The sequence below is a fragment of the Anomaloglossus baeobatrachus genome, unplaced genomic scaffold (assembly GCF_048569485.1).
Source record: "Anomaloglossus baeobatrachus isolate aAnoBae1 unplaced genomic scaffold, aAnoBae1.hap1 Scaffold_2991, whole genome shotgun sequence".
Lineage (NCBI taxonomy): Eukaryota > Metazoa > Chordata > Amphibia > Anura > Aromobatidae > Anomaloglossus > Anomaloglossus baeobatrachus.
The window spans coordinates 54,267-120,529 of NW_027442424.1; the positions used below are offsets into that span (position 1 = coordinate 54,267).

Sequence of the window (66,263 nt, forward strand, 5' to 3'; positions counted from 1 at the left end):
TGATAAATGATATAGGATTGATGGTCACCATCTGCTTGGAGATCGCCACCTTATTAATGTATGTGCGGCTATACTATCTGCCCATGCCGGGGTCCGATAAATGATATAGGATTGATGGTCACCATCTGCTTGGAGAGCGCCACCTTATTAATGTATGTGCGGCTATACTATCTGCCCATGCCGGGGTCCGATAAATGATATATGATTGATGGTCACCATCTGCTTGGAGATCGCCACCTTATTAATGTATGTGCGGCTATACTATCTGCCCATGCCGGGGTCCGATAAATGATACATGATTGATGGTCACCATCTGCTTGGAGATCGCCACCTTATTAATGTATGTGCGGCTATACTATCTGCCCATGCCGGGGTCTGATAAATGATACATGATTGATGGTCACCATCTGCTTGGAGATCGCCACCTTATTAATGTATGTGCGGCTATACTATCTGCCCATGCCGGGGTCCGATAAATGATATAGGATTGATGGTCACCATCTGCTTGGAGATCGCCACCTTATTAATGTATGTGCGGCTATACTATCTGCCCATGCCGGGGTCCGATAAATGATATAGGATTGATGGTCACCATCTGCTTGGAGAGCGCCACCTTATTAATGTATGTGCGGCTATACTATCTGCCCATGCCGGGGTCCGATAAATGATATAGGATTGATGGTCACCATCTGCTTGGAGAGCGCCACCTTATTAATGTATGTGCGGCTATACTATCTGCCCATGCCGGGGTCCGATAAATGATATAGGATTGATGGTCACCATCTGCTTGGAGATCGCCACCTTATTAATGTATGTGCGGCTATACTATCTGCCCATGCCGGGGTCCGATAAATGATATAGAATTGATGGTCACCATCTGCTTGGAGATCGCCACCTTATTAATGTATGTGTGGCTATACTATCTGCCCATGCCGGGGTCCGATAAATGATATATGATTGATGGTCACCATCTGCTTGGAGATCGCCACCTTATTAATGTATGTGCGGCTATACTATCTGCCCATGCCGGGGTCCGATAAATGATATATGATTGATGGTCACCATCTGCTTGGAGATCGCCACCTTATTAATGTATGTGCGGCTATACTATCTGCCTATGCCGGGGTCCGATAAATGATACAGGATTGATGGTCACCATCTGCTTGGAGATCGCCACCTTATTAATGTATGTGCGGCTATACTATCTGCCCATGCCGGGGTCCGATAAATGATATAGGATTGATGGTCACCATCTGCTTGGAGAGCGCCACCTTATTAATGTATGTGCGGCTATACTATCTGCCCATGCCGGGGTCCGATAAATGATACATGATTGATGGTCACCATCTGCTTGGAGATCGCCACCTTATTAATGTATGTGCGGCTATACTGTCTGCCCATGCCGGGGTCCGATAAATGATATAGGATTGATGGTCACCATCTGCTTGGAGAGCGCCACCTTATTAATGTATGTGCGGCTATACTATCTGCCCATGCCGGGGTCCGATAAATGATACATGATTGTTGGTCACCATCTGCTTGGAGAGCGCCACCTTATTAATGTATGTGCGGCTATACTATCTGCCCATGCCGGGGTCCGATAAATGATACATGATTGTTGGTCACCATCTGCTTGGAGAGCGCCACCTTATTAATGTATGTGCGGCTATACTATCTGCCCATGCCGGGGCCCGATAAATGATACATGATTGATGGTCACCATCTGCTTGGAGATCACCACCTTATTAATGTATGTGCGGCTATACTATCTGCCCATGCCGGGGTCTGATAAATGATACATGATTGATGGTCACCATCTGCTTGGAGAGCGCCACCTTATTAATGTATGTGTGGCTATACTATCTGCCCATGCCGGGGTCCGATAAATGATATATGATTGATGGTCACCATCTGCTTGGAGAGCGCCACCTTATTAATGTATGTGCGGCTATACTATCTGCCCATGCCGGGGTCCGATAAATGATACATGATTGTTGGTCACCATCTGCTTGGAGAGCGCCACCTTATTAATGTATGTGCGGCTATACTATCTGCCCATGCCGGGGTCCGATAAATGATACATGATTGATGGTCACCATCTGCTTGGAGATCACCACCTTATTAATGTATGTGCGGCTATACTATCTGCCCATGCCGGGGTCTGATAAATGATATAGGATTGATGGTCACCATCTGCTTGGAGAGCGCCACCTTATTAATGTATGTGCGGCTATACTATCTGCCCATGCCGGGGTCTGATAAATGATATAGGATTGATGGTCACCATCTGCTTGGAGAGCGCCACCTTATTAATGTATGTGCGGCTATACTATCTGCCCATGCCGGGGTCCGATAAATGATATAGGATTGATGGTCACCATCTGCTTGGAGAGCGCCACCTTATTAATGTATGTGTGGCTATACTATCTGCCCATGCCGGAGTCCGATAAATGATATAGGATTGATGGTCACCATCTGCTTGGAGATCGCCACCTTATTAATGTATGTGCGGCTATACTGTCTGCCCATGCCTGGGTCCGATAAATGATACATGATTGATGGTCACCATCTGCTTGGAGAGCGCCACCTTATTAATGTATGTGCGGCTATACTGTCTGCCCATGCCTGGGTCCGATAAATGATACATGATTGATGGTCACCATCTGCTTGGAGATCGCCACCTTATTAATGTATGTGTGGCTATACTATCTGCCCATGCCGGGGTCCGATAAATGATATAGGATTGATGGTCACCATCTGCTTGGAGATCGCCACCTTATTAATGTATGTGCGGCTATACTGTCTGCCCATGCCGGGGTCTGATAAATGATACATGATTGATGGTCACCATCTGCTTGGAGATCGCCACCTTATTAATGTATGTGCGGCTATACTATCTGCCCATGCCGGGGTCCGATAAATGATATATGATTGATGGTCACCATCTGCTTGGAGATCGCCACCTTATTAATGTATGTGCGGCTATACTGTCTGCCCATGCCTGGGTCCGATAAATGATACATGATTGATGGTCACCATCTGCTTGGAGATCGCCACCTTATTAATGTATGTGCGGCTATACTGTCTGCCCATGCCGGGGTCCGATAAATGATATAGGATTGATGGTCACCATCTGCTTGGAGAGCGCCACCTTATTAATGTATGTGCGGCTATACTATCTGCCCATGCCGGGGTCTGATAAATGATACATGATTGATGGTCACCATCTGCTTGGAGATCGCCACCTTATTAATGTATGTGCGGCTATACTGTCTGCCCATGCCGGGGTCCGATAAATGATACATGATTGATGGTCACCATCTGCTTGGAGATCGCCACCTTATTAATGTATGTGCGGCTATACTATCTGCCCATGCCGGGGTCCGATAAATGATATATGATTGATGGTCACCATCTGCTTGGAGAGCGCCACCTTATTAATGTATGTGTGGCTATACTATCTGCCCATGCCGGGGTCCGATAAATGATATAGGATTGATGGTCACCATCTGCTTGGAGATCGCCACCTTATTAATGTATGTGTGGCTATACTATCTGCCCATGCCGGGGTCCGATAAATGATATAGGATTGATGGTCACCATCTGCTTGGAGATCGCCACCTTATTAATGTATGTGCGGCTATACTATCTGCCCATGCCGGGGTCCGATAAATGATATATGATTGATGGTCACCATCTGCTTGGAGAGCGCCACCTTATTAATGTATGTGCGGCTATACTGTCTGCCCATGCCGGGGTCCGATAAATGATATAGGATTGATGGTCACCATCTGCTTGGAGATCGCCACCTTATTAATGTATGTGCGGCTATACTGTCTGCCCATGCCTGGGTCCGATAAATGATACATGATTGATGGTCACCATCTGCTTGGAGAGCGCCACCTTATTAATGTATGTGCGGCTATACTGTCTGCCCATGCCGGGGTCCGATAAATGATATAGGATTGATGGTCACCATCTGCTTGGAGAGCGCCACCTTATTAATGTATGTGCGGCTATACTATCTGCCCATGCCGGGGTCCGATAAATGATATAGGATTGATGGTCACCATCTGCTTGGAGATCGCCACCTTATTAATGTATGTGCGGCTATACTATCTGCCCATGCCGGGGTCTGATAAATGATATAGGATTGATGGTCACCATCTGCTTGGAGAGCGCCACCTTATTAATGTATGTGCAGCTATACTATCTGCCCATGCCGGGGTCCGATAAATGATACAGGATTGATGGTCACCATCTGCTTGGAGAGCGCCACCTTATTAATGTATGTGCGGCTATACTATCTGCCCATGCCGGGGTCTGATAAATGATATAGGATTGATGGTCACCATCTGCTTGGAGATCGCCACCTTATTAATGTATGTGCGGCTATACTATCTGCCCATGCCTGGGTCCGATAAATGATATAGGATTGATGGTCACCATCTGCTTGGAGAGCGCCACCTTATTAATGTATGTGCGGCTATACTATCTGCCCATGCCGGGGTCTGATAAATGATACATGATTGATGGTCACCATCTGCTTGGAGATCGCCACCTTATTAATGTATGTGTGGCTATACTATCTGCCCATGCTGGGGTCCGATAAATGATATAGGATTGATGGTCACCATCTGCTTGGAGAGCGCCACCTTATTAATGTATGTGCGGCTATACTATCTGCCCATGCCGGGGTCTGATAAATGATACATGATTGATGGTCACCATCTGCTTGGAGATCGCCACCTTATTAATGTATGTGCGGCTATACTGTCTGCCCATGCCTGGGTCCGATAAATGATACATGATTGATGGTCACCATCTGCTTGGAGAGCGCCACCTTATTAATGTATGTGCGGCTATACTATCTGCCCATGCCTGGGTCCGATAAATGATACAGGATTGATGGTCACCATCTGCTTGGAGAGCGCCACCTTATTAATGTATGTGCGGCTATACTATCTGCCCATGCCGGGGTCCGATAAATGATATAGGATTGATGGTCACCATCTGCTTGGAGAGCGCCACCTTATTAATGTATGTGCGGCTATACTATCTGCCCATGCCGGGGTCTGATAAATGATACATGATTGATGGTCACCATCTGCTTGGAGAGCGCCACCTTATTAATGTATGTGCGGCTATACTGTCTGCCCATGCCTGGGTCCGATAAATGATACAGGATTGATGGTCACCATCTGCTTGGAGAGCGCCACCTTATTAATGTATGTGCGGCTATACTATCTGCCCATGCCGGGGTCCGATAAATGATATAGGATTGATGGTCACCATCTGCTTGGAGAGCGCCACCTTATTAATGTATGTGCGGCTATACTATCTGCCCATGCCGGGGTCCGATAAATGATATAGGATTGATGGTCACCATCTGCTTGGAGATCGCCACCTTATTAATGTATGTGCGGCTATACTATCTGCCCATGCCGGGGTCCGATAAATGATACATGATTGATGGTCACCATCTGCTTGGAGAGCGCCACCTTATTAATGTATGTGCGGCTATACTATCTGCCCATGCCGGGGTCCGATAAATGATATAGGATTGATGGTCACCATCTGCTTGGAGATCGCCACCTTATTAATGTATATGTGTGGCTATACTGTCTGCCCATACCGGGGTCCGATAAATGATACATGATTGATGGTCACCATCTGCTTGGAGAGCGCCACCTTATTAATGTATGTGCGGCTATACTATCTGCCCATGCCGGGGTCCGATAAATGATATAGGATTGATGGTCACCATCTGCTTGGAGAGCGCCACCTTATTAATGTATGTGCGGCTATACTATCTGCCCATGCCGGGGTCCGATAAATGATACATGATTGATGGTCACCATCTGCTTGGAGAGCGCCACCTTATTAATGTATGTGCGGCTATACTATCTGCCCATGCCGGGGTCCGATAAATGATATAGGATTGTTGGTCACCATCTGCTTGGAGAGCGCCACCTTATTAATGTATGTGCGGCTATACTATCTGCCCATGCCGGGGTCCGATAAATGATACATGATTGATGGTCACCATCTGCTTGGAGAGCGCCACCTTATTAATGTATGTGCGGCTATACTATCTGCCCATGCCGGGGTCCGATAAATGATACATGATTGATGGTCACCATCTGCTTGGAGATCGCCACCTTATTAATGTATGTGCGGCTATACTATCTGCCCATGCCGGGGTCCGATAAATGATACATGATTGATGGTCACCATCTGCTTGGAGAGCGCCACCTTATTAATGTATGTGCGGCTATACTGTCTGCCCATGCCGGGGTCCGATAAATGATACATGATTGATGGTCACCATCTGCTTGGAGATCGCCACCTTATTAATGTATGTGCGGCTATACTATCTGCCCATGCCGGGGTCCGATAAATGATATATGATTGATGGTCACCATCTGCTTGGAGATCGCCACCTTATTAATGTATGTGCGGCTATACTATCTGCCCATGCCGGGGTCCGATAAATGATACATGATTGATGGTCACCATCTGCTTGGAGATCGCCACCTTATTAATGTATGTGCGGCTATACTATCTCCCCATGCCTGGGTCCGATAAATGATACAGGATTGATGGTCACCATCTGCTTGGAGAGCGCCACCTTATTAATGTATGTGCGGCTATACTATCTGCCCATGCCGGGGTCCGATAAATGATACATGATTGATGGTCACCATCTGCTTGGAGATCGCCACCTTATTAATGTATGTGCGGCTATACTATCTGCCCATGCCGGGGTCTGATAAATGATATAGGATTGATGGTCACCATCTGCTTGGAGAGCGCCACCTTATTAATGTATGTGCGGCTATACTATCTGCCCATGCTGGGGTCCGATAAATGATATAGGATTGATGGTCACCATCTGCTTGGAGATCGCCACCTTATTAATGTATGTGCGGCTATACTATCTGCCCATGCCGGGGTCTGATAAATGATATATGATTGATGGTCACCATCTGCTTGGAGATCGCCACCTTATTAATGTATGTGCGGCTATACTGTCTGCCCATGCCTGGGTCCGATAAATGATACAGGATTGATGGTCACCATCTGCTTGGAGAGCGCCACCTTATTAATGTATGTGCGGCTATACTATCTGCCCATGCCGGGGTCTGATAAATGATATATGATTGATGGTCACCATCTGCTTGGAGAGCGCCACCTTATTAATGTATGTGCGGCTATACTATCTGCCCATGCCGGGGTCTGATAAATGATATAGGATTGATGGTCACCATCTGCTTGGAGATCGCCACCTTATTAATGTATGTGCGGCTATACTGTCTGCCCATGCCTGGGTCCGATAAATGATACAGGATTGATGGTCACCATCTGCTTGGAGATCGCCACCTTATTAATGTATGTGCGGCTATACTGTCTGCCCATGCCTGGGTCCGATAAATGATACAGGATTGATGGTCACCATCTGCTTGGAGAGCGCCACCTTATTAATGTATGTGCGGCTATACTATCTGCCCATGCCGGGGTCTGATAAATGATATAGGATTGATGGTCACCATCTGCTTGGAGAGCGCCACCTTATTAATGTATGTGCGGCTATACTATCTGCCCATGCCGGGGTCTGATAAATGATATAGGATTGATGGTCACCATCTGCTTGGAGAGCGCCACCTTATTAATGTATGTGCGGCTATACTGTCTGCCCATGCCGGGGTCTGATAAATGATATAGGATTGATGGTCACCATCTGCTTGGAGATCGCCACCTTATTAATGTATGTGCGGCTATACTGTCTGCCCATGCCTGGGTCCGATAAATGATACAGGATTGATGGTCACCATCTGCTTGGAGAGCGCCACCTTATTAATATATGTGCGGCTATACTATCTGCCCATGCCGGGGTCCGATAAATGATATAGGATTGATGGTCACCATCTGCTTGGAGATCGCCACCTTATTAATGTATGTGCGGCTATACTATCTGCCCATGCCGGGGTCTGATAAATGATATAGGATTGATGGTCACCATCTGCTTGGAGAGCGCCACCTTATTAATGTATGTGCGGCTATACTATCTGCCCATGCCGGGGTCTGATAAATGATATAGGATTGATGGTCACCATCTGCTTGGAGAGCGCCACCTTATTAATGTATGTGCGGCTATACTATCTGCCCATGCCGGGGTCCGATAAATGATATAGGATTGATGGTCACCATCTGCTTGGAGAGCGCCACCTTATTAATGTATGTGTGGCTATACTGTCTGCCCATGCCGGGGTCTGATAAATGATATAGGATTGATGGTCACCATCTGCTTGGAGATCGCCACCTTATTAATGTATGTGCGGCTATACTATCTGCCCATGCCGGGGTCCGATAAATGATATAGGATTGATGGTCACCATCTGCTTGGAGAGCGCCACCTTATTAATGTATGTGCGGCTATACTATCTGCCCATGCCGGGGTCCGATAAATGATATAGGATTGATGGTCACCATCTGCTTGGAGATCGCCACCTTATTAATGTATGTGTGGCTATACTGTCTGCCCATGCCGGGGTCTGATAAATGATATAGGATTGATGGTCACCATCTGCTTGGAGAGCGCCACCTTATTAATGTATGTGTGGCTATACTATCTGCCCATGCCGGGGTCCGATAAATGATATAGGATTGATGGTCACCATCTGCTTGGAGAGCGCCACCTTATTAATGTATGTGCGGCTATACTATCTGCCCATGCCGGGGTCCGATAAATGATATAGGATTGATGGTCACCATCTGCTTGGAGATCGCCACCTTATTAATGTATGTGTGGCTATACTATCTGCCCATGCCGGGGTCCGATAAATGATATAGGATTGATGGTCACCATCTGCTTGGAGAGCGCCACCTTATTAATGTATGTGCGGCTATACTATCTGCCCATGCCGGGGTCCGATAAATGATACATGATTGATGGTCACCATCTGCTTGGAGATCGCCACCTTATTAATGTATGTGCGGCTATACTATCTGCCCATGCCGGGGTCCGATAAATGATACATGATTGATGGTCACCATCTGCTTGGAGATCGCCACCTTATTAATGTATGTGCGGCTATACTATCTGCCCATGCCGGGGTCTGATAAATGATATAGGATTGATGGTCACCATCTGCTTGGAGATCGCCACCTTATTAATGTATGTGCGGCTATACTATCTGCCCATACCGGGGTCCGATAAATGATACATGATTGATGGTCACCATCTGCTTGGAGATCGCCACCTTATTAATGTATGTGCGGCTATACTATCTGCCCATGCCGGGGTCTGATAAATGATATAGGATTGATGGTCACCATCTGCTTGGAGATCGCCACCTTATTAATGTATGTGCGGCTATACTATCTGCCCATGCCGGGGTCCGATAAATGATATAGGATTGATGGTCACCATCTGCTTGGAGATCGCCACCTTATTAATGTATGTGCGGCTATACTATCTGCCCATGCCGGGGTCCGATAAATGATATATGATTGATGGTCACCATCTGCTTGGAGAGCGCCACCTTATTAATGTATGTGCGGCTATACTATCTGCCCATGCCGGGGTCTGATAAATGATATAGGATTGATGGTCACCATCTGCTTGGAGAGCGCCACCTTATTAATGTATGTGCGGCTATACTATCTGCCCATGCCGGGGTCTGATAAATGATACATGATTGATGGTCACCATCTGCTTGGAGAGCGCCACCTTATTAATGTATGTGCGGCTATACTATCTGCCCATGCCGGGGTCTGATAAATGATATAGGATTGATGGTCACCATCTGCTTGGAGATCGCCACCTTATTAATGTATGTGTGGCTATACTATCTGCCCATGCCGGGGTCTGATAAATGATATAGGATTGATGGTCACCATCTGCTTGGAGATCGCCACCTTATTAATGTATGTGCGGCTATACTATCTGCCCATGCCGGGGTCTGATAAATGATATATGATTGATGGTCACCATCTGCTTGGAGATCGCCACCTTATTAATGTATGTGCGGCTATACTATCTGCCCATGCCGGGGTCTGATAAATGATATAGGATTGATGGTCACCATCTGCTTGGAGAGCGCCACCTTATTAATGTATGTGCGGCTATACTATCTGCCCATGCCGGGTTCTGATAAATGATATATGATTGATGGTCACCATCTGCTTGGAGATCGCCACCTTATTAATGTATGTGCGGCTATACTATCTGCCCATGCCGGGGTCCGATAAATGATATAGGATTGATGGTCACCATCTGCTTGGAGAGCGCCACCTTATTAATGTATGTGTGGCTATACTATCTGCCCATGCCGGGGTCTGATAAATGATATAGGATTGATGGTCACCATCTGCTTGGAGATCGCCACCTTATTAATGTATGTGCGGCTATACTATCTGCCCATGCCGGGGTCTGATAAATGATATAGGATTGATGGTCACCATCTGCTTGGAGAGCGCCACCTTATTAATGTATGTGTGGCTATACTATCTGCCCATGCCGGGGTCTGATAAATGATATATGATTGATGGTCACCATCTGCTTGGAGATCGCCACCTTATTAATGTATGTGCGGCTATACTATCTGCCCATGCCGGGGTCTGATAAATGATATAGGATTGATGGTCACCATCTGCTTGGAGAGCGCCACCTTATTAATGTATGTGCGGCTATACTATCTGCCCATGCCGGGGTCCGATAAATGATATATGATTGATGGTCACCATCTGCTTGGAGATCGCCACCTTATTAATGTATGTGCGGCTATACTATCTGCCCATGCCGGGGTCTGATAAATGATATATGATTGATGGTCACCATCTGCTTGGAGATCGCCACCTTATTAATGTATGTGCGGCTATACTATCTGCCCATGCCGGGGTCTGATAAATGATATAGGATTGATGGTCACCATCTGCTTGGAGATCGCCACCTTATTAATGTATGTGCGGCTATACTGTCTGCCCATGCCGGGGTCTGATAAATGATATAGGATTGATGGTCACCATCTGCTTGGAGATTGCCACCTTATTAATGTATGTGCGGCTATACTATCTGCCCATGCCGGAGTCCGATAAATGATATATGATTGATGGTCACCATCTGCTTGGAGAGCGCCACCTTATTAATGTATGTGCGGCTATACTATCTGCCCATGCCGGGGTCCGATAAATGATACATGATTGATGGTCACCATCTGCTTGGAGATCGCCACCTTATTAATGTATGTGCGGCTATACTGTCTGCCCATGCCGGGGTCTGATAAATGATATATGATTGATGGTCACCATCTGCTTGGAGATCGCCACCTTATTAATGTATGTGCGGCTATACTATCTGCCCATGCCGGGGTCTGATAAATGATATATGATTGATGGTCACCATCTGCTTGGAGAGCGCCACCTTATTAATGTATGTGCGGCTATACTATCTGCCCATGCCGGGGTCTGATAAATGATATAGGATTGATGGTCACCATCTGCTTGGAGAGCGCCACCTTATTAATGTATGTGCGGCTATACTATCTGCCCATGCCGGAGTCCGATAAATGATATAGGATTGATGGTCACCATCTGCTTGGAGAGCGCCACCTTATTAATGTATGTGTGGCTATACTATCTGCCCATGCTGGGGTCCGATAAATGATACATGATTGATGGTCACCATCTGCTTGGAGATCGCCACCTTATTAATGTATGTGTGGCTATACTATCTGCCCATGCCGGGGTCCGATAAATGATATAGGATTGATGGTCACCATCTGCTTGGAGATCGCCACCTTATTAATGTATGTGCGGCTATACTATCTGCCCATGCCGGGGTCCGATAAATGATATAGGATTGATGGTCACCATCTGCTTGGAGATCGCCACCTTATTAATGTATGTGCGGCTATACTATCTGCCCATGCCGGGGTCCGATAAATGATACATGATTGATGGTCACCATCTGCTTGGAGAGCGCCACCTTATTAATGTATGTGCGGCTATACTATCTGCCCATGCCGGGGTCCGATAAATGATATAGGATTGATGGTCACCATCTGCTTGGAGATCGCCACCTTATTAATGTATGTGTGGCTATACTATCTGCCCATGCCGGGGTCCGATAAATGATATAGGATTGATGGTCACCATCTGCTTGGAGAGCGCCACCTTATTAATGTATGTGCGGCTATACTATCTGCCCATGCCGGGGTCCGATAAATGATACATGATTGATGGTCACCATCTGCTTGGAGATCGCCACCTTATTAATGTATGTGCGGCTATACTATCTGCCCATGCCGGGGTCCGATAAATGATACATGATTGATGGTCACCATCTGCTTGGAGAGCGCCACCTTATTAATGTATGTGCGGCTATACTGTCTGCCCATGCCGGGGTCCGATAAATGATACATGATTGATGGTCACCATCTGCTTGGAGAGCGCCACCTTATTAATGTATGTGCGGCTATACTATCTGCCCATGCCGGGGTCCGATAAATGATATAGGATTGATGGTCACCATCTGCTTGGAGATCGCCACCTTATTAATGTATGTGCGGCTATACTATCTGCCCATGCCGGGGTCCGATAAATGATATAGGATTGATGGTCACCATCTGCTTGGAGAGCGCCACCTTATTAATGTATGTGCGGCTATACTATCTGCCCATGCCGGGGTCCGATAAATGATACATGATTGATGGTCACCATCTGCTTGGAGAGCGCCACCTTATTAATGTATGTGCGGCTATACTATCTGCCCATGCCGGGGTCTGATAAATGATATAGGATTGATGGTCACCATCTGCTTGGAGAGCGCCACCTTATTAATGTATGTGCGGCTATACTATCTGCCCATGCCGGGGTCTGATAAATGATATAGGATTGATGGTCACCATCTGCTTGGAGAGCGCCACCTTATTAATGTATGCGCGGCTATACTATCTGCCCATGCCGGGGTCTGATAAATGATATAGGATTGATGGTCACCATCTGCTTGGAGATCGCCACCTTATTAATGTATGTGCGGCTATACTATCTGCCCATGCCGGGGTCCGATAAATGATACATGATTGATGGTCACCATCTGCTTGGAGAGCGCCACCTTATTAATGTATGTGCGGCTATACTATCTGCCCATGCCGGGGTCTGATAAATGATATAGGATTGATGGTCACCATCTGCTTGGAGATCGCCACCTTATTAATGTATGTGCGGCTATACTATCTGCCCATGCCGGGGTCCGATAAATGATACATGATTGATGGTCACCATCTGCTTGGAGATCGCCACCTTATTAATGTATGTGCGGCTATACTGTCTGCCCATGCCGGGGTCTGATAAATGATATATGATTGATGGTCACCATCTGCTTGGAGATCGCCACCTTATTAATGTATGTGCGGCTATACTATCTGCCCATGCCGGGGTCTGATAAATGATATAGGATTGATGGTCACCATCTGCTTGGAGAGCGCCACCTTATTAATGTATGTGCGGCTATACTATCTGCCCATGCCGGGGTCTGATAAATGATACATGATTGATGGTCACCATCTGCTTGGAGAGCGCCACCTTATTAATGTATGTGCGGCTATACTATCTGCCCATGCCGGGGTCCGATAAATGATATATGATTGATGGTCACCATCTGCTTGGAGAGCGCCACCTTATTAATGTATGTGCGGCTATACTATCTGCCCATGCCGGGGTCTGATAAATGATATAGGATTGATGGTCACCATCTGCTTGGAGATCGCCACCTTATTAATGTATGTGCGGCTATACTATCTGCCCATGCCGGGGTCCGATAAATGATACATGATTGATGGTCACCATCTGCTTGGAGAGCGCCACCTTATTAATGTATGTGCGGCTATACTATCTGCCCATGCCGGGGTCTGATAAATGATATAGGATTGATGGTCACCATCTGCTTGGAGATCGCCACCTTATTAATGTATGTGCGGCTATACTATCTGCCCATGCCGGGGTCTGATAAATGATATGATTGATGGTCACCATCTGCTTGGAGATCGCCACCTTATTAATGTATGTGCGGCTATACTATCTGCCCATGCCGGGGTCTGATAAATGATATAGGATTGATGGTCACCATCTGCTTGGAGATCGCCACCTTATTAATGTATGTGCGGCTATACTATCTGCCCATGCCGGGGTCCGATAAATGATACATGATTGATGGTCACCATCTGCTTGGAGATCGCCACCTTATTAATGTATGTGCGGCTATACTATCTGCCCATGCCGGGGTCCGATAAATGATACATGATTGATGGTCACCATCTGCTTGGAGATCGCCACCTTATTAATGTATGTGCGGCTATACTATCTGCCCATGCCGGGGTCCGATAAATGATACATGATTGATGGTCACCATCTGCTTGGAGATCGCCACCTTATTAATGTATGTGCGGCTATACTATCTGCCCATGCCGGGGTCCGATAAATGATACATGATTGATGGTCACCATCTGCTTGGAGATCGCCACCTTATTAATGTATGTGCGGCTATACTATCTGCCCATGCCGGGGTCTGATAAATGATATAGGATTGATGGTCACCATCTGCTTGGAGATCGCCACCTTATTAATGTATGTGTGGCTATACTATCTGCCCATGCCGGGGTCTGATAAATGATATAGGATTGATGGTCACCATCTGCTTGGAGATCGCCACCTTATTAATGTATGTGCGGCTATACTATCTGCCCATGCCGGGGTCTGATAAATGATATATGATTGATGGTCACCATCTGCTTGGAGATCGCCACCTTATTAATGTATGTGCGGCTATACTATCTGCCCATGCCGGGGTCTGATAAATGATATAGGATTGATGGTCACCATCTGCTTGGAGATCGCCACCTTATTAATGTATGTGCGGCTATACTATCTGCCCATGCCGGGGTCCGATAAATGATATAGGATTGATGGTCACCATCTGCTTGGAGAGCGCCACCTTATTAATGTATGTGCGGCTATACTATCTGCCCATGCCGGGGTCCGATAAATGATATAGGATTGATGGTCACCATCTGCTTGGAGAGCGCCACCTTATTAATGTATGTGCGGCTATACTATCTGCCCATGCCGGGGTCTGATAAATGATACAGGATTGATGGTCACCATCTGCTTGGAGAGCGCCACCTTATTAATGTATGTGCGGCTATACTATCTGCCCATGCCGGGGTCCGATAAATGATACATGATTGATGGTCACCATCTGCTTGGAGAGCGCCACCTTATTAATGTATGTGCGGCTATACTGTCTGCCCATGCCGGGGTCTGATAAATGATATAGGATTGATGGTCACCATCTGCTTGGAGATCGCCACCTTATTAATGTATGTGTGGCTATACTATCTGCCCATGCCGGGGTCTGATAAATGATATAGGATTGATGGTCACCATCTGCTTGGAGATCGCCACCTTATTAATGTATGTGCGGCTATACTATCTGCCCATGCCGGGGTCTGATAAATGATATATGATTGATGGTCACCATCTGCTTGGAGATCGCCACCTTATTAATGTATGTGCGGCTATACTATCTGCCCATGCCGGGGTCTGATAAATGATATAGGATTGATGGTCACCATCTGCTTGGAGATCGCCACCTTATTAATGTATGTGCGGCTATACTATCTGCCCATGCCGGGGTCTGATAAATGATATAGGATTGATGGTCACCATCTGCTTGGAGAGCGCCACCTTATTAATGTATGTGCGGCTATACTATCTGCCCATGCCGGGGTCCGATAAATGATATAGGATTGATGGTCACCATCTGCTTGGAGAGCGCCACCTTATTAATGTATGTGCGGCTATACTATCTGCCCATGCCGGGGTCTGATAAATGATATAGGATTGATGGTCACCATCTGCTTGGAGAGCGCCACCTTATTAATGTATGTGCGGCTATACTATCTGCCCATGCCGGGGTCCGATAAATGATATAGGATTGATGGTCACCATCTGCTTGGAGATCGCCACCTTATTAATGTATGTGCGGCTATACTATCTGCCCATGCCGGGGTCTGATAAATGATATAGGATTGATGGTCACCATCTGCTTGGAGATCGCCACCTTATTAATGTATGTGCGGCTATACTATCTGCCCATGCCGGGGTCTGATAAATGATACATGATTGATGGTCACCATCTGCTTGGAGAGCGCCACCTTATTAATGTATGTGCGGCTATACTATCTGCCCATGCCGGGGTCCGATAAATGATATATGATTGATGGTCACCATCTGCTTGGAGAGCGCCACCTTATTAATGTATGTGCGGCTATACTATCTGCCCATGCCGGGGTCTGATAAATGATATAGGATTGATGGTCACCATCTGCTTGGAGATCGCCACCTTATTAATGTATGTGCGGCTATACTATCTGCCCATGCCGGGGTCCGATAAATGATATAGGATTGATGGTCACCATCTGCTTGGAGAGCGCCACCTTATTAATGTATGTGCGGCTATAGTATCTGCCCATGCCGGGGTCCGATAAATGATACATGATTGATGGTCACCATCTGCTTGGAGATCGCCACCTTATTAATGTATGTGCGGCTATACTATCTGCCCATGCCGGGGTCTGATAAATGATATAGGATTGATGGTCACCATCTGCTTGGAGAGCGCCACCTTATTAATGTATGTGCGGCTATACTATCTGCCCATGCCGGGGTCTGATAAATGATATAGGATTGATGGTCACCATCTGCTTGGAGATCGCCACCTTATTAATGTATGTGCGGCTATACTATCTGCCCATGCCGGGGTCTGATAAATGATACATGATTGATGGTCACCATCTGCTTGGAGATCGCCACCTTATTAATGTATGTGCGGCTATACTGTCTGCCCATGCCGGGGTCTGATAAATGATATAGGATTGATGGTCACCATCTGCTTGGAGATTGCCACCTTATTAATGTATGTGCGGCTATACTATCTGCCCATGCCGGAGTCCGATAAATGATATATGATTGATGGTCACCATCTGCTTGGAGAGCGCCACCTTATTAATGTATGTGCGGCTATACTATCTGCCCATGCCGGGGTCTGATAAATGATATAGGATTGTTGGTCACCATCTGCTTGGAGATCGCCACCTTATTAATGTATGTGCGGCTATACTATCTGCCCATGATGGGGTCCGATAAATGATATAGGATTGATGGTCACCATCTGCTTGGAGAGCGCCACCTTATTAATGTATGTGCGGCTATACTATCTGCCCATGCCGGGGTCCGATAAATGATACATGATTGATGGTCACCATCTGCTTGGAGAGCGCCACCTTATTAATGTATGTGCGGCTATACTATCTGCCCATGCCGGAGTCCGATAAATGATATAGGATTGATGGTCACCATCTGCTTGGAGATCGCCACCTTATTAATGTATGTGCGGCTATACTATCTGCCCATGCCGGGGTCCGATAAATGATATAGGATTGATGGTCACCATCTGCTTGGAGAGCGCCACCTTATTAATGTATGTGCGGCTATACTATCTGCCCATGCCGGGGTCTGATAAATGATATAGGATTGATGGTCACCATCTGCTTGGAGATCGCCACCTTATTAATGTATGTGCGGCTATACTATCTGCCCATGCCGGGGTCCGATAAATGATATAGGATTGATGGTCACCATCTGCTTGGAGAGCGCCACCTTATTAATGTATGTGCGGCTATACTATCTGCCCATGCCGGGGTCCGATAAATGATATAGGATTGATGGTCACCATCTGCTTGGAGAGCGCCACCTTATTAATGTATGTGTGGCTATACTATCTGCCCATGCTGGGGTCCGATAAATGATACATGATTGATGGTCACCATCTGCTTGGAGAGCGCCACCTTATTAATGTATGTGCGGCTATACTATCTGCCCATGCCGGGGTCTGATAAATGATATAGGATTGATGGTCACCATCTGCTTGGAGATCGCCACCTTATTAATGTATGTGCGGCTATACTATCTGCCCATACCGGGGTCCGATAAATGATATATGATTGATGGTCACCATCTGCTTGGAGAGCGCCACCTTATTAATGTATGTGCGGCTATACTATCTGCCCATGCCGGGGTCCGATAAATGATATAGGATTGATGGTCACCATCTGCTTGGAGAGCGCCACCTTATTAATGTATGTGTGGCTATACTATCTGCCCATGCCGGGGTCCGATAAATGATATATGATTGATGGTCACCATCTGCTTGGAGATCGCCACCTTATTAATGTATGTGCGGCTATACTATCTGCCCATGCCGGGGTCCGATAAATGATACATGATTGATGGTCACCATCTGCTTGGAGATCGCCACCTTATTAATGTATGTGCGGCTATACTATCTGCCCATGCCGGGGTCCGATAAATGATACATGATTGATGGTCACCATCTGCTTGGAGATCGCCACCTTATTAATGTATGTGTGGCTATACTATCTGCCCATACCGGGGTCCGATAAATGATACATGATTGATGGTCACCATCTGCTTGGAGATCGCCACCTTATTAATGTATGTGCGGCTATACTATCTGCCCATACCGGGGTCCGATAAATGATACATGATTGATGGTCACCATCTGCTTGGAGATCGCCACCTTATTAATGTATGTGCGGCTATACTATCTGCCCATGCCGGGGTCTGATAAATGATACATGATTGATGGTCACCATCTGCTTGGAGATCGCCACCTTATTAATGTATGTGCGGCTATACTATCTGCCCATGCCGGGGTCCGATAAATGATATAGGATTGATGGTCACCATCTGCTTGGAGATCGCCACCTTATTAATGTATGTGCGGCTATACTATCTGCCCATGCCGGGGTCTGATAAATGATACATGATTGATGGTCACCATCTGCTTGGAGAGCGCCACCTTATTAATGTATGTGCGGCTATACTATCTGCCCATGCCGGGGTCTGATAAATGATACATGATTGATGGTCACCATCTGCTTGGAGATCGCCACCTTATTAATGTATGTGCGGCTATACTATCTGCCCATGCCGGGGTCTGATAAATGATATAGGATTGATGGTCACCATCTGCTTGGAGATCGCCACCTTATTAATGTATGTGCGGCTATACTATCTGCCCATGCCGGGGTCCGATAAATGATATAGGATTGATGGTCACCATCTGCTTGGAGATCGCCACCTTATTAATGTATGTGCGGCTATACTATCTGCCCATGCCGGGGTCCGATAAATGATATAGGATTGATGATCACCATCTGCTTGGAGATCGCCACCTTATTAATGTATGTGCGGCTATACTATCTGCCCATGCCGGGGTCCGATAAATGATACATGATTGATGGTCACCATCTGCTTGGAGAGCGCCACCTTATTAATGTATGTGCGGCTATACTGTCTGCCCATGCCGGGGTCTGATAAATGATACATGATTGATGGTCACCATCTGCTTGGAGATCGCCACCTTATTAATGTATGTGTGGCTATACTATCTGCCCATGCCGGGGTCCGATAAATGATATAGGATTGATGGTCACCATCTGCTTGGAGAGCGCCACCTTATTAATGTATGTGCGGCTATACTATCTGCCCATGCCGGGGTCCGATAAATGATACATGATTGATGGTCACCATCTGCTTGGAGATCGCCACCTTATTAATGTATGTGCGGCTATACTATCTGCCCATGCCGGGTTCTGATAAATGATATAGGATTGATGGTCACCATCTGCTTGGAGAGCGCCACCTTATTAATGTATGTGCGGCTATACTATCTGCCCATGCCGGGGTCCGATAAATGATATAGGATTGATGATCACCATCTGCTTGGAGATCGCCACCTTATTAATGTATGTGCGGCTATACTGTCTGCCCATGCCGGGGTCTGATAAATGATATAGGATTGATGGTCACCATCTGCTTGGAGATCGCCACCTTATTAATGTATGTGCGGCTATACTATCTGCCCATGCCGGGGTCCGATAAATGATATAGGATTGATGATCACCATCTGCTTGGAGATCGCCACCTTATTAATGTATGTGCGGCTATACTATCTGCCCATGCCGGGGTCCGATAAATGATACATGATTGATGGTCACCATCTGCTTGGAGATCGCCACCTTATTAATGTATGTGCGGCTATACTATCTGCCCATGCCGGGGTCCGATAAATGATATAGGATTGATGGTCACCATCTGCTTGGAGAGCGCCACCTTATTAATGTATGTGCGGCTATACTATCTGCCCATGCCGGGGTCTGATAAATGATATAGGATTGATGGTCACCATCTGCTTGGAGATCGCCACCTTATTAATGTATGTGCGGCTATACTATCTGCCCATGCCGGGGTCCGATAAATGATACATGATTGATGGTCACCATCTGCTTGGAGATCGCCACCTTATTAATGTGTATGCGGCTATACTATCTGCCCATGACGGGGTCCGATAAATGATACATGATTGATGGTCACCATCTGCTTGGAGAGCGCCACCTTATTAATGTATGTGCGGCTATACTATCTGCCCATGCCGGGGTCTGATAAATGATATAGGATTGATGGTCACCATCTGCTTGGAGAGCGCCACCTTATTAATGTATGTGCGGCTATACTATCTGCCCATGCCGGGGTCCGATAAATGATATAGGATTGATGGTCACCATCTGCTTGGAGATCGCCACCTTATTAATGTATGTGCGGCTATACTATCTGCCCATGCCGGGGTCTGATAAATGATATAGGATTGATGGTCACCATCTGCTTGGAGAGCGCCACCTTATTAATGTATGTGCGGCTATACTATCTGCCCATGCCGGGGTCCGATAAATGATATATGATTGATGGTCACCATCTGCTTGGAGAGCGCCACCTTATTAATGTATGTGCGGCTATACTATCTGCCCATGCCGGGGTCCGATAAATGATATAGGATTGATGGTCACCATCTGCTTGGAGAGCGCCACCTTATTAATGTATGTGTGGCTATACTATCTGCCCATGCCGGGGTCTGATAAATGATATATGATTGATGGTCACCATCTGCTTGGAGAGCGCCACCTTATTAATGTATGTGCGGCTATACTATCTGCCCATGCCGGGGTCCGATAAATGATACATGATTGATGGTCACCATCTGCTTGGAGAGCGCCACCTTATTAATGTATGTGCAGCTATACTATCTGCCCATGCCGGGGTCCGATAAATGATATATGATTGATGGTCACCATCTGCTTGGAGAGCGCCACCTTATTAATGTATGTGCGGCTATACTATCTGCCCATGCCGGGGTCCGATAAATGATACATGATTGATGGTCACCATCTGCTTGGAGAGCGCCACCTTATTAATGTATGTGCGGCTATACTATCTGCCCATGCCGGGGTCCGATAAATGATATAGGATTGATGGTCACCATCTGCTTGGAGATCGCCACCTTATTAATGTATGTGCGGCTATACTATCTGCCCATGCCGGGGTCCGATAAATGATATAGGATTGATGGTCACCATCTGCTTGGAGATCGCCACCTTATTAATGTATGTGCGGCTATACTATCTGCCCATGCCGGGGTCCGATAAATGATATAGGATTGATGGTCACCATCTGCTTGGAGATCGCCACCTTATTAATGTATGTGCGGCTATACTGTCTGCCCATGCCGGGGTCCGATAAATGATACATGATTGATGGTCACCATCTGCTTGGAGATCGCCACCTTATTAATGTATGTGCGGCTATACTGTCTGCCCATGCCGGGGTTCGATAAATGATACATGATTGATGGTCACCATCTGCTTGGAGAGCGCCACCTTATTAATGTATGTGCGGCTATACTATCTGCCCATGCCGGGGTCCGATAAATGATACATGATTGATGGTCACCATCTGCTTGGAGATCGCCACCTTATTAATGTATGTGCGGCTATACTATCTGCCCATGCCGGGGTCCGATAAATGATATAGGATTGATGGTCACCATCTGCTTGGAGATCGCCACCTTATTAATGTATGTGCGGCTATACTATCTGCCCATGCCGGGGTCTGATAAATGATATAGGATTGATGGTCACCATCTGCTTGGAGAGCGCCACCTTATTAATGTATGTGCGGCTATACTATCTGCCCATGCCGGAGTCCGATAAATGATATAGGATTGATGGTCACCATCTGCTTGGAGAGCGCCACCTTATTAATGTATGTGCGGCTATACTATCTGCCCATGCCGGAGTCCGATAAATGATATAGGATTGATGGTCACCATCTGCTTGGAGAGCGCCACCTTATTAATGTATGTGCGGCTATACTATCTGCCCATGCCGGGGTCCGATAAATGATATAGGATTGATGGTCACCATCTGCTTGGAGATCGCCACCTTATTAATGTATGTGCGGCTATACTATCTGCCCATGCCGGGGTCTGATAAATGATATAGGATTGATGGTCACCATCTGCTTGGAGATCGCCACCTTATTAATGTATGTGCGGCTATACTATCTGCCCATGCCGGGGTCCGATAAATGATACATGATTGATGGTCACCATCTGCTTGGAGAGCGCCACCTTATTAATGTATGTGCGGCTATACTATCTGCCCATGCCGGGGTCCGATAAATGATACATGATTGATGGTCACCATCTGCTTGGAGAGCGCCACCTTATTAATGTATGCGCGGCTATACTATCTGCCCATGCCGGGGTCCGATAAATGATATAGGATTGATGGTCACCATCTGCTTGGAGATCGCCACCTTATTAATGTATGTGCGGCTATACTATCTGCCCATGCTGGGGTCTGATAAATGATATAGGATTGATGGTCACCATCTGCTTGGAGATCGCCACCTTATTAATGTATGTGCGGCTATACTATCTGCCCATGCCGGGGTCCGATAAATGATACATGATTGATGGTCACCATCTGCTTGGAGAGCGCCACCTTATTAATGTATGCGCGGCTATACTATCTGCCCATGCCGGGGTCTGATAAATGATATATGATTGATGGTCACCATCTGCTTGGAGATCGCCACCTTATTAATGTATGTGCGGCTATACTATCTGCCCATGCCGGGGTCTGATAAATGATACATAATTGATGGTCACCATCTGCTTGGAGATCGCCACCTTATTAATGTATGTGCGGCTATACTATCTGCCCATGCCGGGGTCCGATAAATGATATAGGATTGATGGTCACCATCTGCTTGGAGAGCGCCACCTTATTAATGTATGTGCGGCTATACTATCTGCCCATGCCGGGGTCCGATAAATGATATATGATTGATGGTCACCATCTGCTTGGAGAGCGCCACCTTATTAATGTATGTGCGGCTATACTGTCTGCCCATGCCGGGGTCCGATAAATGATATAGGATTGATGGTCACCATCTGCTTGGAGATCGCCACCTTATTAATGTATGTGCGGCTATACTATCTGCCCATGCCGGGGTCCGATAAATGATATAGGATTGATGGTCACCATCTGCTTGGAGATCGCCACCTTATTAATGTATGTGCGGCTATACTATCTGCCCATGCCGGGGTCCGATAAATGATATATGATTGATGGTCACCATCTGCTTGGAGAGCGCCACCTTATTAATGTATGTGCGGCTATACTATCTGCCCATGCCGGGGTCTGATAAATGATATAGGATTGATGGTCACCATCTGCTTGGAGAGCGCCACCTTATTAATGTATGTGCGGCTATACTATCTGCCCATGCCGGGGTCCGATAAATGATATATGATTGATGGTCACCATCTGCTTGGAGAGCGCCACCTTATTAATGTATGTGCGGCTATACTATCTGCCCATGCCGGGGTCCGATAAATGATATATGATTGATGGTCACCATCTGCTTGGAGATCGCCACCTTATTAATGTATGTGCGGCTATACTATCTGCCCATGCCGGGGTCCGATAAATGATATAGGATTGATGGTCACCATCTGCTTGGAGAGCGCCACCTTATTAATGTATGTGCGGCTATACTATCTGCCCATGCCGGGGTCCGATAAATGATACATGATTGATGGTCACCATCTGCTTGGAGAGCGCCACCTTATTAATGTATGTGCGGCTATACTATCTGCCCATGCCGGGGTCCGATAAATGATACATGATTGATGGTCACCATCTGCTTGGAGATCGCCACCTTATTAATGTATGTGCGGCTATACTATCTGCCCATGCTGGGGTCCGATAAATGATACATGATTGATGGTCACCATCTGCTTGGAGAGCGCCACCTTATTAATGTATGTGCGGCTATACTATCTGCCCATGCCGGGGTCCGATAAATGATATATGATTGATGGTCACCATCTGCTTGGAGATCGCCACCTTATTAATGTATGTGCGGCTATACTTTCTGCCCATGCCGGGGTCCGATAAATGATATAGGATTGATGGTCACCATCTGCTTGGAGAGCGCCACCTTATTAATGTATGTGCGGCTATACTATCTGCCCATGCCGGGGTCCGATAAATGATACATGATTGATGGTCACCATCTGCTTGGAGATCGCCACCTTATTAATGTATGTGCGGCTATACTATCTGCCCATGCCGGGGTCTGATAAATGATATAGGATTGATGGTCACCATCTGCTTGGAGATCGCCACCTTATTAATGTATGTGCGGCTATACTATCTGCCCATGCCGGGGTCCGATAAATGATATAGGATTGATGGTCACCATCTGCTTGGAGATCGCCACCTTATTAATGTATGTGCGGCTATACGATCTGCCCATGCCGGGGTCCGATAAATGATACATGATTGATGGTCACCATCTGCTTGGAGATCGCCACCTTATTAATGTATGTGCGGCTATACTATCTGCCCATGCCGGGGTCTGATAAATGATATAGGATTGATGGTCACCATCTGCTTGGAGAGCGCCACCTTATTAATGTATGTGCGGCTATACTATCTGCCCATGCCGGGGTCTGATAAATGATATAGGATTGATGGTCACCATCTGCTTGGAGATCGCCACCTTATTAATGTATGTGCGGCTATACTATCTGCCCATGCCGGGGTCTGATAAATGATATAGGATTGATGGTCACCATCTGCTTGGAGAGCGCCACCTTATTAATGTATGTGCGGCTATACTATCTGCCCATGCCGGGGTCTGATAAATGATATAGGATTGATGGTCACCATCTGCTTGGAGATCGCCACCTTATTAATGTATGTGCGGCTATACTATCTGCCCATGCCGGGGTCTGATAAATGATATAGGATTGATGGTCACCATCTGCTTGGAGATCGCCACCTTATTAATGTATGTGCGGCTATACTGTCTGCCCATGCTGGGGTCTGATAAATGATACATGATTGATGGTCACCATCTGCTTGGAGAGCGCCACCTTATTAATGTATGTGCGGCTATACTATCTGCCCATGCCGGGGTCCGATAAATGATACATGATTGATGGTCACCATCTGCTTGGAGATCGCCACCTTATTAATGTATGTGCGGCTATACTATCTGCCCATGCCGGGGTCCGATAAATGATATAGGATTGATGGTCACCATCTGCTTGGAGATCGCCACCTTATTAATGTATGTGCGGCTATACTATCTGCCCATGCCGGGGTCTGATAAATGATATAGGATTGATGGTCACCATCTGCTTGGAGAGCGCCACCTTATTAATGTATGTGCGGCTATACTATCTGCCCATGCCGGGGTCCGATAAATGATACATGATTGATGGTCACCATCTGCTTGGAGAGCGCCACCTTATTAATGTATGTGCGGCTATACTATCTGCCCATGCCGGGGTCTGATAAATGATATAGGATTGATGGTCACCATCTGCTTGGAGAGCGCCACCTTATTAATGTATGTGCGGCTATACTATCTGCCCATGCCGGGGTCTGATAAATGATATAGGATTGATGGTCACCATCTGCTTGGAGAGCGCCACCTTATTAATGTATGTGCGGCTATACTATCTGCCCATGCCGGGGTCCGATAAATGATACATGATTGATGGTCACCATCTGCTTGGAGATCGCCACCTTATTAATGTATGTGCGGCTATACTATCTGCCCATGCCGGGGTCCGATAAATGATATATGATTGATGGTCACCATCTGCTTGGAGAGCGCCACCTTATTAATGTATGTGCGGCTATACTATCTGCCCATGCCGGGGTCTGATAAATGATATAGGATTGATGGTCACCATCTGCTTGGAGAGCGCCACCTTATTAATGTATGTGCGGCTATACTATCTGCCCATGCCGGGGTCCGATAAATGATATATGATTGATGGTCACCATCTGCTTGGAGAGCGCCACCTTATTAATGTATGTGCGGCTATACTATCTGCCCATGCCGGGGTCCGATAAATGATATATGATTGATGGTCACCATCTGCTTGGAGATCGCCACCTTATTAATGTATGTGCGGCTATACTATCTGCCCATGCCGGGGTCCGATAAATGATATAGGATTGATGGTCACCATCTGCTTGGAGAGCGCCACCTTATTAATGTATGTGCGGCTATACTATCTGCCCATGCCGGGGTCCGATAAATGATACATGATTGATGGTCACCATCTGCTTGGAGATCGCCACCTTATTAATGTATGTGCGGCTATACTATCTGCCCATGCTGGGGTCCGATAAATGATACATGATTGATGGTCACCATCTGCTTGGAGAGCGCCACCTTATTAATGTATGTGCGGCTATACTATCTGCCCATGCCGGGGTCCGATAAATGATATATGATTGATGGTCACCATCTGCTTGGAGAGCGCCACCTTATTAATGTATGTGCGGCTATACTATCTGCCCATGCCGGGGTCTGATAAATGATATAGGATTGATGGTCACCATCTGCTTGGAGATCGCCACCTTATTAATGTATGTGCGGCTATACTTTCTGCCCATGCCGGGGTCCGATAAATGATATAGGATTGATGGTCACCATCTGCTTGGAGAGCGCCACCTTATTAATGTATGTGCGGCTATACTATCTGCCCATGCCGGGGTCCGATAAATGATACATGATTGATGGTCACCATCTGCTTGGAGATCGCCACCTTATTAATGTATGTGCGGCTATACTATCTGCCCATGCCGTGGTCCGATAAATGATACATGATTGATGGTCACCATCTGCTTGGAGATCGCCACCTTATTAATGTATGTGCGGCTATACTATCTGCCCATGCCGGGGTCTGATAAATGATATAGGATTGATGGTCACCATCTGCTTGGAGATCGCCACCTTATTAATGTATGTGCGGCTATACTATCTGCCCATGCCGGGGTCCGATAAATGATATAGGATTGATGGTCACCATCTGCTTGGAGATCGCCACCTTATTAATGTATGTGCGGCTATACGATCTGCCCATGCCGGGGTCCGATAAATGATACATGATTGATGGTCACCATCTGCTTGGAGATCGCCACCTTATTAATGTATGTGCGGCTATACTATCTGCCCATGCCGGGGTCTGATAAATGATATAGGATTGATGGTCACCATCTGCTTGGAGAGCGCCACCTTATTAATGTATGTGCGGCTATACTATCTGCCCATGCCGGGGTCTGATAAATGATATAGGATTGATGGTCACCATCTGCTTGGAGATCGCCACCTTATTAATGTATGTGCGGCTATACTATCTGCCCATGCCGGGGTCTGATAAATGATATAGGATTGATGGTCACCATCTGCTTGGAGATCGCCACCTTATTAATGTATGTGCGGCTATACTATCTGCCCATGCCGGGGTCTGATAAATGATATAGGATTGATGGTCACCATCTGCTTGGAGAGCGCCACCTTATTAATGTATGTGCGGCTATACTATCTGCCCATGCCGGGGTCTGATAAATGATATAGGATTGATGGTCACCATCTGCTTGGAGATCGCCACCTTATTAATGTATGTGCGGCTATACTATCTGCCCATGCCGGGGTCTGATAAATGATACATGATTGATGGTCACCATCTGCTTGGAGAGCGCCACCTTATTAATGTATGTGCGGCTATACTATCTGCCCATGCCGGGGTCTGATAAATGATATAGGATTGATGGTCACCATCTGCTTGGAGATCGCCACCTTATTAATGTATGTGCGGCTATACTATCTGCCCATGCCGGGGTCCGATAAATGATACATGATTGATGGTCACCATCTGCTTGGAGATCGCCACCTTATTAATGTATGTGCGGCTATACTATCTGCCCATGCCGGGGTCCGATAAATGATATAGGATTGATGGTCACCATCTGCTTGGAGATCGCCACCTTATTAATGTATGTGCGGCTATACTATCTGCCCATGCCGGGGTCTGATAAATGATACATGATTGATGGTCACCATCTGCTTGGAGAGCGCCACCTTATTAATGTATGTGCGGCTATACTATCTGCCCATGCCGGGGTCCGATAAATGATACATGATTGATGGTCACCATCTGCTTGGAGATCGCCACCTTATTAATGTATGTGCGGCTATACTATCTGCCCATGCCGGGGTCCGATAAATGATATAGGATTGATGGTCACCATCTGCTTGGAGATCGCCACCTTATTAATGTATGTGCGGCTATACTATCTGCCCATGCCGGGGTCTGATAAATGATATAGGATTGATGGTCACCATCTGCTTGGAGATCGCCACCTTATTAATGTATGTGCGGCTATACTATCTGCCCATGCCGGGGTCCGATAAATGATACATGATTGATGGTCACCATCTGCTTGGAGATCGCCACCTTATTAATGTATGTGCGGCTATACTATCTGCCCATGCCGGGGTCCGATAAATGATATAGGATTGATGGTCACCATCTGCTTGGAGATCGCCACCTTATTAATGTATGTGCGGCTATACTATCTGCCCATGCCGGGGTCTGATAAATGATATAGGATTGATGGTCACCATCTGCTTGGAGATCGCCACCTTATTAATGTATGTGCGGCTATACTATCTGCCCATGCCGGGGTCTGATAAATGATATATGATTGATGGTCACCATCTGCTTGGAGATCGCCACCTTATTAATGTATGTGCGGCTATACTGTCTGCCCATGCCGGGGTCCGATAAATGATATAGGATTGATGGTCACCATCTGCTTGGAGATCGCCACCTTATTAATGTATGTGCGGCTATACTGTCTGCCCATGCCGGGGTCCGATAAATGATATAGGATTGATGGTCACCATCTGCTTGGAGATCGCCACCTTATTAATGTATGTGCGGCTATACTATCTGCCCATGCCGGGGTCCGATAAATGATACATGATTGATGGTCACCATCTGCTTGGAGATCGCCACCTTATTAATGTATGTGCGGCTATACTATCTGCCCATGCCGGGGTCCGATAAATGATATAGGATTGATGGTCACCATCTGCTTGGAGATCGCCACCTTATTAATGTATGTGCGGCTATACTATCTGCCCATGCCGGGGTCTGATAAATGATATATGATTGATGGTCACCATCTGCTTGGAGATCGCCACCTTATTAATGTATGTGCGGCTATACTATCTGCCCATGCCGGGGTCTGATAAATGATACATGATTGATGGTCACCATCTGCTTGGAGATCGCCACCTTATTAATGTATGTGCGGCTATACTATCTGCCCATGCCGGGGTCCGATAAATGATATAGGATTGATGGTCACCATCTGCTTGGAGATCGCCACCTTATTAATGTATGTGCGGCTATACTATCTGCCCATGCCGGGGTCCGATAAATGATACATGATTGATGGTCACCATCTGCTTGGAGATCGCCACCTTATTAATGTATGTGCGGCTATACTATCTGCCCATGCCGGGGTCCGATAAATGATATAGGATTGATGGTCACCATCTGCTTGGAGATCGCCACCTTATTAATGTATGTGCGGCTATACTATCTGCCCATGCCGGGGTCTGATAAATGATATATGATTGATGGTCACCATCTGCTTGGAGAGCGCCACCTTATTAATGTATGTGCGGCTATACTATCTGCCCATGCCGGGGTCCGATAAATGATACATGATTGATGGTCACCATCTGCTTGGAGATCGCCACCTTATTAATGTATGTGCGGCTATACTATCTGCCCATGCCGGGGTCCGATAAATGATATAGGATTGATGGTCACCATCTGCTTGGAGAGCGCCACCTTATTAATGTATGTGCGGCTATACTATCTGCCCATGCCGGGGTCCGATAAATGATACATGATTGATGGTCACCATCTGCTTGGAGATCGCCACCTTATTAATGTATGTGCGGCTATACTATCTGCCCATGCCGGGGTCCGATAAATGATATAGGATTGATGGTCACCATCTGCTTGGAGATCGCCACCTTATTAATGTATGTGCGGCTATACTATCTGCCCATGCCGGGGTCCGATAAATGATACATGATTGATGGTCACCATCTGCTTGGAGATCGCCACCTTATTAATGTATGTGCGGCTATACTATCTGCCCATGCCGGGGTCTGATAAATGATACATGATTGATGGTCACCATCTGCTTGGAGATCGCCACCTTATTAATGTATGTGCGGCTATACTATCTGCCCATGCCGGGGTCTGATAAATGATATATGATTGATGGTCACCATCTGCTTGGAGATCGCCACCTTATTAATGTATGTGCGGCTATACTATCTGCCCATGCCGGGGTCCGATAAATGATACATGATTGATGGTCACCATCTGCTTGGAGAGCGCCACCTTATTAATGTATGTGCGGCTATACTATCTGCCCATGCCGGGGTCCGATTAAATGATACATGATTGATGGTCACCATCTGCTTGGAGATCGCCACCTTATTAATGTATGTGCGGCTATACTATCTGCCCATGCCGGGGTCCGATAAATGATATAGGATTGATGGTCACCATCTGCTTGGAGAGCGCCACCTTATTAATGTATGTGTGGCTATACTATCTGCCCATGCCGGGGTCCGATAAATGATATAGGATTGATGGTCACCATCTGCTTGGAGAGCGCCACCTTATTAATGTATGTGTGGCTATACTATCTGCCCATGCCGGGGTCCGATAAATGATATAGGATTGATGGTCACCATCTGCTTGGAGATCGCCACCTTATTAATGTATGTGCGGCTATACTATCTGCCCATGCTGGGGTCCGATAAATGATACATGATTGATGGTCACCATCTGCTTGGAGATCGCCACCTTATTAATGTATGTGCGGCTATACTATCTGCCCATGCCGGGGTCCGATAAATGATATATGATTGATGGTCACCATCTGCTTGGAGAGCGCCACCTTATTAATGTATGTGCGGCTATACTATCTGCCCATGCCGGGGTCCGATAAATGATATATGATTGATGGTCACCATCTGCTTGGAGAGCGCCACCTTATTAATGTATGTGCGGCTATACTATCTGCCCATGCCGGGGTCCGATAAATGATACATGATTGATGGTCACCATCTGCTTGGAGATCGCCACCTTATTAATGTATGTGCGGCTATACTATCTGCCCATGCCGGGGTCCGATAAATGATATATGATTGATGGTCACCATCTGCTTGGAGAGCGCCACCTTATTAATGTATGTGCGGCTATACTATCTGCCCATGCCGGGGTCCGATAAATGATATAGGATTGATGGTCACCATCTGCTTGGAGAGCGCCACCTTATTAATGTATGTGCGGCTATACTATCTGCCCATGCTGGGGTCCGATAAATGATATAGGATTGATGGTCACCATCTGCTTGGAGATCGCCACCTTATTAATGTATGTGCGGCTATACTATCTGCCCATGCCGGGGTCCGATAAATGATACATGATTGATGGTCACCATCTGCTTGGAGAGCGCCACCTTATTAATGTATGTGCGGCTATACTATCTGCCCATGCCGGGGTCCGATAAATGATATAGGATTGATGGTCACCATCTGCTTGGAGAGCGCCACCTTATTAATGTATGTGCGGCTATACTATCTGCCCATGCCGGGGTCCGATAAATGATATAGGATTGATGGTCACCATCTGCTTGGAGATCGCCACCTTATTAATGTATGTGCGGCTATACTATCTGCCCATGCCGGGGTCCGATAAATGATATAGGATTGTTGGTCACCATCTGCTTGGAGAGCGCCACCTTATTAATGTATGTGCGGCTATACTATCTGCCCATGCCGGGGTCCGATAAATGATACATGATTGATGGTCACCATCTGCTTGGAGAGCGCCACCTTATTAATGTATGTGCGGCTATACTATCTGCCCATGCCGGGGTCTGATAAATGATACATGATTGATGGTCACCATCTGCTTGGAGATCGCCACCTTATTAATGTATGTGCGGCTATACTATCTGCCCATGCCGGGGTCTGATAAATGATATAGGATTGATGGTCACCATCTGCTTGGAGATCGCCACCTTATTAATGTATGTGCGGCTATACTATCTGCCCATGCTGGGGTCCGATAAATGATATAGGATTGATGGTCACCATCTGCTTGGAGATCGCCACCTTATTAATGTATGTGCGGCTATACTATCTGCCCCCGGTTTTCACGAAACTGTTGTCCTATTTCTATCTTGAATTAATATGATGATATAATGCATTATATGTATAAATAAAAATCATTTTCACTGTTGATAAATTTTGGATTCCTGTATAATTATTGTAGGTTATATAAGGTTTAATATGGAATCATCTATTTGACTTAAGGGGCTCATTATTGGTGGATTAACATTGTTTCTGTTAGTTAAGTCCTGGTCTGATTGCAGGCTGTTGCCGGATGTCAGTTGTTCTTTGTATCTCTAGCCTGCTTCATTCTGCTCCACACCACATCTACTCCAGATAAGTTCTCGCTCTTTATTTATTGTCTGGTTCTTTTGCTTATCTGGGTTTGTCATTTGCTGTGGTTGGTTTCAGTTTATTTGCTTGCAGGGATTTTCCCCCTCAGTGGATTGTTGAGGAACTCCCTGCAGTTCTGTGTGGAGTATAGCTCCTTTGGGTCCATGTGTTTGTGGCTTGTTGAATTTGTAATGATTCTTGTTTTCTGTTCATTGGTATGACAAGGGCACCTGGTATAGGACGGAGTTCAGATCGAGTGATCTGAGGGCCTTTTTGTACTATCAGGGAGTTGGTATTTTGCAGGGTTTTTCTCTGGCCACCATCAGCCCCTTTCCTGTCCTTTCCTATTTTAGTCAGCGGGGGCCTCACCTTTTGCTATCCTGTCATCTACCTGTGTATTGTGTTTTTCCTATATCACCGCAGTCTTTGAATGTGGTGGGCTTGTTATTCTTGTCTATTTTCTGAGGCAGAGAGTTATTCATCTTTCCTACCTTTAGAATAGTTAGTTCTCCGGCTGGGTTCGCGGTGCACAGGATGTTAGTTCACCCCTCGGCTACTTCTAGTTGTGATGGTTAGTAAGGGGATGGCGGCCAGATTAGTTGCCAAGGCTCTTGTCACCTTTTACCAATAATTTATGGTGGTCTTCCATGGTTCCGGATCATAACACAGGCAGCTGTGAGAGGCTTGGAAGACGCACACCTAGTATAATCTAGTCTAGAGGAGGAGCTTTACTACTAAGAATTTGCAACACATTTTCACTTTCAGTTTCATACATTGTAAGTAGGGGGGTTGGGGCAGCATGAGGTTAACCAAGTATAAGATTAGATAAGGGCAGTGGAGAACAGTGACACACAAGAAGTAAGAAATGTATCTCCAGCAGAACTGCTGATCACTGTTGTTCATAGTTTGATAGAACATAGATTTGAGTAACATTTATAAAATTCATATGAAAGTTCAATTATGAAATATTAATACTTTTTTTTTTAAAGCTGGAGTCGGAGTCGGTACATTTCTCCCGACTCCAACCAAAACAAACTCCGACTCCACAGCCCTGCCTTCCACAGCCCTGCCTACTACAGAGCCCTGCCTACTACAGAGCCCTGCCTACTACAGAGCCCTGCCTACTACAGAGCCCTGCCTACTACAGAGCCCTGCCTACTACAGAGCCCTGCCTACTACAGAGCCCTGCCTACTACAGAGCCCTGCCTACTACAGAGCCCTGCCTACTACAGAGCCCTGCCTACTACAGAGCCCTGCCTACTACAGAGCCCTGCCTACTACAGAGCCCTGCCTACTACAGAGCCCTGCCTACTACAGAGCCCTGCCTACTACAGAGCCCTGCCTACTACAGAGCCCTGCCTACTACAGAGCCCTGCCTACTACAGAGCCCTGCCTACTACAGAGCTAACCGCGCCCCATACCCGAGGTTATACAAGTTCCAGCTCTCACAAATAAAGGTCTGTTAGGCCAATCTCTGATCAAGGACAGATTCTCATCGGACTCTTTGGTGTTAATTCTTCCGTGCATGCACTTGATCAATACCAATTAGGTCAGGAGCAGGCAACAACTAAACATTCACCCTCACAACACGACTTGTGGCTTCTCCAACCTTCCCCTCCTTCCTCAGTCACAATCGTTCAGTGTCCTTGCTTCTCACCATGTAGTTACCTACACACACACACACACACACACACACACACACACACACACACACACACACACACACACACACACACACACACAGCGTCTGGGGGAAATCAGGGTTTTTACAGTCCATTTCCTTCACATTATCTGCACACACACACACAGGCTGGACTCAGCGTCTGGGGGAATCAGGGTTTTTACAGTCCATTTCCTTCACATTATCTGCACTCACACACAGGCCGGACTCAGCGTCTGGGGGAAATCAGGGTTTTTACAGTCCATTTCCTTCACATTATCTGCACACACACACACAGGCCCGGACTCAGCGTCTGGGGGAATCAGGGTTTTTACAGTCCATTTCCTTCACATTATCTGCACACACACACACAGGCCGGACTCAGCGTCTGGGGAAATCAGGGTTTTTACAGTCCATTTCCTTCACATTATCTGCACACACACACAGGCCGGACTCAGCGTCTGGGGGAATCAGGGTTTTTACAGTCCATTTCCTTCACATTATCTGCACACACACACACAGGCCGGACTCAGCGTCTGGGGAAATCAGGGTTTTTACAGTCCATTTCCTTCACATTATCTGCACACACACACAGGCCGGACTCAGCGTCTGGGGGAATCAGGGTTTTTACAGTCCATTTCCTTCACATTATCTGCACTCACACACAGGCCGGACTCAGCGTCTGGGGGAAATCAGGGTTTTTACAGTCCATTTCCTTCACATTATCTGCACACACACACAGGCTGGACTCAGCGTCTGGGGAAATCAGGGTTTTTACAGTCCATTTCCTTCACATTATCTGCACACACACACAGGCTGGACTCAGCGTCTGGGGAAATCAGGGTTTTTACCAGGGCTGTGGAGTCGGTAAGCCAAACCTTCGACTCCGACTCCTCAAATTCTCTTGCACCGACTCCGACTCCTACATATATTGCTTAGTTAGGTGAAAAATTTATTGTAGTACATGAATATGTGTATGTGAACATCAGACATTTAATAATTTTTATGATACGATAATCAAGATATTTGGATAGAACATAAAATATATTTATTGGAATACAACTTTAGAACACAAAAAACTGTAATAAATTGTAAATATGTAATACACTATGTAATATACAGTAGATTACATATATATCTTGTGTGTGTATATACACTGTATATATATATATATTATATATATTACATATTTACAATTTATTAGTTTTTTGTGTTCTAAAGTTGTATTCCAATAAATATTTTATGTTCTATCCAAATATCTTGATTATTGTATCATAAAAACAATTAAATGTCTGATGTTCACATTATACTACAATAAATTTTTCACTTAAATATAAGCATTATACTAAATGTTATTATTTAGTAAAATATTCAGCACATTCTGCATTGCACTCCTGTCCCCAATTTATTATATATTTTAGGAGTCGGAGTCGGTGCATTTTATACCGACTCCGACTCCACCAAAATGAGCTCCGACTCCGACTCCACGACTCCGACTCCACAGCCCTGGTTTTTACAGTCCATTTCCTTCACATTATCTGCACACACACACAGGCTGGACTCAGCGTCTGGGGGAATCGGGGTTTTTTACAGTCCATTTCCTTCACATTATCTGTACACACACACACAGGCTGGACTCAGCGTCTGGGGGAATCAGGGTTTTTACAGTCCATTTCCTTCACATTATCTGCACACACACACACACAGGCTGGACTCAGCGTCTGGGGGAATCAGGGTTTTTACAGTCCATTTCCTTCACATTATCTGCACACACACACAGGCTGGACTCAGCGTCTGGGGGAAAATCAGGGTTTTTACAGTCCATTTCCTTCACATTATCTGTACACACACACACAGGCTGGACTCAGCGTCTGGGGGAATCAGGGTTTTTACAGTCCATTTCCTTCACATTATCTGCACTCACACACACAGGCCGGACTCAGCGTCTGGGGGAATCAGGGTTTTTACAGTCCATTTCCTTCACATTATCTGCACACACACACACAGGCCGGACTCAGCGTCTGGGGGAATCAGGGTTTTTACAGTCCATTTCCTTCACATTATCTGCACACACACACACAGGCCGGACTCAGCGTCTGGGGGAATCAGGGTTTTTACAGTCCATTTGCTTCACATTATCTGTACACACACACAGGCCGGACTCAGCGTCTGGGGGAATCAGGGTTTTTACAGTCCATTTGCTTCACATTATCTGTGCACACACACACAGGCTGGACTCAGCGTCTGGGGAAATCAGGGTTTTTACAGTCCATTTCCTTCACATTATCTGCACACACACACACAGGCCGGACTCAGCGTCTGGGGGAATCAGGGTTTTTACAGTCCATTTCCTTCACATTATCTGCACACACACACACACACAGGCCGGACTCAGCGTCTTGGGGAAATCAGGGTTTTTACAGTCCATTTCCTTCACATTATCTGCACAAACACACAGGCCGGACTCAGCGTCTGGGGGAATCAGGGTTTTTACAGTCCATTTCCTTCACATTATCTGCACACACACACAGGCCGGACTCAGCGTCTGGGGGAAAATCAGGGTTTTTACAGTTCATTTCCTTCACATTATCTGCACTCACACACAGGCTGGACTCAGCGTCTGGGGGAATCAGGGTTTTTACAGTCCATTTCCTTCACATTATCTGCACTCACACACAGGCTGGACTCAGCGTCTGGGGGAATCGGGGTTTTTACAGTCCATTTCCTTCACATTATCTGCATACACACACAGGCTGGACTCAGCGTCTGGGGGAATCAGGGTTTTTACAGTCCATTTCCTTCACATTATCTGCACTCACACACAGGCCGGACTCAGCGTCTGGGGGAATCAGGGTTTTTACAGTCCATTTCCTTCACATTATCTGCACACACACACACACACACACAGGCTGGACTCAGCGTCTGGGGAAATCAGGGTTTTTACAGTCCATTTCCTTCACATTATCTGCACACACACACAGGCTGGACTCAGCGTCTGGGGAAATCAGGGTTTTTACAGTCCATTTCCTTCACATTATCTGCACACACACACACAGGCCGGACTCAGCGTCTGGGGGAATCAGGGTTTTTACAGTCCATTTCCTTCACATTATCTGCACACACACACACACACAGGCCGGACTCAGCGTCTTGGGGAAATCAGGGTTTTTACAGTCCATTTCCTTCACATTATCTGCACAAACACACAGGCCGGACTCAGCGTCTGGGGGAATCAGGGTTTTTACAGTCCATTTCCTTCACATTATCTGCACACACACACAGGCCGGACTCAGCGTCTGGGGGAAAATCAGGGTTTTTACAGTCCATTTCCTTCACATTATCTGTACACACACACACAGGCCGGACTCAGCGTCTGGGGGAATCGGGGTTTTTTACAGTCCATTTCCTTCACATTATCTGCACACACACACAGGCCGGACTCAGCATCTGGGGGAATCGGGGTTTTTTACAGTCCATTTCCTTCACATTATCTGCACACACACACAGGCCGGACTCAGCGTCTGGGGGAATCAGGGTTTTTACAGTCCATTTCCTTCACATTATCTGCACACACACACAGGCCGGACTCAGCGTCTGGGGGAAATCGGGGTTTTTTACAGTCCATTTCCTTCACATTATCTGTGCACACACACACAGGCCCGGACTCAGCGTCTGGGGGAATCAGGGTTTTTACAGTCCATTTCCTTCACATTATCTGCACACACACACAGGCCGGACTCAGCGTCTGGAGGAATCAGGGTTTTTACAGTCCATTTCCTTCACATTATCTGCACACACACACAGGCCGGACTCAGCGTCTGGGGGAATCGGGGTTTTTTACAGTCCATTTCCTTCACATTATCTGCACACACACACAGGCCGGACTCAGCGTCTGGGGGAATCGGGGTTTTTTACAGTCCATTTCCTTCACATTATCTGCACACACACACAGGCTGGACTCAGCGTCTGGGGGAATCGGGGTTTTTACAGTCCATTTCCTTCACATTATCTGTGCACACACACACAGGCTGGACTCAGCGTCTGGGGGAATCAGGGTTTTTACAGTCCATTTCCTTCACATTATCTGCACACACACACACAGGCCGGACTCAGCGTCTGGGGGAATCAGGGTTTTTACAGTCCATTTCCTTCACATTATCTGCACACACACACACACACAGGCTGGACTCAGCGTCTGGGGAAATCAGGGTTTTTACAGTCCATTTCCTTCACATTATCTGCACACACACACACACACACACAGGCTGGACTCAGCGTCTGGGGAAATCAGGGTTTTTACAGTCCATTTCCTTCACATTATCTGCACACACACACACACAGGCTGGACTCAGCGTCTGGGGGAATCAGGGTTTTTACAGTCCATTTCCTTCACATTATCTGCACACACACACACACAGGCCGGACTCAGCGTCTTGGGGAAATCAGGGTTTTTACAGTCCATTTCCTTCACATTATCTGCACACACACACACAGGCCGGACTCAGCGTCTGGGGGAATCAGGGTTTTTTACAGTCCATTTCCTTCACATTATCTGCACACACACACAGGCCGGACTCAGCGTCTGGGGGAATCGGGGTTTTTTACAGTCCATTTCCTTCACATTATCTGCACACACACACAGGCCGGACTCAGCGTCTGGGGGAATCGGGGTTTTTTACAGTCCATTTCCTTCACATTATCTGCACACACACACACAGGCCGGACTCAGCGTCTGGGGGAATCGGGGTTTTTTACAGTCCATTTCCTTCACATTATCTGTACACACACACACAGGCCGGACTCAGCGTCTGGGGGAATCAGGGTTTTTTACAGTCCATTTCCTTCACATTATCTGCACACACACACACAGGCTGGACTCAGCGTCTGGGGGAATCAGGGTTTTTACAGTCCATTTCCTTCACATTATCTGCACACACACACAGGCCGGACTCAGCGTCTGGGGGAATCGGGGTTTTTTACAGTCCATTTCCTTCACATTATCTGCACACACACACACACAGGCCGGACTCAGCGTCTGGGGGAATCAGGGTTTTTACAGTCCATTTCCTTCACATTATCTGCACACACACACAGGCCGGACTCAGCGTCTGGGGGAATCAGGGTTTTTACAGTCCATTTCCTTCACATTATCTGCACACACACACAGGCCGGACTCAGCGTCTGGGGGAATCGGGGTTTTTTACAGTCCATTTCCTTCACATTATCTGCACACACACAGGCCGGACTCAGCGTCTGGGGGAATCGGGGTTTTTTACAGTCCATTTCCTTCACATTATCTGCACTCACACACAGGCCGGACTCAGCGTCTGGGGGAATCAGGGTTTTTACAGTCCATTTCCTTCACATTATCTGCACTCACACACAGGCCGGACTCAGCGTCTGGGGGAATCAGGGTTTTTATTTCCTTCACATTATCTGCACACACACACACACACACAGGCCGGACTCAGCGTCTGGGGGAATCGGGGTTTTTTACAGTCCATTTCCTTCACATTATCTGCACACACACACAGGCCGGACTCAGCGTCTGGGGGAATCAGGGTTTTTATTTCCTTCACATTATCTGCACACACACACACACACACAGGCCGGACTCAGCGTCTGGGGGAATCGGGGTTTTTTACAGTCCATTTCCTTCACATTATCTGCACACACACACAGGCCGGACTCAGCGTCTGGGGGAATCAGGGTTTTTACAGTCCATTTCCTTCACATTATCTGCACACACACACAGGCTGGACTCAGCGTCTGGGGGAATCGGGGTTTTTTACAGTCCATTTCCTTCACATTATCTGCACACACACACACAGGCTGGACTCAGCGTCTGGGGGAATCGGGGTTTTTTACAGTCCATTTCCTTCACATTATCTGCACACACACACACACAGGCTGGACTCAGCGTCTGGGGGAATCGGGGTTTTTTACAGTCCATTTGCTTCACATTATCTGCACACTCTTCTCTTTGCCGTCTTTTCTTGAGGCTTCCATACTTGCCCCACAAGCTCCCTCAGGTTTAACACCTATAAAGCTTGTATCAGTGCCAGCACACATCTCACTTGTAGGCGGCAATAAGACAAAAATCTACAATTTTATGCAGTCATCACTAAAACCTATTAAAAACCTACAAAAAAACCCCAAAGCATTAAACAGACCACAAGATCCCCCTGTGTGAGGTGATCCTACTCAACAGATCAGTCCTCTAATTACTAGAGCTACTTCATCCCACACTCATACAGATGTCCCATCACATGCAAACAGTTCACAAAGAAGGGAATTTTGTTACTTACCGTAAATTCCTTTTCTTCTAGCTCTTATTGGGAGACCCAGACGATTGGGGTATAGCTACTGCCCTCTGGAGGCCACACAAAGCACTACATCAAAAGTGCAAGGCCCCTCCCCCTCTGGCTATACCCCCCCCGTGATATCACGGGTTCTCCAGTTTTAGTGCCAAAGCAAGAAGGAGGAAGCCAATAACTGGTTTAAACAAATTAACTCCGAATAACATCGGAGAACTGAAAAACCGTTCAACATGAACAACATGTGTACCCGCAAACAACAAAAAAACATCCCGAAGGACAACAGGGCGGGTGCTGGGTCTCCCAATAAGAGCTAGAAGAAAAGGAATTTACGGTAAGTAACAAAATTCCCTTCTTCTTCAGCGCTCTATTGGGAGACCCAGACGATTGGGACGTCCAAAAGCTGTCCCTGGGTGGGTAAAGAAATACCTCATGTTAGAGCTGCAAAACAGCCCTCCCCTACGGGGGTGTCACTGCCGCCTGCAGGACTCTTCTACCTAAGCTGGCATCCGCCGAAGCATAGGTATGCACCTGATAATGCTTGGTGAAAGTGTGCAGACTGGACCAGGTAGCTGCCTGGCACACCTGTTGAGCCGAAGCCTGGTGTCGTAATGCCCAGGACGCACCCACGGCTCTGGTTGAGTGGGCTTTTAGCCCTGAAGGAACCGGAAGCCCCGCAGAACGGTAGGCCTCTAGAATTGGTTCTTTGATCCATCGAGCCAGGGTGGCTTTAGAAGCCTGCAACCCCTTGCGCGGACCAGCGACAAGGACAAAAAGTGCATCGGCACGGCGCATGGGCGCCGTGCGGGAAATGTAGATTCTGAGTGCTCTCACCAGATCTAGCAAACGTAAGGCCTTTTCATACCGGTGAACCGGATGAGGACAAAAAGAAGGCAAGGATATATCCTGATTAAGATGAAAAGAGGATACGACCTTAGGGAGAAACTCCGGAATAGGGCGCAGCACTACCTTGTCCTGGTGGAACACCAGGAAGGGAGCCTTGGATGACAGAGCTGCCAGCTCAGACACTCGCCGAAGCGATGTGATCGCAACAAGAAACGCCACTTTCTGTGACAGCCGAGAAAAGGAAACTTCCTTCAGAGGCTCGAAGGGCGGCTTCTGGAGAGCAACTAGTACCCTGTTCAGATCCCATGGATCTAACGGCCGCTTGTACGGGGGCACAATATGACAGACCCCCTGCAGGAACGTGCGCACCTTAGAAAGACGTGCTAGACGCTTCTGAAAAAACACGGATAGAGCCGAAACTTGCCCTTTAAGGGAGCTGAGCGACAAGCCCTTTTCTAACCCCGATTGCAGGAAGGAAAGAAACTTGGGCAATGCAAATGGCCAGGGAGACACTCCCTGAGCAGAGCACCAGGATAAGAAAATCTTCCACGTTCTGTGGTAGATCTTAGCCGAATTCGACTTTCTAGCTTGTCTCATTGTGGCAACGACTCCTTGAGATAATCCTGCAGATGCTAGGATCCAGGACTCAATGGCCACACAGTCAGGTTCAGGGCCGCAGAATTCTGATGGAAAAACGGCCCTTGGGACAGTAAGTCTGGTCGGTCTGGCAGTGACCACGGTCGACCGATCGTGAGATGCCACAGATCCGGATACCACGACCTCCTCGGCCAGTCTGGAGCGACGAGTATGATGCGGCTGCACTCGGATCTGATCTTGCGTAGCACTCTGGGCAAGAGCGCCAGAGGCGGAAACACGTATGGGAGCTGAAACTGCGACCAATCTTGAACCAAGGCGTCTGCCGCCAGAGCTCTTTGATCGCGCGACCTCGCCATGAATGCCGGAACCTTGTTGTTGTGCCGGGATGCCATTAGGTCGACGTCCGGCACTCCCCAGCGGCGACAGATTTCCTGAAACACGTCCGGGTGAAGGGACCATTCCCCTGCGTCCATGCCCTGGCGACTGAGGAAGTCTGCTTCCCAGTTTTCTACGCCTGGGATGTGAACCGCGGATATGGTGGATGCTGTGTCCTCCACCCACATTAGAATGCGCCGGACTTCTTGGAAGGCTTGCCGACTGCGCGTCCCTCCTTGGTGGTTGATGTATGCCACCGCTGTGGAGTTGTCCGATTGGATTCGGATCTGCTTCCCTTCCAGCCACTGTTGGAAGGCCAGTAGAGCAAGATACACTGCTCTGATCTCCAGAACATTGATCTGAAGGGTGGACTCCTGCGGAGTCCACGTCCCCTGAGCCCTGTGGTGGAGAAATACCGCTCCCCACCCTGACAGACTCGCATCTGTCGTGACTACTGCCCAGGATGGGGGCAGGAAGGATCTTCCCTGAGACAATGAGGTGGGAAGGAGCCACCATTGTAGGGAGTCCTTGGCCGTCTGGGAAAGCGAGACTTTCCTGTCCAGTGACGTTGACTTCCCGTCCCATTGGCGGAGAATGTCCCATTGAAGTGGGCGCAGATGAAATTGCGCAAAGGGAACTGCTTCCATGGCTGCCACCATCTTCCCTAGGAAATGCATGAGGCGCCGCAAGGGATGCAACTGGCCCTGCAGAAGAGATTGCACCCCTGTCTGTAGTGACCGCTGCTTGTCCAGCGGAAGCTTCACTATCGCTGCTAGAGTATGAAACTCCATGCCAAGATACGTTAGTGATTGAGTCGGTGATAGGATCGACTTTGGAAAGTTGATGATCCATCCGAAAGACTGTAGGGTCTCCAGCGTAGCATTCAGGCTGTGCTGACATGCCTCTTGAGAGGGAGCTTTGACCAATAAATCGTCTAGGTAAGGGATCACCGAGTGTCCCTGAGAGTGCAAGACTGCTACCACCGCCGCCATGACCTTGGTGAAGACCCGTGGGGCTGTCGCCAGACCAAATGGCAGAGCTACGAACTGAAAATGGTCGTCTCCTATCACAAAACGTAGAAAACGTTGATGTTCTGTAGCAATTGGCACGTGGAGATAAGCATCTTTGATGTCTATTGAGGCAAGGAAGTCTCCTCTGGACATTGAGGCAATGACAGAACGCAGGGTTTCCATCCGGAACTTCCTGGCGTGCACATGTTTGTTGAGCCGTTTTAGGTCCAGAACAGGACGGAACGAGCCGTCCTTCTTTGGAACCACAAAGAGATTGGAGTAAAACCCTTGCCCCTGTTCCTGAGGAGGGACTGGGATCACCACTCCTTCCGCTCTTAGGGAGTCCACCGCCTGCAGCAGAGCATCTGCTCGGTCTGGATGTGGGGAGGTTCTGAAGAACCGAGCTGGAGGACGAGAATTGAACTCGATTCTGTACCCGCGAGACAAAATGTCCGTCACCCACCGGTCTTTGACCTGTGACATCCAAATGCCGGAAAAGCGGGAGAGCCTGCCCCCGACCGGCGATGCGGAGGGAGGGGGCTGGAAGTCATGAGGTAGCCGCTTTGGAAGCGGTACCTCCATTTGCTTTCTTGGGGCGCGTGTGAGCCCGCCACGAATCTGAGTTTCTTTGCGTCCTCTGAGTCCCTTTGGACGAGGTAAATGGTGTCTTGCCCGAACCTCGAAAGGACTGAAACCTCTGCTGCCACTTTTTCTGCTGAGGTTTGGTTGTTCTGGGTTGTGGTAAAGAGGAGTCTTTACCCTTGGACTGCTTAATGATATCAGCCAATGGCTCGCCAAACAGTCTATCTCTAGATAAAGGCAAACTGGTTAAACATTTTTTGGAACCAGCATCTGCTTTCCAGTCCTTTAACCACAAGGCTCTGCGCAAAACTACCGAATTGGCGGACGCCATTGAGGTGCGACTGGTAGATTCTAGGACCGCATTGATAGCGTAAGACGCAAACGCCGACATCTGCGTGGTAAGATGCGCCACTTGCGGCACTGCTGGATGTATGATAGCATCCACTTTTGCTAAGCCAGCTGAAATAGCCTGGAGTGCCCATACGGCTGCGAATGCCGGAGCAAACGACGCGCCGATAGCTTCATAGACAGATTTTAACCAAAGGTCCATCTGTCTGTCATTGGCATCTTTAAGTGAAGCGCCATCCTCCACTGCAACTATGGACCTAGCTGCGAGCTTGGAAATCGGGGGGTCTACCTTTGGACACTGGGTCCAGCGCTTGACCACCTCAGGGGGGAAAGGAAAACGCGTATCTTTAGATCGTTTAGAGAAACGCCTTTCTGGATGAGCGTCGTGCTTCTGGATTGATTCTCTGAAGTCAGAGTGATCCAAGAAAGCACTCAATTTACGCTTGGGATAAAGGAAACGAAACTTCTCCTGCTCTGCCGCTGCCTCTTCTGCTGAAGGGGCTGGGGGAGAAATATCCAACAGCCTATTGATGGCTGAGATAAGGTCGTTTACCATGGCATCCCCATCAGGGGTATCCAGGTTGAGAGGGGTTCCAGGAATGGATTCCTGATCACTCTCATCAGACACATCACAGGGAGACTGATTGCGCTGAGACCCTGAGCAGTGTGAAGACGTCGAGGGTCTTTCCCAGCGAGCTCGCTTAGGGTGGCTGGGGCTATCATCTGAGTCATAATCCTCGGCCTGTGAAGCCGGGGACCCCCCTGTGGGCTGGATACATTCCAAGTGAGGGGGACCTGAGGACAGAGGCCTCGCCGTGCCCAAAGACTGAGCCCCATGCATAGATTGCAAGGTCTCAAGGATTTTTGCCATAGAGACAGACATATTATCTGCAAAAACTGCAAAGTCTGTCCCTGTCACCGGGGCAGGACTTACAAGCGTCTCAGCCTGGGTCGCTACCTCTCCTGACTCCGGCTGGCGAAGCAGCACCGGGTCGGAGCATTGCACACAATGGGGGTCATCGGAGCCTGCTGGTAGATTAGCCCCACATGCAGCACACGCAGTATACACAGCCCTTTTTGCCTTGGCAGCCTTGCGTTTTGAGGATGGCATGTTGCTGCTTCCACAGAGGGATCTGGGATATGCAGCCAGAAGCGACCTCACAGTGCAAGAAATACAATATCTCTATATCCTACACAGTACACCAATACACCGTGGGGCACTAGAGGGACCAGCACAGAAAAATCGCTTACCGCCCGCTTAAAAAGCGGGTGTGTGGTCGCCAGATAGCCCCTAGTCCAGGTCTCCCAGAGCCTTGCGTCCTTCCTCCAGCCAGACTGCATGTAATGGCTGCCGGCGTCTCGAGAGAGGAAGGGGGGCGGGCCCTGGGCGTTCCTGGCTAAGAGCGGGAAGCCTGCTTCCCTCTGTGCCTAGTGTGAGGGCTGGAGCATGTAAATCAGGCTCCAGCCCTCGTCGCTGCTTGCGAACAGCGTCTCTCCCCTACCCTGAATGACAGGGTGGGGGCGGGAACGAATCGGAGCTGCCGGCGTCCTAGGCCCAAAAAGCCGGGGACTAAAGTTATAACCGCCGCCGCCGTAAAAGCGCGGACGGCGGATCCCCGGCGCACCACAAGTCACAGCAGCGCCGCCCGGTCCAGAGGGGGTCGGCGCTGCGTTCCCATACACAAACAATCCCCCAGTAATCTGTAGGGACACTAGCTCCAACGTTGCGGTCCCCGGCGCACTACAACACCCAGCCAGCCCGGAGTGTGTCTGTGCCTGCCGGGGACACAGAGTACCTGTATGATGCAGGGCCTGTCCCTGATCGTACTCCTGCTCCGAATCCATCAGGTTCTAATGGGTCTGTGGATGGAGCCCGGCGTCAGAGCTGAGAGGCCGGCAGGATCCCACTTCCACAGAGCCCTACCAGGGGATGTGGAAGGAAAACAGCATGTCAGGCTCCAGCCCTGTACCAGCAATAGGTACCTCAACCTTACAACACCATCCAGGGGTGAGAAGGGAGCATGCTGGGGACACTATATGTGTCCTCTTTTCTTCCATCCGAAATAGTCAGCAGCTACTGCTGACTAAAATCTGTGGAGCTATGCATGGAATGTCTGACCTCCTTCGCACACAAAGCTAAAACTGGAGAACCCGTGATACCACGGGGGGGGGGGTATAGCCAGAAGGGGAGGGGCCTTGCACTTTTAATGTAGTGCTTTGTGTGGCCTCCAGAGGGCAGTAGCTATACCCCAATCGTCTGGGTCTCCCAATAGAGCGCTGAAGAAAGCATAGGTAACATTCCCAGATCTTAGTCCAGCAGAAAAGGTAAGACAAGACTAAGAATAAGCTTCTTACCTTATGTGCAGCTTTAGCAAAGAGACATGCTCACTTGAGATCCGGATGGTACAGTGCAGCCTGTCCCGGGTTTCAGCATCAAATTCTATTAGCAAAATACACTCTGCCTATGCCATATTATTAAAGGGAATCTGTGACCAGGTTTTTGCCATGTAATCTCAGAGCAGCATATGTAGAGGCAGAGATTCTGACTCCAGCAATGTGTCACTTACTGGTCTGCTTAATGTAGTTTTGGTAAAATCACTGATTAATCGGCAGGAGATTTTCATTATAGGACTACTTTTGATGCTGCAGGTAGTCCAGCATATTCATGAGCTCTGTATAACTGCAGCAGAGAAGACAGCAGTCAGCTCAGAAAGTGACATCGCTGGAATCAGGGTCTCTGTCTCTACATTATGCTGCTCCTAGATGGGGGAGCAAAAACCTGGAGACAGAGTCTCTAAGATTTGTTCTAGGAGTGCTCAGGGAATCATAGCACGGCCTTCTCTGTGTGCTCAGGACTGTTATATTAGCACAAGAGTAGTCTAAATAGTGTAACATGGGAAAAGCTGACTCCAAGCTATGAGCCAATAAGAGTCGTGAACAGAAATGTGAAACTTCCCGCCTATTGATGGCACTTGATCCCCCAGAGTTCAGAAGACGCGAGAGGGGCCGGCGGACGCGACGCGAGAGGGGCCGGCGGACGCGACGCGAGAGGGGCCGGCGGACGCGACGCGAGAGGGGCCGGCGGACGCGACGCGAGAGGGGCCGGCGGACGCGACGCGAGAGGGGCCGGCGGACGCGACGCGAGAGGGGCCGGCGGACGCGACGCGAGAGGGGCCGGCGGACGCGACGCGAGAGGGGCCGGCGGACGCGACGCGAGAGGGGCCGGCGGACGCGACGCGAGAGGGGCCGGCGGACGCGACGCGAGAGGGGCCGGCGGACGCGACGCGAGAGGGGCCGGCGGACGCGACGCGAGAGGGGCCGGCGGACGCGACGCGAGAGGGGCCGGCGGACGCGACGCGAGAGGGGCCGGCGGACGCGACGCGAGAGGGGCCGGCGGACGCGACGTGAGAGGGGCCGGCGGACGCGACGCGAAAGGGGCCGGCGGACGCGACGATGAAAGGGGCCGGTGGACGCGACGATGAAAGGGGCCGGCGGACGCGACGATGAAAGGGGCCGGCGGACGCGACAATGAAAGGACCAAACTCCTACCCTCAAGGCTCATTTTCATAAAAGTGCAGATGGATTTCTATAAAACAGAGGCTTGGACTTCAAAACCAAAGGTACGGACGCAGCTGCCATTAGACGTTTTAAGTAGATGTACTGTAGGTGCTCTGGGGTCTAAAATTCGCAAACAGGTTCCCTTTGAAGTAAGTCTTACCTTGCATATTAATGATATGGGTTCCTGTGTGCATCACCATGCCCTGCTGATAGGCCGCAGACGTCAACGTGGTGAGGTCACTGCACGAAAAAGAACAAGTCTGAGCGCAAACCCTGCCAGGACCCCCAGAGACCCCCAACCTACTGCAAGCAACCCATAACAGCCTGGTGTAACAATCCCCAACACTGGAAGAAAGGCCGTCAAGCTGAGTAGACAGGACACAATGTCACAGCGTGCGGCCCAAACACGGACCTCTGCTCCTTCCTCCTCCTCTTCTCCTCCTCATGAAGAACCTTCTTCAGCTGGAGGAACAGTTGGTGCTTTTCTTCCTGCAGCTTATTCAACTTATCCTGCAGCTTCATAATCTGAGGAGATACGAGGACGACAAAAATGTCACAAGGTACAAAGTAAAGACCAGCCAAACTCACAACAAACGATTAACCGAAGCAGGACACGAGAAGAATTGTAAAAAATGATGACCCTGTGACCGGTACAAGAAGACGACACCGTCACAACGGGGTATGTGCATGATATAGAGGAGACTCCGGAGACACCGTCACAACGGGGTATGTGCATGATATAGAGGAGACTCCGGAGACACCGTCACAACGAGGTATGTGCATGATATAGAGGAGACTCCGGAGACACCGTCACAACGAGGTATGTGCAATACATATAGAGGAGACTCCGGAGACACCGTCACAACGGGGTATGTGCATGATATAGAGGAGACTCCGGAGACACCGTCACAACGGGGTATGTGCACGATATAGAGGAGACTCCGGAGACACCGTCACAACGGGGTATGTGCACGATATAGAGGAGACTCCAGAGACACCGTCACAACGGGGTATGTGCATGATATAGAGGAGACTCCGGAGACACCGTCACAACGAGGTATGTGCAATACATATAGAGGAGACTCCGGAGACACCGTCACAACGGGGTATGTGCATGATATAGAGGAGACTCCGGAGACACCGTCACAACGGGGTATGTGCATGATATAGAGGAGACTCCGGAGACACCGTCACAACGGGGTATGTGCATGATATAGAGGAGACTCCGGAGACACCGTCACAACGGGGTATGTGCATGATATAGAGGAGACTCCGGAGACACCGTCACAACGGGGTATGTGCACGATATAGAGGAGACTCCGGAGACACCGTCACAACGAGGTATGTGCACGATATAGAGGAGACTCCGGAGACACCGTCACAACGGGGTATGTGCATGATATAGAGGAGACTCCAGAGACACCGTCACAACGGGGTATGTGCACGATATAGAGGAGACTCCAGAGACACCGTCACAACGGGGTATGTGCACGATATAGAGGAGACTCCAGAGACACCGTCACAACGGGGTATGTGCATGATATAGAGGAGACTCCGGAGACACCGTCACAACGAGGTATGTGCATGATATAGAGGAGACTCCGGAGACACCGTCACAACGGGGTATGTGCATGATATAGAGGAGACTCCGGAGACACCGTCACAACGGGGTATGTGCACGATATAGAGGAGACTCCGGAGACACCGTCACAACGGGGTATGTGCACGATATAGAGGAGACTCCGGAGACACCGTCACAACGGGGTATGTGCATGATATAGAGGAGACTCCGGAGACACCGTCACAACGGGGTATGTGCATGATATAGAGGAGACTCCGGAGACACCGTCACAACGGGGTATGTGCATGATATAGAGGAGACTCCGGAGACACCGTCACAACGGGGTATGTGCATGATATAGAGGAGACTCCGGAGACACCGTCACAACGGGGTATGTGCATGATATAGAGGAGACTCCGGAGACACCATCACAACGGGGTATGTGCATGATATAGAGGAGACTCCGGAGACACCGTCACAACGGGGTATGTGCACGATATAGAGGAGACTCCGGAGACACCGTCACAACGAGGTATGTGCATGATATAGAGGAGACTCCGGAGACACCGTCACAACGAGGTATGTGCAATACATATAGAGGAGGCTCCGGAGACACCGTCACAACGAGGTATGTGCATGATATAGAGGAGACTCCGGAGACACCGTCACAACGGGGTATGTGCATGATATAGAGGAGACTCCGGAGACACCGTCACAACGGGGTATGTGCATGATATAGAGGAGACTCCGGAGACACCGTCACAACGGGGTATGTGCATGATATAGAGGAGACTCCGGAGACACCATCACAACGGGGTATGTGCATGATATAGAGGAGACTCCGGAGACACCGTCACAACGGGGTATGTGCACGATATAGAGGAGACTCCGGAGACACCGTCACAACGAGGTATGTGCATGATATAGAGGAGACTCCGGAGACACCGTCACAACGAGGTATGTGCAATACATATAGAGGAGGCTCCGGAGACACCGTCACAACGAGGTATGTGCATGATATAGAGGAGACTCCGGAGACACCGTCACAACGGGGTATGTGCACGATATAGAGGAGACTCCGGAGACACAGTCACAACGAGGTATGTGCACGATATAGAGGAGACTCCGGAGACACCGTCACAACGGGGTATGTGCATGATATAGAGGAGACTCCGGAGACACCGTCACAACGGGGTATGTGCACGATATAGAGGAGACTCCGGAGACACCGTCACAACGGGGTATGTGCATGATATAGAGGAGACTCCGGAGACACCGTCACAACGGGGTATGTGCATGATATAGAGGAGACTCGGAGACACCGTCACAACGGGGTATGTGCATGATATAGAGGAGACTCCGGAGACACCGTCACAACGGGGTATGTGCACGATATAGAGGAGACACCGTCACAACGGGGTATGTGCACGATATAGAGGAGACTCCGGAGACACAGTCACAACGGGGTATGTGCATGATATAGAGGAGACTCCGGAGACACAGTCACAACGGGGTATGTGCACGATATAGAGGAGACTCCGGAGACACAGTCCAACGGGGTATGTGCACGATATAGAGGAGACTCCGGAGACACCGTCACAACGGGGTATGTGCATGATATAGAGGAGACTCCGGAGACACCGTCACAACGGGGTATGTGCATGATATAGAGGAGACTCCGAGACACAGTCACAACGAGGTATGTGCATGATATAGAGGAGACACAGTCACAACGGGGTATGTGCACGATATAGAGGAGACTCCGGAGACACCGTCACAACGGGGTATGTGCATGATATAGAGGGAGACTCCGGAGACACAGTCACAACGAGGTATGTGCATGATATAGAGGAGACTCCGGAGACAGCGTCACAACGGGGTATGTGCATGATATAGAGGAGACTCCGGAGACACCGTCACAATGGGGTATGTGCATGATATAGAGGAGACTCCGGAGGACACCGTCACAACGGGGTATGTGCACGATATAGAGGAGACACCGGAGACACCGTCACAACGGGGTATGTGCACGATATAGAGGAGACTCCGGAGACACCGTCACAACGGGGTATGTGCACGATATAGAGGAGACTCCGGAGACACCGTCACAACGAGGTATGTGCACGATATAGAGGAGACTCCGGAGACACCGTCACAACGGGGTATGTGCATGATATAGAGGAGACTCCGGAGACACCGTCACAACGGGGTATGTGCATGATATAGAGGAGACTCCGGAGACACCGTCACAACGGGGTATGTACATGATATAGAGGAGACTCCGGAGACACCGTCACAACGGGGTATGTGCATGATATAGAGGAGACTCCGGAGACACCGTCACAACGGGGTATGTGCAATAGATATAGAGGAGACTCCGGAGACACCGTCACAACGGGGTATGTGCATGATATAGAGGAGACTCCGGAGACACCGTCACAACGGGGTATGTGCATGATATAGAGGAGACACCGGAGACACCGTCACAAGGAGGTATGTGCACGATATAGAGGAGACTCCGGAGACACCGTCACAACGAGGTATGTGCATGATATAGAGGAGACACCGGAGACACCGTCACAACGGGGTATGTGCAATAGATATAGAGGAGACTCCGGAGACACCGTCACAACGGGGTATGTGCATGATAATAGAGGAGACTCCGGAGACACCGTCACAACGGGGTATGTGCATGATATAGAGGAGACTCCGGAGACACCGTCACAACGGGGTATGTGCATGATATAGAGGAGACACCGGAGACACCGTCACAACGGGGTATGTGCATGATATAGAGGAGACACCGAGACACCGTCACAACGGGGTATGTGCATGATATAGAGGAGGCTCCGGAGACACCGTCACAACGGGGTATGTGCATGATATAGAGGAGACTCCGGAGACACCGTCACAACGGGGTATGTGCACGATATAGAGGAGACTCCGGAGACACCGTCACAACGGGGTATGTGCATGATATAGAGGAGACTCCGGAGACACCGTCACAACGGGGTATGTGCATTACAGTGTCTTGCGAAAGTATTCAGCCCCTTGAATTTTTCAACCTTTTCCCACATTTCAGGCTTCAAACAAAGATAAAATGTTAATGTTCTGGAGAAGAATCTACAACAAGTGACACAATTGTGAAGAGGAAGGAAATTTATTGCTTATTTAAACTTTTGTAAAAAATAAATAACTGTAAATTGGGGCGTGCAATATTATTCACCCCCTTTACTGTCAGTGCAGAAACTCCCTCTAGAAGGTGATTGAGGGTCTCTGAATGATCCAATGTTGTCCTAAATGACTGATGATGATAAATATAAGCCCCTGTGTGTAACAAAATCTCCGTATAAATGCCCCTGCTCTGTGATAGGCTCATGTTCTGTATAAAGCGCTGATAGCATCATTAAGACCAAGGAACACAACAGGCAGGTCCAGGATACTGTTGTGGAGAAGTTTAAAGCTGGATTTGGTTACAAACAGATTTCCAAAACTTTACACATCCCAAGAAGCCCTGTGCAAGCGATCATATTGTAATGGAAGGAGCATCATACCCCTGCAAATCTACCAAGACCCCGGCCGTCCATCCAAACTATCACCTCACACAAGGAGAAGACTGATCAGAGACGCAGCCAAGAGGCCCATGATCCCTCTGGATGATCTGCAGAGATCTACAGCTGAGGTGGGAGAGTCTGTCCATAGCACAACAATCAGTCTACACTGCACAAATCTGGCCTTTATGGAAGAGCGGCAAGAAGAAAGCCATTTCTCATCATCAGTCATTTACCCACAACATTGCATCATGCACAGATCCTCAATCACCTTCTGGAGGGAGTTTCTGCACTGACAGTAAAGGGGATGAATAATATTGCACGCACCAATTTACAGTTATTTATTTATAAAAGTGTAAAATAAGCAATAAATCTACTTCCTCTTCACAATTGTGTCACTTGTTGTAGATTCTTCTCCAGAACATTAACATTTTATCTTTATGTTTAAAGCCTGAAATGTGGGAAAAGGGTGAAGAATTCAAGGGGTTGAATACTTTCACAAGGCTCTGTATATAGAGAAGACTCCGGAGACACCGTCACAATGGTGTATGTGCATTATATATATGTACACACACACAGTATATAAATATGTAAAAGACTCCAGAGACAACATTGAACCGTCGTATCTATCTCAGTGTCTAGAGAAAGACATAGCTCCCCCCTCTGGGCCGGCACTCACCTGCTCCCCCCCCCGGGGCCGGCACTCACCCGCTCCCCCCCCCCAGGGCCGGCACTCACCCGCTCCCCCCCCCCCGGGGCCGGCACTCACCTGCTCCCCCCCCCCCCCCGGGCCGGCACTCACCTGCTCCCCCCCCCGGGGCCGGCACTCACCCGCTCCCCCCCCCCCCCGGGGCCGGCACTCACCCGCTCCCCCCCCCCCCCGGGGCCGGCACTCACCCGCTCCCCCCCCCCCCCCGGGGCCGGCACTCACCCGCTCCCCCCCTGGCCGGCACTCACCCCGCTCCCCCCCCCCCCGGGGCCGGCACTCACCCGCTCCCCCCCCCCCCTGGGCCGGCACTCACCTGCTCCCCCCCCCCCCCCCGGGGCCGGCACTCACCTGCTCCCCCCCCCCCCCCGGGGCCGGCACTCACCTGCTCCCCCCCCCCCCCCGGGGCCGGCACTCACCTGCTCCCCCCCCCCCCGGGGCCGGCACTCACCTGCTCCCCCCCCCCCGGGGCCGGCACTCACCTGCTCCCCCCCGGGGCCGGCACTCACCCCGCTCCCCCCCCCCCCGGGGCCGGCACTCACCCGCTCCCCCCCCCCCCCGGGGCCGCACTCACCCGCTCCCCCCCCCCCACCCGGGGCCGGCACTCACCTGCTCCCCCCCCCCCCGGGGCCGGCACTCACCTGCTCCCCCCCCCCCCCGGGGCCGGCACTCACCTGCTCCCCCCCCCCCCGGGGCCGGCACTCACCTGCTCCCCCCCCCGGGGCCGGCACTCACCTGCTCCCCCCCCGGGGCCGGCACTCACCCGCTCCCCCCCCCCCCGGGGCCGGCACTCACCCGCTCCCCCCCCCCCCCCCCGGGGCCGGCACTCACCTGCTCCCCCCCCCCCCCGGGGCCGGCACTCACCCGCTCCCCCCCCCCCCGGGGCCGGCACTCACCCGCTCCCCCCCCCCCCCCCCCCCGGGGCCGGCACTCACCCGCTTCCCCCCCCCCCTGGGCCGGCACTCACCCGCTCCCCCCCCCCCGGGCCGGCACTCACCCGCTCCCCCCCCCCCCGGGGCCGCCGGCACTCACCTGCTCCCCCCCTGGGGCCGCCGGCACTCACCTGCTCCCCCCCCCCCCCCGGGGCCGGCACTCACCTGCTCCCCCCCAGGGCCGGCACTCACCTGCTCCCCCCCCCCCTGGGCCGGCACTCACCTGCTCCCCCCCCCCCGGGCCGGCACTCACCTGCTCCCCCCCCCCGGCCGGCACTCACCTGCTCCCCCCCCCCGGGCCGGCACTCACCTGCTCCCCCCCCCCCCGGGCCGGCACTCACCTGCTCCCCCCCCCCTGGGCCGGCACTCACCTGCTCCCCCCCCCCTGGGCCGGCACTCACCTGCTCCCCCCCCCCCTGGCCGCACTCACCTGCTCCCCCCCCCCCCTGGGCCGGCACTCACCTGCTCCCCCCCCCCTGGGCCGGCACTCACCTGCTCCCCCCCCTGGGCCGGCACTCACCTGCTCCCCCTCCTGGGCCGGCACTCACCTGCTCCCCCTCCTGGGCCGGCACTCACCTGCTCCCCCTCCTGGGCCGGCACTCACCTGCTCCCCCTCCTGGGCCGGCACTCACCTGCTCCCCCTCCTGGGCCGGCACTCACCTGCTCCCCCCCCCTGGGCCGGCACTCACCTGCTCCCCCCCCCCCTGGGCCGGCACTCACCTGCTCCCCCCCCCCCCTGGGCCGGCACTCACCTGCTCCCCCCCCCTGGGCCGGCACTCACCTGCTCCCCCCCCCCTGGGCCGGCACTCACCTGCTCCCCCCCCCCCTGGGCCGGCACTCACCTGCTCCCCCCCCCCCTGGGCCGGCACTCACCTGCTCCCCCCTCCTGGGCCGGCACTCACCTGCTCCCCCTCCTGGGCCGGCACTCACCTGCTCCCCCTCCTGGGCCGGCACTCACCTGCTCCCCCTCCTGGGCCGGCACTCACCTGCTCCCCCTCCTGGGCCGGCACTCACCTGCTCCCCCCCTGGGCCGGCAACTCACCTGCTCCCCCCCCTGGGCCGGCACTCACCTGCTCCCCCCCCGGGGCCGGCACTCACCTGCTCCCCCCCCGGGGCCGGCACTCACCTGCTCCCCCCCCCCCCGGGGCCGGCACTCACCTGCTCCCCCCCCCCCCCCTGGGCCGGCACTCACCTGCTCCCCCCCCCCCCCCCCTGGGCCGGCACTCACCTGCTCCCCCCCCCCCCCCCTGGGCCGGCACTCACCTGCTCCCCCCCCCTGGGCCGGCACTCACCTGCTCCCCCCCCCTGGGCCGGCACTCACCTGCTCCCCCCCTGGGCCGGCACTCACCTGCTCCCCCTCTCTGGGCCGGCACTCACCTGCTCCCTCTGGGCCGGCACTCACCTGCTCCCCCCCCCTGGGCCGGCACTCACCTGCTCCCCCCTCCTGGGCCGGCACTCACCTGCTCCCCCTCCTGGGCCGGCACTCACCTGCTCCCCCTCCTGGGCCGCACTCACCTGCTCCCCCCCCTGGGCCGGCACTCACCTGCTCCCGGGTCTCCTCCAGGGACATCCTCTCCCTCCATCTCCTTCTTGCGGCGTCTCTCTTGCTCGTCGCGCAGCTTCTGCTCCATCATCTTATCCACCTCTTCCTCCTCTGTGGATTATCACAGACGCTGGTCACAGCAGGCACCAGAACCCCCCAGATCTGCGTCACCGCCCCCACCACGTACCTTGTCTCTTGCGCTCCGCTCCATCATCACATGTTTGTGGAGGGCTCGCGCCATCGTGTTGGACAGCTTGGGTCGTTCTAATAGGGCCGGCATAGTGGGGTCACAGCGAAGACTGCAAGACAAGGAGAGAGACATAAAGGGGTGCACAACAAGGGGAAAGGCTGACGCTGGGGCAGGAGTACTACATCGAGGGGTTCGGCTGCAGCGGGATCCAATATCGGGGGCTCAGTGTCCTATAACCAGGGGTTGGGGAGGAGCAGGCTGCTACATCGGGGGCTCCTCTCTAGGGGGGCTCCTATCTTGGGTACTCGGGGCTCCTGTATCAGGGGCGCCTATGTTGGGAACTCGGGGCTCCTGTATCGGGGGCTCCTCTCTTGGGTACTCGGGGCTCCTGTATCGGGAGCTCCTATGTCGGGGGCTCCTGTATCGGCGGGGGGCTCCTGTATCGGGGCTCCTCTCTGGGATACTGGGGGCTCCTGTATCGGGGCTCCTGTACCGGGGGCTCCTGTATCGGGGCTCCTGTAACGGGGGCTCCTCTGTCGGGAACTCGAAGCTCCTGTAACGGGGGTTCCTTACTCGGGGGCTCCTATGTTGGGAACTCGGGGCTCCTCTCTCGGGAACTTGGGGCTTCTGTATCGGGGGCTCCTCTCTTGGGTACTCGGGGCTCCTGTATCGGGAGCTCCTATGTCGGGGGCTCCTGTATCGGGGCTCCTGTACCGAAGGCTCCTTACTCGGGGCTCCTGTAACGGGGGGGCTCCTGTATCGGGGCTCCTCTCTGGATACTGGGGGCTCCTTACTCGGGGCTCCTGTACCGAAGGCTCTTTACTCGGGGCTCCTCTCTCGGGGGGTTCCTATGTCAGGAACTCGGGGCTCCTGTAACGGGGGCTCCTCTCTCGGGGGGTTCCTATGTCAGGAACTCGGGGCTCCTGTAACGGGGGTTCCTCTCTCGGGGGCTCCTATGTTGGGAACTCGGGGCTCCTCTCTCGGGAACTCGGGGCTTCTGTATCGGGGGTTCCTATGTTGGGAACTCGGGGCTCCTTTATCGGGGGCTCCTCTCTCGGGTACTGGGGGCTCCTTTATCGGGGGCTCCTCTCTCGGGTACTGGGGGCTCCTGTATCGGGGGCTCCTCTCTCGGGTACTGGGGGCTCCTGTATCGGGAGCTCCTCACTCTGGTACTTGGGGCTCCTGTACCGAAGGTTCCTTACTCGGGGCTCCTGTAACGGGGGGATCCTATGTCGGGAACTCGGGGCTCCTGTATCGGGGGCTCCTCTCTTGGGTACTGGGGGCTCCTGTATCGGGAGCTCCTCTCTCGGGTACTTGGGGCTCCTGTATCGGGAGCTCCTCTCTCGGGTACTTGGGGCTCCTGTACCGAAGGCTCCTTACTCGGGGCTCCTGTAACGGGGGCTCCTCTCTCGGGGGGTTCCTATGTCGGAAACTCGGGGCTCCTGTATCGGGAGCTCCACTCTCGGGGGGCTCCTATGTTGGGAACTCGGGGCTCCTGTATCGGGGGCTCCTCTCTCGGGTACTCAGGGCTCCTGTATCGGGGGCTCCTCTCTGGGGGGGCTCCTATGTCAGGAACTCTGGGCTCCTCTCTAGGGGGGCTCCTCTCTTGGGTACTCGGGGCTCCTGTATCGGGGGCTCCTATGTTGGGAACTCGGGGCTCCTCTCTCAGGAACTCGGGCTCCTGTATCGGGGGCTCCTCTCTCGGGAACTCGGGGCTCCTGTATCGGGGGCTCCTCTCTCGGGTACTCGGGGCTCCTGTATCGGGGGCTCCTCTCTCGGGTACTCGGGGCTCCTGTATCGGGGGCTCCTCTCTCGGGTACTCGGGGTCCTGTATCGGGGGCTCCTATGTTCGGAACTCGGGGCTCCTGTATCGGGGGCTCCTCTCTCGGGTACTCGGGGCTCCTGTACCAAAGGCTCCTTACTCGGGGCTCCTGTAACGGGGCTCCTCTCTCGGGGGGTTCCTATGTCGGGAACTCGGGGCTCCTGTAACGGGGGTTCCTCTCTCGGGGGGCTCCTATGTTGAGAACTAAGGGCTCCTGTATCGGGGGGGCTCCTGTATCGGGGGGGGCTCCTCTCTCGGGTACTCGGGGCTCCTGTATCGGGGGCTCCTCTCTCGGGGGGCTCCTGTATCGGAGGCTCCTGTCTCGGGGGGGCTCCTGTATCGGAGGCTCCTGTATCGGGGTACTCGGGGCTCCTGTATCGGGGGGGGGCTCCTCTCTCGGGGGGGCTCCTGTATCGGAGGCTCCTGTCTCGGGGGGGCTCCTGTATCGGGGGCTCCTCTCTCGGGGGGGCTCCTGTATCGGAGGCTCCTGTCTCGGGGGGGCTCCTGTATCGGGGGGGCTCCTGTATCGGGGGCTCCTCTCTCGCGGCCTCACATGTCCGGGGCAGGACCCACCTCAGCTGGCGGCTGTCGGGGCTCACACACCGTGTCTCGGTGCCCGGCTCGGGGCGCTGCTGGGCGGCAGGAGGAGGGTAAAGCGGCCCTCTTCCGGTTTCTTGCACCTCCTTCAGGACACTTCCTGCGACGCCAGGATGGCGTGACGTCACTTCTGCCAACCATTCGCAAAAAAAAGAGCAATTTCCAGCTTGGTCCTTTCCGCCAACCAGGCCATACATCCGGCGGCCGCTGTCAGACTCGTCTCCTTGGTGACATCGTAAAGCGCCCGGGCAGGTGCCGTAAAGCGGGGACTATGGCGGAGCTGCACCCCCGCACCGGCAAGCTGGTCATCCTCAGCAACGGCAACCGGACGGCGACCCGGAAACAGCCGGCCCAGGAATTCAACCAGGGCCTGGTGCTGAGCTGCCGGCCGCTGGCGCCGGGGGAGGTGTTCACTGTCCGCCTGGATCGCAAGGTGCGTCCCCCCGAGCGACCCCCTCACCCCCTCCTCACTACCCCCGAGCGTGCGACCCCCCTCACCCCCTCCTCTCTACCCCGAGCGACCCCCTCACCCCCTCCTCACTACCCCCGAGCGACCCCCCTCACTACCTCCTCTCTACCCCGAGCGTGCGACCCCCTCACCCCTCCTCACTACCCCCGAGCGTGCGACCCCCTCACCCCCTCCTCTCTACCCCGAGCGTGCGACCCCCTCACCCCCTCCTCTCTACCCCCGAGCGTGCGACCCCCTCACCCCCTCCTCTCTACCCCCGAGCGTGCGACCCCCTCACCCCATCCTCACTACCCCCGAGCATGCGACCCCCCTCACCCCCTCCTCTCTACCCCGAGCGTGCGACCCCCTCACCCCCTCCTCACTACCCCCGAGCGTGCGACCCCCCTCACTACCTCCTCTCTACCCCCGAGCGTGCGACCCCCTCACCCCCTCCTCTCTACCCCCGAGCGTGCGACCCCCCTCACCCCCTCCTCTCTACCCCCGAGCGTGCGACCCCCTCCTCTCTACCCCCGAGCGTGCGACCCCCTCACCCCCTCCTCTCTACCCCCGAGCGTGCGACCCCCTCCTCTCTACCCCCGAGCGTGCGACCCCCTCCTCTCTACCCCCGAGCGTGCGACCCCTCACCCCCCTCCTCTCTACCCCCGAGCGTGCGACCCCCTCCTCTCTACCCCCGAGCGTGCGACCCCCTCCTCTCTACCCCCGAGCGTGCGACCCCCCTCCTCTCTACCCCCGAGCGTGCGACCCCTTCACCCCCTCCTCTCTACCCCCGAGCGTGCGACCCCCTCACCCCTCCTCTCTACCCCGAGCGTGCGACCCCCTCACCCCCTCCTCACTACCCCCGAGCGTGCGACCCCCTCACCCCCTCCTCTCTACCCCGAGCGTGCGACCCCCTCACCCCCTCCTCTCTACCCCCGAGCATGCGACCCCTCACCCCCTCCTCTCTACCCCCGAGCATGCGACCCCCTCACTACCCCCGAGCGTGCGACCCCCTCACCCCCTCCTCTCTACCCCCGAGCGTGCGACCCCCTCACCCCTCCTCTCTACCCCGAGCATGGACCCCTCACCCCCTCCTCTCTAACCCCCGAGCATGCGACCCCCTCACTACCCCCGAGCGTGCGACCCCCCTCACCCCCTCCTCTCTACCCCCGAGCGTGCGACCCCCTCACCCCCTCCTCACTACCCCCCGAGCGTGCGACCCCCCTCACCCCTCCTCACTACCCCCGAGCGTGCGACCCCCTCACCCCCTCTCTCTACCCCCGAGCGTGCGACCCCTCACCCCTCCTCTCTACCCCGAGCGTGCGACCCCCTCACCCCCTCCTCTCTACCCCCGAGCATGCGACCCCCTCACCCCCTCCTCTCTACCCCCGAGCATGCGACCCCCCTCACTACCCCCGAGCGTGCGACCCCCTCACCCCCCTCCTCACTACCCCCGAGCGTGCGACCCCCTCACCCCCTCCCTCTCTACCCCCGAGCATGCGACCCCCCTCACTACCCCCCGAGCGTGCGACCCCCCTCACCCCTCCTCACTACCCCCGAGCGTGCGACCCCCTCACCCCCTCCTCACTACCCCCGAGCGTGCGACCCCCTCACCCCCTCCTCTCTACCCCCGAGCATGCGACCCCCTCACCCCCTCCTCTCTACCCCGAGCATGCGACCCCCTCACTACCCCCGAGCGTGCGACCCCCTCACCCCCTCCTCTCTACCCCCGAGCGTGCGACCCCCTCACCCCCTCCTCACTACCCCCGAGCGTGCGACCCCCTCACCCCCTCCTCACTACCCCCGAGCGTGCGACCCCCTCACCCCCTCCTCTCTACCCCGAGCGTGCGACCCCCTCACCCCCTCCTCTCTACCCCCGAGCGTGCGACCCCCTCACCCCCTCCTCTCTACCCCCGAGCATGCGACCCCCTCACCCCTCCTCTCTACCCCCGAGCATGCGACCCCTCACTACCCCCGAGCGTGCGACCCCCTCACCCCCTCCTCACTACCCCCGAGCGTGCGACCCCCTCACCCCCTCCTCACTACCCCCGAGCATGCGACCCCCCTCACTACCCCGAGCGTGCGACCCCCTCACCCCCTCCTCACTACCCCGAGCGTGCGACCCCCTCACCCCCTCCTCTCTACCCCCGAGCATGCGACCCCCTCACCCCCTCCTCACTACCCCCGAGCGTGCGACCCCCTCACCCCCTCCTCTCTACCCCCGAGCGTGCGACCCCCTCACCCCCTCCTCACTACCCCCGAGCGTGCGACCCCCCTCACCCCCTCCTCACTACCCCCGAGCGTGCGACCCCCTCACCCCCTCCTCTCTACCCCCGAGCGTGCGACCCCCTCACCCCCTCCTCACTACCCCGAGCGTGCGACCCCCTCACCCCCTCCTCTCTACCCCGAGCGTGCGACCCCCTCACCCCCTCCTCACTACCCCCGAGCATGCGACCCCCTCACTACCCCCGAGCGTGCGACCCCCTCACCCCCTCCTCACTACCCCCGAGCGTGCGACCCCTCACCCCCTCCTCTCTACCCCGAGCATGCGACCCCCTCACCCCCTCCTCACTACCCCCGAGCGTGCGACCCCCTCACCCCCTCCTCTCTACCCCCGAGCGTGCGACCCCCTCACCCCCTCCTCACTACCCCCGAGCGTGCGACCCCCCTCACCCCCTCCTCACTACCCCCGAGCGTGCGACCCCCTCACCCCCTCCTCTCTACCCCCGAGCATGCGACCCCCTCACCCCCTCCTCACTACCCCCGAGCGTGCGACCCCCTCACCCCCTCCTCACTACCCCCGAGCGTGCGACCCCCTCACCCCCTCCTCACTACCCCCGAGCGTGCGACCCCCCTCCACCCCCTCCTCACTACCCCCGAGCGTGCGACCCCCTCACCCCCTCCTCACTACCCCCGAGCGTGCGACCCCCTCACCCCCTCCCTCTCTACCCCCGAGCGTGCGACCCCCTCACCCCCTCCTCACTACCCCCGAGCGTGCGACCCCCTCACCCCCTCCTCACTACCCCCGAGCGTGCGACCCCCCTCACCCCCTCCTCACTACCCCCGAGCGTGCGACCCCCTCACCCCCTCCTCACTACCCCGAGCGTGCGACCCCCTCACTACCTCCTCTCTACCCCGAGCGTGCGACCCCCTCACCCCCTCCTCACTACCCCGAGCGTGCGACCCCCCTCACCCCCTCCTCACTACCCCGAGCGTGCGACCCCCTCACCCCCTCCTCACTACCCCCGAGCGTGCGACCCCCTCACCCCCTCCTCACTACCCCCGAGCGTGCGACCCCCCTCACCCCCTCCTCACTACCCCCGAGCATGCGACCCCCTCACCCCCTCCTCACTACCCCCGAGCGTGCGACCCCCTCACCCCCCTCCTCACTACCCCCGAGCATGCGACCCCCCTCACACCCCCTCCTCTCTACCCCGAGCGTGCGACCCTCCTCTCTACCCCCAAGCGTGCGACCCTCCTCTCTACCCCCAAGCGTGCGACCCTCCTCTCTACCCCCAAGCGTGCGACCCCCTCACCCCCTCCTCTCTACCCCCGAGCGTGCGACCCCCTCACCCCTCCTCTCTACCCCGAGCATGCGACCCCCTCACCCCCTCCTCTCTACCCCCGAGCGTGCGACCCCTCACCCCCTCCTCTCTACCCCGAGCGTGCGACCCCCCTCACCCCCTCCTCTCTACCCCCGAGCATGCGACCCCCTCACCCCCTCCTCACTACCCCCGAGCGTGCGACCCCCTCACCCCCTCCTCACTACCCCCCGAGCGTGCGACCCCCCTCACCCCCTCCTCACTACCCCCGAGCGTGCGACCCCCTCACCCCTCCTCACTACCCCCGAGCGTGCGACCCCCTCACTACCTCCTCTCTACCCCGAGCGTGCGACCCCCTCACCCCCTCCTCACTACCCCCGAGCGTGCGACCCCCTCACCCCCTCCTCACTACCCCCGAGCGTGCGACCCCCTCACCCCTCCATCCCCTACCCCCGAGCGTGCGACCCCCTCACCCCCTCCTCACTACCCCCGAGCGTGCGACCCCCCTCACCCCCTCCTCACTACCCCCGAGCATGCGACCCCCTCACCCCCTCCTCACTACCCCGAGCGTGCGACCCCCTCACCCCCTCCTCACTACCCCCGAGCATGCGACCCCCCTCACCCCCTCCTCTCTACCCCGAGCGTGCGACCCTCCTCTCTACCCCCAAGCGTGCGACCCTCCTCTCTACCCCCAAGCGTGCGACCCTCCTCTCTACCCCCAAGCGTGCGACCCTCCTCTCTACCCCCAAGCGTGCGACCCCCTCACCCCCTCCTCTCTACCCCCGAGCGTGCGACCCCCTCACCCCCTCCTCTCTACCCCCGAGCATGCGACCCCCTCACCCCCTCCTCTCTACCCCCGAGCGTGCGACCCCCTCACCCCCTCCTCTCTACCCCGAGCGTGCGACCCCCTCACCCCCTCCTCACTACCCCCGAGCGTGCGACCCCCTCACCCCTCCTCTCTACCCCCGAGCGTGCGACCCCCTCACCCCCTCCTCTCTACCCCGAGCGTGCGACCCCCCTCACCCTTCCTCTCTACCCCCGAGCATGCGACCCCCTCACCCCCTCCTCTCTACCCCCGAGCGTGCGACCCCCCTCACCCCTCCTCTCTACCCCGAGCGTGCGACCCCCTCACCCCCTCCTCTCTACCCCCGAGCGTGCGACCCCCTCACCCCATCCTCACTACCCCGAGCGTGCGACCCCCTCACCCCTCCTCACTACCCCCGAGCGTGCGACCCCCTCACCCCCTCCTCACTACCCCCGAGCGTGCGACACACCTCCTCTCTACCCCCGAGCGTGCGACCTCCTCACCCCCTCCTCTCTACCCCCGAGCGTGCGACCCCCTCACCCCCTCCTCTCTACCCCGAGCGTGCGACCCCCCTCCCCCCTCCTCACTACCCCCGAGCGTGCGACCCCCTCACCCCCTCCTCACTACCCCCCGAGCGTGCGACCCCCTCACCCCCTCCTCACTACCCCCGAGCGTGCGACCCCCTCCTCTCTACCCCCGAGCGTGCGACCTCCTCACCCCCTCCTCTCTACCCCCGAGCGTGCGACCCCCTCACCCCCTCCTCTCTACCCCGAGCGTGCGACCCCCTCACCCCCTCCTCACTACCCCCGAGCGTGCGACCCCCTCACCCCCTCCTCTCTACCCCCGAGCGTGCGACCCCTCACCCCCTCCTCTCTACCCCCGAGCATGCGACCCCCTCACCCCCTCCTCACTACCCCCGAGCATGCGACCCCCTCACCCCCTCCTCTCTACCCCCGAGCGTGCGACCCCCTCACCCCCTCCTCACTACCCCCGAGCGTGCGACCCCCTCACCCCTCCTCTCTACCCCCGAGCGTGCGACCCCCTCACCCCCTCCTCACTACCCCCCGAGCGTGCGACCCCCTCACCCCCTCCTCTCTACCCCGAGCGTGCGACCCCCTCACCCCCTCCTCACTACCCCGAGCGTGCGACCCCCTCACCCCCTCCTCTCTACCCCCGAGCATGCGACCCCCTCACCCCATCCTCACTACCCCCGAGCATGCGACCCCCTCACCCCCTCCTCACTACCCCCGAGCGTGCGACCCCCTCACCCCCTCCTCACTACCCCCGAGCGTGCGACCCCCTCACCCCCTCCTCACTACCCCCGAGCGTGCGACCCCCTCACCCCATCCTCACTACCCCCGAGCGTGCGACCCCCTCACCCCCCTCCTCTCTACCCCCGAGCGTGCGACCCCCTCACCCCCTCCTCACTACCCCCGAGCGTGCGACCCCCTCACCCCCCTCCTCACTACCCCCGAGCGTGCGACCCCCTCACCCCCTCCTCACTACCCCGAGCGTGCGACCCCCTCACCCCCTCCTCTCTACCCCGAGCGTGCGACCCCCTCACCCCCTCCTCTCTACCCCGAGCGTGCGACCCCCTCACCCCCTCCTCTCTACCCCGAGCGTGCGACCCCCTCACCCCCTCCTCTCTACCCCCGAGCATGCGACCCCCTCACCCCATCCTCACTACCCCCGAGCGTGCGACCCCCTCCTCTCTACCCCCGAGCGTGCGACCCCCTCACCCCCTCCTCTCTACCCCCGAGCGTGCGACCCCCTCACCCCCCTCCTCTCTACCCCGAGCGTGCGACCCCTCACCCCCTCCTCTCTACCCCGAGCGTGCGACCCCCTCACTACCTCCGAGCATGCGACCCCCCTCACTACTCCTCTCTACCCCCGAGCGTGCGACCCCCTCACCCCCTCCTCTCTACCCCCGAGCGTGCGACCCCCTCACCCCCTCCTCACTACCCCCGAGCGTGCGACCCCCTCACCCCCTCCTCACTACCCCCTCGCATGCGACCCCCCTCGCCCCCCTCCTCTCTACCCCCGAGCGTGCGACCCCCCTCCTCTCTACCCCCGAGCGTGCGACCCCCTCACCCCCCTCCTCTCTACCCCCGAGCGTGCGACCCCCTCACCCCCTCCTCTCTACCCCCGAGCGTGCGACCCCCTCACCCCCTCCTCTCTACCCCCGAGCGTGCGACCCCCTCACCCCCCTCCTCTCTACCCCCGAGCATGCGACCCCCCTCACCCCCTCCTCTCTACCCCCGAGCGTGCGACCCCCTCACCCCCTCCTCTCTACCCCTGAGCGTGCGACCCCCTCACCCCCTCCTCACTACCCCCGAGCATGCGACCCCCTCACTACCCCCGAGCGTGGCGAC

General features: G+C 52.5%; 1 long non-coding RNA gene across 1 annotated transcript; it reads right to left on the reverse strand.

Moving 5' to 3' along the window:
* Positions 1–48,355: 48,355 nt before the first annotated feature.
* Positions 48,356–59,279, reverse strand: LOC142268115 (uncharacterized). Its single transcript, XR_012733890.1, has 5 exons — positions 59,076–59,279; positions 56,678–56,789; positions 56,491–56,601; positions 48,610–48,722; positions 48,356–48,437 (listed from the first exon to the last, which is right to left on the reverse strand). It is a non-coding gene; the product is annotated as an uncharacterized LOC142268115 (long non-coding RNA).
* Between the last annotated feature and the right edge of the window lie 6,984 nt (positions 59,280–66,263).